This window comes from Solanum verrucosum, unplaced genomic scaffold (assembly GCF_900185275.1).
Source record: "Solanum verrucosum unplaced genomic scaffold, falcon-dt-bn FXZP01000230.1, whole genome shotgun sequence".
Classification (NCBI taxonomy): domain Eukaryota; kingdom Viridiplantae; phylum Streptophyta; class Magnoliopsida; order Solanales; family Solanaceae; genus Solanum; species Solanum verrucosum.
The window spans coordinates 20,612-92,700 of record NW_026019954.1 but is presented as its reverse complement, the minus strand read 5'-3'; the positions used below and the strand labels follow the sequence as shown (position 1 = coordinate 92,700).

At 31.5% G+C, this 72,089-nt stretch overlaps 1 protein-coding gene and 1 long non-coding RNA gene across 4 annotated transcripts; one reads left to right on the top strand and one right to left on the bottom strand.

Moving 5' to 3' along the window:
• The first annotated feature begins 15,627 nt into the window (after positions 1 to 15,627).
• Positions 15,628 to 35,039, top strand: LOC125814235 (MADS-box transcription factor 23-like). Of its 3 annotated transcripts, none has more exons than XM_049493696.1 (9): positions 15,628 to 15,771; positions 15,891 to 16,103; positions 26,312 to 26,390; positions 30,228 to 30,289; positions 33,914 to 34,013; positions 34,093 to 34,134; positions 34,224 to 34,307; positions 34,445 to 34,596; positions 34,687 to 35,039. In XM_049493696.1, exons 2-9 carry the CDS (start codon positions 15,922 to 15,924, stop codon positions 34,706 to 34,708), a joined length of 723 nt encoding a protein of 240 aa, XP_049349653.1. In that variant the 5' UTR covers positions 15,628 to 15,771; positions 15,891 to 15,921; the 3' UTR covers positions 34,709 to 35,039. The 3 variants fall into 3 exon arrangements, with proteins under 3 accessions (XP_049349653.1, XP_049349651.1, XP_049349652.1); XM_049493694.1 differs by having other exon boundaries at positions 15,630 to 15,765; positions 15,899 to 16,103; XM_049493695.1 differs by having other exon boundaries at positions 15,633 to 15,765; positions 15,899 to 16,103; positions 34,224 to 34,265.
• Positions 21,764 to 49,451, bottom strand: LOC125814237 (uncharacterized). The gene is made up of 6 exons (XR_007442112.1): positions 49,387 to 49,451; positions 36,376 to 36,466; positions 35,385 to 35,599; positions 35,185 to 35,264; positions 26,100 to 26,162; positions 21,764 to 22,049 (listed from the first exon to the last, which is right to left on the bottom strand). It is a non-coding gene; the product is annotated as an uncharacterized LOC125814237 (long non-coding RNA).
• Between the last annotated feature and the right edge of the window lie 22,638 nt (positions 49,452 to 72,089).

The window sequence follows — 72,089 nt, the reverse complement described above, 5'->3', positions numbered from 1 at the left end:
TTATTCACGAGAATTGAAACATGAGTAACCTATATTATTCAAAACTAACGCAAAAATACTATAAATCACAACAATTTAATAACTTCAAATATATTTTTAAGAAAACATATAAAAATAGACTGATCTTCAAATTCCATTTATATCACATAAGTTAAAACAAAAAAAATTAATATTTATTGGGCTCGTGCTGGCACGGGCACCAAATATCTATATATATGTGTGTCACAAATGGAAAAGTCCCAATCAAGGAAGCAACATATATCATTTACAAATGACTTAAAAAGCATTAAAAATTACAATAATTACCAATTTAAAATATTTAAAAGTTATATAATACAATACGTTGACTCTCAGAATTCTATTAGGCTCACATATATTGGAATACAAAAAATAACACATATCATTTTAAAATTACCAAAAAAGTATTATAAATAATAATAATTAACAACTTAAAATATCTGAAAGACATTTTAAAAGGGTTAATTTTGTAATTTTATCCATATCACATAAATTAGGACAAAGTGACCAGTAATGTACATTATTTGAAAGTTACATAAAAATATCATAAATCACAATAATTAATAACTTAAAACATTTTTTTTTTAAATATGAAAATTTGGATGACTCTCCAAATTTCATTTGTGTCACATAAATTGAGACAACAAAAATAACATATATTGGGTCCATTTTAATTTATTTGTCTTATTTTTTATAATTGCGTAAAAATACTATAAATCATGATAATTGACAATATAAAATATGTTTTGAAAAAAATACAAAAAATTCCACTAATTCTTGAAGTGAATCTATCGTAAAAATACTATAAATCATGATAATTGACAACATAAAATATTTCAAAAATGTTGTATGTGGGTAGTCTTATTATGCCTTAAATAGCGTCAAAGAAAGTACAAATTTGTGATAAAAATTTTTTATTCCTTTATCCACGCAAACAATTGCTTCAAAAATTCAGTTATTAGCCCAAAACATACCATTTATATTATTAGCACGGGCCACATTATATATGTATATATCTTGCTCCTGCAAATACAATCCATATATAGTTGATAGTTCTAATCCCTCCAATAAGAAAAAGGTAAAGTAAAAGATAATAATGAAACCTAGGAAAAAAGTTGGATCATAAAATATTTAAGCATGCTTGATATTTGATAACTTGATGGAAACATGAATATTATATTATGATGATTTGACTATGAAATGATAACTTTTCACGTGAAATCAGATCTCTAAACTTCGTTAAACACATTTATTACCATTTAATAACTTTACTGTTATCGTGTCATACTGATACAGTACTTAGGTAAGTTTTTCAATAAAATAACATTCATGATATTGTTATGTCATACATTTAAAACTTTAATTATTTGCAAGGTCGTTATTGCTGATGAAATATTTTTTTATTATCAAGGACCTTGTTGCTGACGGAATACTCTTTTATGAGACTTATTAACATAAAATACGTTTGGTTGGAATATTTTATGTATTGATCACCACTTTTTTGGAGTGATATTTTCTGTTTTTGCCTTTTTAATTATCTCTTAGTTAATTTTTCTTCTTCTTTAATCCCACTGTGTGTTGGAGATAGAGAAAGAAGATAAACATGAGGAGACAAACAAAAGACACTTTCCATGGAAATTAGGAGTTTTAATTTCCATATTTGGTAACCTTTCTTAATCCAAATACAGATCACATGTTGGACAATTGACAAGTGGGATCTCACTTAAATCGTTTTCTTAAATTCTTAGATTGTTATTCCCTAAAATATCATGTTTGATGAATAAACATATATAGATATGAAAAAAAAGGAAATTAGAAGAAAAAGGTAAATGGTATATATTGTATTTTAATATCCTCTGTTCAAACTTCAAAGTAACAAATCAGAAAATGGAGGAAATGTAAATTTATTTCGAGTTCACAATTTGTTAATTGTGTGTTCTTAAAAAATATAAGTCTCTCATTGTTATCCAAGATATGCATATTAATTATTCGAAGACTTGGAATAAATAATCACGAGTTTGAGAATCAACAAATAGGCATTCAAACAAAGGTACTGTCTGAATTGGAAATTACCGCAAAATTTCCAATTAAATTAAGCACAAAAATATATCAGAAATTGGTAATAGAAAATAACGGACATGAAAAATATTTCTTTGTCCAAAAAGTTGAATAATTACATTCGTTATTTGAACATTTGCTAGTCGCGCATATTATATATATATATATATGAGATAAATTTCTAAATCTATAAAAAAATCTTAGCTAAAATTATTAAATTTTATCACACTCGATGATAAGTTGTATGGGTAATTTTAAAATAGTCACCCAAATCAAGAAAGGGCAAACTCGTCAATAAACATGCTCGACTCTGAATGAGGAAATTCCTAAAACGGGAAAAATTATTTTCAAATTCCACGACAACTACAAAAACCGCTGTAGTTATTTCTCCGTCTCAATTAAAGCGGTTTTGACAATTTATATAATTGATGGACATAATTTCCTCTTATAGGCAATTGATTTAATCAGAAGACTGACTGAAAAAATAATAGTAATAATAATAATAATAATAATAAGCAGAAGACTGACCCAAAATGACGATGGCCAAGCCTCATTATATTTAAATTATATATGTTGATAAATTAAATATTTTATAGTATTAGTATAATTTAGTACCCGTCCGATTCGTCGCAATTTATGAAGTTAAGTTTAATTTTTTGAAAGTCAACTTGACTGATATTTGAAGCTTAATTAACTGAATTAGATCAACATGCTCAATATTTTAAAATTAAATTCTAGATATTTAGAAATTATATAAAAAATATGATATGTTACAATTTTTTCATGTCAATATAATTAAAAGTATATAAAAAATACTTGTCAAACTTCAGTTAATTTGAATCTCGAAAAACAAAAAATATCTCATAAATTGAAATAGAAAAAATGTTTGGTAACAAGTAGCAAGTTAATTAGCTGTCGTCTTTTTTCTTTTCATCAATTAATGTTTAGTATTATAAAAAAAATTGCTTAAAATTAAAATTATATAAGTGACATGCAGATTATGTTATTTCTATTATATTTAATAATGATGCATAAACCTAAAACTCGGTGTACGAATATCTCCTTCTTGGATGCTCAATTCTCCAACTACCAATTCTGATAAATTAATTAAGTTGCATTATTAGTATCATGTGCATACCTCCACTTGTAGCATGAAAATAAGTATTACTATCCAAAAATATAGTAGTAATTAACAATCAAAAGAATAGTACTTTATAGGATACCCCATGACTAACTTTCTTAATTTTTAGAGCTGTAACATGATTCATGATTATGACTACTAGATAGTAACTTTATTTATTGATATGTTTTCAATTAACAATTCCCCTAATTGGACAAGTTGTAGAGTATGGATGACTGCATTTTCCTCTATGTATTATATATAGAAGATATCTAAAAACATGTATGTGACTAAGAGTAGTTGAAAAGTATCAAAGTATGGGGGGGGGGGGGGGGGATTAGGCGTCAAGTTGAATTTAGTATAAATAAACAATATAATTACGTATTTAGATAAAAGTCGTTGAAGTTATTTACTAAAACTATAAGTTTAAGAGTATTTTTACATGAATAAGGATGAATGACGAAGCAGAAATAAAAAAAGAGAGTTAGGAATTCTATTTTGGAAAGGATATTTTGGGAATTATAAAAAATATTTCGGATAAAATAGTAAGTGATTCGATCAAACTAAAAATATTTAAAAATTTAAAATTCATAAGTTTGGAGTGATCGTAACTTATGACTCTTTTCGGTCCTCAGTGCGTGAACACTCAATACTATTTGATTCCGAGGCATGAACAATCTATCTGGAGTCTCAACATTGAATGTCTGACTCTAATATCATGTTAAATAAATTTTGGGACAAACTCAACGCGAACACTAACTCAAGGAAAGAGAATTATCTAAGTCATATATTAATAAAGTCAGGACCCATCCATCACAGATGTCGGTGAAGTCTTCTCATCACAAGTTCATTCAATTCTTGTTTCACATGATGTTGGACTTGCATATAATTAGGACAACTCCAATTGACAGGTTTGGACATGTAGGGTTGCTAGAATTATTCCCCGTTGATATATAGGTGAAGGCAATTTGTCCTCCTTATTTGATTTTATATGAGTACGGAGTCAATAGGATTAAAAAAATTTGTCAAAATTTTAAAAGGGCACATTAATTTTTTTTTAATCAAAAGGGTAAAATCGCTCTTGACGAAGCGATTTTGTTCTGACAAAATTGACGCCGTTACTTCGTTAAAAAACACAAAAATCACTGCCCCAACAACGATTTCGTCCAAAAAAAAAAATCTTTAAAATCGCTACTGTAGCTGCGATTTTGTGAATTATGTTTTTTAACAACGCTGCTCCAGCAGCGTTTTTCTCAAAAAAATAATAATATTTTTTAAAAAAAAAATGAAATAGATTCTATAGCAGCGATTTTCTTTAAAAAGTTGAAAGAATTTTTTTTTAATTAAAAATCGCTTGCCAGGCAGCGATTTCCTTAAAACAAAAAAATTACTGATTTTTTTTTTTAAATCACTTCTTTCTTCAAAGCAGCAATATATTTAAAATGTAAAAAAAAATTTTAATGAAATCGCTGCCTTGTAAATGATTTTTGTATAAAAAAAATTAACTTTTTAAAGAAAATCGCTGCTATAGCAGTGATTTCAATTTTAAAAAGTTTTTTATTTTTATGTTTTTTAACAGTAAGGGCGTCAATTTTGTCAGAAGGAAATCGCTCCATCACGGGCAATTTTACCCTTTTGATTTTAATAAAAATTAATGTACCCTTTGGAAATTTTTAGTAAATTTTTTTACTCTTTTAGCTCCGAACTCAATTTTATATCACCCTTTTCGAAGTTAAGTTTGGTATCGTTTTCTTATCATACTTTTACTCGATCGGTTGATTTAATGACAAAAAGAGAAAGTATGTCTTTAATTTATATATATAATTAAATATTATTCGGTGCCTATCAATGTCAAGCAGCCTCATTGATTAGCTTCATCTAGTTTTCACCTACTTGAAGAATTTTTTTTAAAATGATCAAGAGGTCCACTAATTATTATATTTTTGCTAGTCTTTAGTCTACCTAAATTAATCCAAAGGGAACAAGCAACTAAGGATATACTCTGTCATAATATAGTCAATAAAATAGGATGAGAATCAGTCTCATGTTTAAAATTCAGAAAAACCAAAATACTTTGATGGTTTCTTTCTATTTATCCTAATTTTGATAAGCAATTACATGAAACTTGATTCGAATATTATGATTATAAAAAACAATAAATTAATCCAAGGGACCTAAATGATTTTTACTTTCGATGATCTAGGCTTATCCTGTTTTAACTAAAGGACATTTTATGATCCACTATCTTCTCCTGATTAAAGACACCAGTGGGGTACATCAGATCTTCTAATTATATATTTTTTAGTATAAAGTACGCTTTCATATACTAATATATTAATTAAGTGAGGGATACATCTAATGTGAACGCTTCTTATATAATTATTGAGAATATGAATTAGTGGTTTTGTTATCTGCATGCTTAAACTTTTATGTGTACCATATATTGCCGGCCACAAACATGGAGCCTCTGTCTTTATCTATAATCACAATTCACATGTTTGTTGAAGTTATAGAAAAAATGTTGAAATTAAAAAAGATCTTTGATTAATTTCGATTAACTGATGAGTTTTCTGCTTTGAATTGATTCTTTGTTGTTAATGCTCCAGATTTAAAATCAAAGAACTTATTGAATCTCCAAAGATAAATTTTTATCATATTGATGAAACATTCTTGAATATATAAAGTATCCTTCACACTCCTTAAACTTTGAAGAATTTTCACTATTTTTCCAATCATAAATATGTGTTCATACAAAGTTAATGTAAAATTTTCCTCTTCTGAAAAGTACGGAATAAATTATATGTTTTATAGGCCTTACGGAAGTGTATAAATTACCTTTCATATTTTTTAGGATTGTACTTAGCTATTTATATTTTGTTGAAGGTCAGGTCCATGTTCCCCTCTTTTATCTGTATTTTGCATTGAATGAATGGGTAAGACATGGGTCAAGCCATCAACATGTGGGGTGGAAATCAAAAAAAAAAAAAAGACATGGGTCAAGCTAGGTTCCAAACACCAAGTTGACAAATCTTTGATGATGGTAATTGTTAGGATTTTACCCTGATTTTCTTTCTTTATTTGAAGTTTATTTATTTCCTTAAAGAAAAGTCAAAGTATTATCATAAATACTTGAATTTTTTCTGAAAGAAAAATATAATTTTCTTTCATATTTGGTTTATTCTTTCCTTAGAGGAATATTTTGGAGATCTATAAATTGAAGATCCGTATTCTCATAGCATAACACAATAGAATCCACAATGTAGTCGTTTAGTGAGTTTTATTTATGGGGAGATTTAATCTCTCAACAATTTTAATATTTTTTCTTTATATTAGTTTTCATATAATAATATTAGTTTTTAGTATAAGTATTTGTCATCTAATTTATCAATCATATTATTTGCAATTGTAAGTTTTCGCATGACAATCTAACAAGTGGTATCAGAGCACATGGTTCAAAGATCCAATGGTTCAATAATCTAATGCTTAAATGAGGTTGAAGACAAGCTCAAGTGGTTTCAAATCAATTTGTAACTAATTTGATGATAAGGAAGATTTTTGTCTAGCTACATGTGGAGAAAAGATTAAAATCATATTTTCAACATTCCTGTTGCTGCATCTTTGAAAATAAAAATAAAATATTTTTAAACCATTTTTAACCCATATATTTTAAACTTTATTTTTAACCATGGCAAGCAGCAGTGATGAGGACTATGTGAACAACGAAGATTATCATGTATGTGAAGAAGGTAAATCAAGTTTTGTCAAGAAAATCCAGCCAAAAAGGGAGATTTGTTAGGATTTTGCCCTAATTTTCTTTCCTTATTTGAAGTTTATTTATTTCCTTAAAAAAAAGTCAAAGTATTACCATAAATACTTGAACTTTTTCTGACAGGAAAATATAATTTTCTTTCATATTTGGTTTATTCTTTTCTTAGAGGAATAGTTTGGAGATCTATAAATTGAAGATCCGTATTCTCATAACATAACACAATGTAGTCGTTTAGTGAGTTTTGTTTATGGGGAGATTTAAGCTCTCAACAATTTTAATGTTTTTTCTTTATATTAATTTTCATATAATAATATTAGTTTTCATATAATTTATCAATCATATTATTTGAAATTGTAAGCTTTTGCATGACGCCCTAATCATCTTCAGAACCCAACCGTTATTTCATAAATAAATAAAACATATCATGGGCAGCATACCACTGCTAACTATGAGACAAAACTTCATTCTACAAGAAAGATTATTATTCTTTTTCAATATCAATTAGGGTATCAAATACTCTCTCTGATTCATATCAAATACTTATTAGTTTTATCTTTTTTATTTAAATCTAAAATAAATAGTGTTTATAAAAAAAAAAGTATTTCTTAAGGGACATAAAATATAAAATTATGACATATAAATAAAAACGAAGGAAGTATATATATACTTTTACTTTTATAGTCTTAATGGATTGAGAACATAATTTGACGACTAAGTAGTTAACATTAAGGTGAAATAAGAAAAAAAAAACAAAAACGAAGGAAGTATATATATATACTTTTACTTTTATAGTCTTAATGGATTGAGAACATAATTTGACGACTAAGTAGTTAACATTAAGGTGAAATAAGAAAAAAAATTTATCTTTCTCTTGATATATATTGGAGAAGTAAAAATGAAATTTATTTTTTTAGTTCAACAGACAACTAAAAATGAATGAAGAGAATATATTAAAGATATACTATTACTATTTAATTAAGGATAAATTATTTTAAAAAACTTGTTACTCTTTAGGAGTGAATAAATTTCTTAAGAGCTAGAAGTCTCTTTAATAAACCATAAAAACATTTTTGATGGAGAGTAGTTTCTCAAATAAGCCTAATACAGTTCAAATTTAAATTAATCAAATTTCATATTGGACTGAATGAGAAAAATTATAATAATAAAAAAAACCATTAAAGAACAATTATCAATGGGACAATGACCTGATAAGCCAAAAAAAAACAAAAAAAAAACACTTTAGTAAGGTGTTGGAAGGTACATTAACAAAAGTGTTCACTTTTTCGTGGTTCCTATGTATGCTGTGGCCGATGACTGACACGTGTTTTTTAATTTTTGTATTTCAGGTGGAATAATTTAATCAGTATTATAATTAGCGGCCGTTGATTTTGGCTTAAGGCTTGTATGGTTCAAGTGGTAAGAAGGAATCTTATTGGTCTATAAAATCTTGCCCACGTGGGATCAGCCAACTAAAAATAAGTTCCTTGAACACTTGAAAAGCACAAAAGTGTAACTTCCTTAATTAACAAACATGTTTTGATGGCCAAAGTTTTAAAAGATAATTTTTTTAAATAAAATGGGGCACACCTTCTCTCGAAGACTAATTATTACTCCGTCCGTTTAAAAAAGAGTGACCTAATTTGACTTGATACGGAATTTAAGAAAATAAAGAAGACTTTTGAATCTTGTGGTTTTAAATTAAAGATGTCAAATGTACAAAATTGTTATTTAATTTTGTGGTCTTACATGTCACGTGAAAAACTAAAATTAAAATGTCACCAAGAAAAAGAGGACATTCTTTTTTAAACAAACTAAAAAGGAAATGAGGTCATTTTTTGAAACAAAGGAACTAATATGTTTGGTCAAATTTTTAAAATTATTTATTTTTAGTATGTTTTTTTGGTTAGAAATATTTTTTTTATAGTAATAGTTTATGTTTGATTGATATTTAATAATAATTATGTTTGACCAAATTTACAAAAATGCCTCAAAAAGTACTAGTATTTCTTTCCTCTAATGCTGTTATTGCTATTCAAAAAACACTTATTTTTATCTTAAAAATTTGGCCAAACACATTAACTTTCTATAGTAAATATTTTGCAAAGAGAAAATTCTTGAATTAAATTATGCTCGAACTAGGGGCGCAACAAGCATATTCTTAGGAATTCATTTGAACTAACGGTAGCCTCGTGGATTTCAAACAATCCAAAATATGTTAATCGTAAAATACATTAACATTGTTAACAAATTGATATTTAAGAGTAGAATTACTTAGATATTTCGTTGAACACTTGGCGAATATCATATATAATGCGTACTCTAAAATTTAAGAATTTCTATGTTGAATCGTTAACTCACACACCCATGATTCCACGACTGGATCCTAGGTTCGTTGTCAACCTCACACAGCACCCATATCATTAATGGACACACGTAATTTAGCCAACTCCAACAATTTTTTCATTTTCTTTCTTGGAACAAAATTTGGAATTTCAAGGTTCCAATTTCATGATTACTAGTATGATCTCAACTCATTAAGCCAACATTAATTAACCAGTGTTATTCCCTCCGTATATTCTTACTTGTTCACTATACTAAAAATAAATATTAATTTTTATTTGTCAAATAATTACAAATAAAAATAAACAGAATGAGTATTAATTAGTGCCCATTTTCGCTTTAAGGCTTCGATGGTTCAAGTGGTATGAAGGAACCTTATTGGTCCACGAAATCTTGCCCACGTGGGATCAGCCAACTAATAAAAATTATACTAGTTCTTTATAAAGATAATCTTTTTAAATAACTACTTCTTTTGGAGACTGTTTTTACTATGTTTAGTACAAAAAAATTAGTTTTAAAAATATTTTTTGTTAGAAGTGTTTTCGATAAAGTATTATTAAAGTAGTACTTTATGTTTGTCTAGCTAATCCACTTAGAAATATATTTTTGCTAATATTAGAACAATAATTTGTGTTTATTAGGGTTTCAAAAAATGCTTCTCTGAAAGGAAAAAATATATTTTTTCCGGCTACTATTCAAAGTCACTTATTTTTTTCCTAAAAAAATTGATCAAACACTCTAATTTCTAAAATGAATAATTTATTTTTAAAAATAATATTTTTTTACTTTTCAAAAGCTTTGCCAACATATCTATCATTAAATTAAAAGAACAATAAAACTACTGTTCGTGATCAATAAGATTTTGTTTGATAGTGAAAGTGATTGCAAAATTAAATAATTTTAAAGTAATAAACATCAAGATCAGATTAGTAAGGATATATTATTATTTTTGGAATCAAGATAAGAGAATTATCAAAAAAAAGTTGAGAAAGTTACCTCAATCAAAATTGCAGGTACATACGGTAGGTGAACCAACTCTCGTTTAAATGGGTCATATTTTGGTGCAACGCTTTCAACAGATTTTTTTTTCTCATGAGTGTCGAACTTGAGACTTTTTAACTAAGGATAGATAGATCTCAATCATTTCACTACAATTAATGTTGGTGGATCGGACTTTACTTTCTTTCTATTACCTCAATATATTGGCTTCCAAGAAATTACACGGGAATAAAAAATATAATGCAATCAAGTAGGCATATATTATACACTTTTTTTTTTCTTTTTCCATTGAGAAATGATCTCTCACTAGTAAGGTGAACGTTCAGATATACAATACCAACTGAAATACTAAGATTTTTCAGAGGTTATATTCTTTACTTATAGACTCCTCTTACAATTTTTATTTTTTTTGGTTGTAAATTTTGTTTTGTTGAAGTTATTTATCAAAGTGCTTACTTGGAACTTGGGACCCAATAAGTAAAACCATAGTAAAACAACATAGAAAGATTGACAACTTACCAATACGTATTCCTTCTGTATTTTTTTAATTGTCAAATTTTGACTTAACATATCTATTAAGAAAATAATAATTGATATAGTGAATTTACAATTTACCCATATTAACTGATAGAGTCTTAATCATATTTATTCACTATATTTTTCAAAAATATTAACTCGATATTAATAAATTGAGGGTATATATAATAGAATTTTTTTTTTTTTTTTATCTTTCTTAATTTGTTAAAAATGACGAATAAAAAAAAGAATCAAATTAAAAAATATTTGACAAGTAAATAGGAACGAGAGAGAATAAAAAAAGGGTTTGAATACTGGTTTATGGGAGATAAGAATCATATCTGATCAGGTAATTAAAGCAAAGATTTCTGGAGCTAAAAAGTAAGGACAGGAAGGCATGGTCAGCTACTCCCAAGTACTTTTTCTTATTTTATTTGTTTGTTTGATCTGTTATTCCCTCCGTCCCATTTTAAGTTTCTTTGTATTTGTATTAAAAAATGATATAAATTTATCTTTTTATTCTTATTTAATGTTTTCTTAAGTCAATTTTATTAAAAAATGACAAGATTAATTAATTATTTTATCAAGGGTGTAATACGCAAAATATGATAATTTATGCATAAATTTTAAAAAGTGACAAGTATTGTGGTTCAACTATTTATAGAAATTGATGACATATAAAATGGGACGGAAGGGATAGTATTTATTTGTGTTTTAAGTGAATCGTTCAGTAAACAGATGAGTTATTAATTTATTTTTATTGCAATTACTTTCATATATTATGGTAACATGCTGTAGTTCCAGTGTCCTATGTTTTCTTTCATTATTTAGTGCGAAACAAAGGAATATCAGATAGAGGACACAATCTTGAATTATTTTTTAAAAATAAGAAAATTGAAATATTTCTCAATTTCATGTGTGTTAGTTATCCTTGTACGGGCTATACTATTTTTTTTTTAATCATTTTAATTTTATTGGATGTCTCCAAAAGAGACAATAATCTTTAATTTGTAATAAGATTTAGAACTCTAATTACTTTAGTGGTAGTAAGAAAATTATCAGAACTATTTAAGTTGTAAACCCAATTCATGTTCAAGAGATTAATTTACTCACGCATAAATCATGGAAAAAAAACGCGCAAAAAATGCAATTCGATTACATAATGTTTGAAAACCAAGACACATAACTTCCACATGCTGAAATACCGAGATGAAAAAATAAATAAAAAATCTTATTCAACCTTCCACATATTGGTATATCTAGAGGAAATTTTATTTGCATTTTGGACAAATCAAGACTACGCAAAGGTATAATATCATGGAAATTTTGTTGATTTCATCAATCTTAACTAAGACCTATACAAAGGATAGGTTGGTGAAAATCTTTTCTATGATCCGAATCATGTGTATATGAGTAGATTCGGTTAGATCTCGAATAAGTGAACTAGATAAAACAACAAAAGATGATATTTACATAATTAAAATTAAATGAACTCGCACTTTAATTTATAAATTATATGAAAACAAAACTTGTTATATTTGTTATTCCCGTGTCCCTAGTTACTTCTCTATTTTTGAATTGACACACCTATTAAGAGATATATTGACTTTATCATTTTACCCCTATTAATTATGAAGTAGATGAATTAAAAAATTAAAATTTTCAAACTGTACTATCTTTTTCAAATTAATTAATTGAGGGTATAATAGGTGAAATTTTTTTGTCCAAGGACAACTGAAAATTTAAAAAGTGAACAAGTAATTAAGGACAAAAGGAGTATTAACGTTTCTAGAGCCCCTCTAAATTTATTTAGCTCTCTTTTGCTCCAGCCTCCATGGTCTAGGAAATGTTTTTCCATAAAAAGAAAATTTAACATATTTTTTTAGTGCTTGGTAGATGATAGAAATTAATTATTTTTCAATCATTTGAACTTTTCTTTACATTCATTTGTGTGAATGTGTCCCTATAGTCAATTGAAATTAATAGAGTAAAAAAGAAATCAACATGGCTAGTAAGTTAGAAAATCAGCAATGGAGAAAATGACTCTTTGTTGAATCAATCAACATCAAGAAATTTGCAGCTTTAGGGATGATATACAAAAATTATTTCTACATGTATATTATATATAATAATTACTTCATATTTCTAAATTCTAATTGGTTTCTTAATTAAGAAGAAGAAAAGGGCATGAAAATGATTTCGAAATTAAAGACGTGTTGGAACATATACTTGTTCCTCAGCTTTGTAAGAGTTCTTTAGAAGTACAATTACATCGTAAAAATATATATTTATTTTGACAAATTGATATGAAAAAGGTTATTTCCAAAAGTTTAAACTATGGAAAAAATGACTTTCATGTGAAATCTGATCTCTAAACCTCGTTAATCACATAAATGATATTAGTGCCATTTTTTTGCTTACATAGCTTATATAATTATTTGCAAGTTGGTCATTATTTTATCAAACTTCAACATCATATAAAAGGACATTATTTCTGATGAAATATATATTTTATTTCCACATAACACGTTTCTATGTTGGTTGTACGAAAGGAACGAATATTATATGTATCCACTACATGTTTTTGCCTCTTAATATATCCTCTTGTTCTATCTTTTTATTCAATTCCACTTTGAGTATGAGACATAGAAATAAAGAGCATTTACCATTGAAATTAGAAGTTGCAGGGGCAGGGAGCAAGACTTCCTTATTTGGTAAGTTGAAATCTAAAAGTAGAAGGCATTACAATACTGCAGAATACAAGTGGGACAGGTGGCACGTGAGCTCCCATATTTTGATTGAGCAACAAAAAAAAAATGTAGTACTCCCACCCTTGATTTACCACATTAAAAGGTTCACAATCAAATGATATTTATAAATGTTTGTGAATATATTTTTAATACTAAAGATTTGAGAAAAAGTTATTGAGTTTTAGTGAAATCATAAGCGTAGTAAACTCGTAAATCAACTTTTTAAATGCACCATGCCCTTAGGAATTCAACATTGTTCTCACCAAGGTTTGTTTTGCTACCATCATATCCTGTATGAGAGTACACTACAACAAAAACATTTTTTAGCGGCAATAAATATAGACATTAATAAAGAGTGCTAAAGTCTTTACCGACATTAGTTAAGTGCATGCCATTAGAACCAATGTCACTAAAGGCTATATGGACATATACAAAAAGTGCTAATTGCCGCTAAAAATACATATTTAGTGGCAATTAAGTTGTTATTGTTAATTAATTACCGCTAATGATCATTCACTTAATTATCATTAATTAATTGTCGCTAATAATCATTCGCTTAATTATCATTAATTAATTGTCGCTAATAATCATTCTTGATGTAGTGATAGTCGGACTTAACATCTTGAAGCGCATATGAAACCATAAACAAATATAAAATCATGCATAATATGATGAAAATGTCAGGTTCTAAATGAGATAAAGCACAAGTTCTCATCGTATGCACCTTTTTTAACTTAAAGATGGCATATCCCAATAGATAACTTTATGATGTTTGTAAAATCAAAATAGATAGTATCATGAGCTTTTCTTTTAGCGCACTATGTGAACTTGTGCTACATATTTTACTTACAACACTTGAATTTTCCCAATCTTTTTTATTGAGATTTGCCTAAGTATGCACTCTTTTTCCGTAAGTTTACTAGCCTAAAAATTAATCAATCATTTATTTAACTTAACCCTCTATCATTAGCCCAAAGTCTGACAAAAAGCCTCACATTTTCACATATAGCATTAACATTAAGGGTGAGCATCACTTAAAACTAAATTACTAAATCGAATCGAAATTTACTTTGCCAAAGTCTGATTATTGTACCAAACCAAACTTTGAAAGTTCAGTATTTGATACTTAGTTTTTATTATTGAATTATCGAAACTGGAGTTTGAAAATACCAAACGCATCGAATGCTCACCTAATAAATTATTTAACATATATATAGCCTATAGGTAACGACATTAATGAGTGATTTGAATATCGTGATTGAGCTATGACAACAAATTTACAGTGTTTGAGCTTGTGAGTGGAGATTTAACCTCGATACATAATTTCTATAAAAGCTACATGTAAAATGTTAGACAAATTATGAGTATATCTTGTCAAACTATGTTTTTCTTTAATATGTAATAACCGAACCAAAGTTTAACTCATCATGCCGAAAATTGATTTAAATACTTGATATCTACTTTTAACTCAATCCACGCCCTTACATATCATAGAGTTCAAATAAAATAAGTGCGAGTCCTAACGGACCCATATCAACTTGTCTAGATCTACACTACACACTCAAAATACAAATTAGCTAAGATAAGAAGTACCGGCAATTAATAGAGTTTTCTTAAAAAAAACAATTTATAATTAATGGAGGAGTCATTCCACTATTAGCTTAGCTCCAAAGGGGCAAATTAGTCACCCAAATACAGAAAGGGCAAATCCGTCAGTATGCAATCTCCAGTTCGAAAAAAGTTATTTCCAAAAGTGGGAAGTTCATATTAAAATTAGGAGCAGCCACGCGTTAGCAATCTATACGAATGAAGAAACTTTTCGTACGAGTCTGACCTTTTATTAAACCATCTGACAAATTAAAATCTTCCATGTGGCAAAAGCACACAAAACCACTATTGGTTTTTTATAAACCCGAGGTATAATAGCGGTTTTCTGAAACGCCCTAATACCCCCACCCCCGTTTAACCCCCAATCCCAACCCCAACCCCAACCCCAACGCGTTTCACCTTTTTTCATATATAGACACACTTTCCTTATATGGGCAAATTCAATCAGAAAAAAACTGAACCCAAAACGACGATTGCGAAGTCTCCTTTTGTCTTTTCCATCAACAGCAACTTTTTTTTCCCTTTTTCTCGAAAAATTCCTCCACTGATTTGTTCTTCTGCTTCTTCTCGTGAATTCAATTTCTCTGGTAAGTGTAAACATACATTTTTTTTTTTGGTTATTTGTTTTTTGTTTTCGCATAATTGAGGAATTGAATATGTAGCACGCAGTTGTTGTGTGTAATTGTAGCTAGCTAATTTTGTGTATTTGTAGAGAGAGAGAGAGTGTGTGTGTGAGATCGGCGATGGGGAGAGGAAAGATAGTGATAAGGAGGATCGATAATTCGACGAGCAGGCAAGTGACGTTCTCGAAGAGGAGAAATGGATTGTTGAAGAAGGCGAAGGAGCTAGCGATTCTGTGCGATGCGGAGGCCGGAGTCATTATCTTCTCCAGTACTGGAAAACTCTATGAATATTCAAACACCAGGTGATTTTCGCTATTTACGAGTATTTTTTTTTTGTATCTATAGATTATCAATTTATGAATTTTTCAGAAGTTTTAGTTTCATGTTTTAGTTATGTGTATTAACGAGATCTGTGTGCTAAATAGTTCAATTTTGTAAGTTTGACTTGGATAATGTGGTATTATAGATGCTAATATAGTGTAAAATAAATTCTTCTAGCTAGTGAAGTTCAAATCTACTAAGTAGGATGAGCTCATCTATGTGAAGGTCGAAATGCTTTGTTTACTCTTTTTTCGCTCGAAATTGTGCTTCATTTTATTGCACGCTTTCTGTTTGTTATAATGTCGCTCAGTTTGTTTAATGACTGTGTTGTATGAGCTCACTGGGTGAGAAAATGTGTGGATAGTGAGTTCCGCTTAAGCTAAGTGAATGTATAGAATGAGGCTAGCTGGTGTTAGTTATGTCAGTAGTGCATTGAGAGAGTACTATTGCTATTGAACTTTCTTACTGGTTTTTATGGGCTAATTGCTTGGGGTTCTGTTCATGACAACTTTGATGTATGATTTGAGGTTAGCTGGACTTGGCGAAACTTCGATATAGTGTAATATATTGAGCATATAGTTGTATGCACACCCACTAAAATGATCAATGCTAGAAAATTTTTCATGAAATAATGAACAGAACAAAGACAGCTTCTCATTGTTAATCTTGTCTATGCATAGAAGCACATTGGTCGAGTTTCATAAAAGTGTGCTTAAAGACTAGCACCATATGAACGTAAGGGCTAGCAGTAACTCATGCAGTAGAGATGCATACTCATCATACAATGTGTATAATTATTTGGCTTCTTTTCATTCACATCCTAAAACTACACCTAATGGGCGGACAGTTATTTAAAAAACAAGAGTTTTTGGTTGACAGAAGTTAATGAGATGCATGCTGGAATATATCATGGGCCTTTGATGATATTATTACAAGGCACATTGAGGTATATATAGGTGACCAACGGCACTTCTAGATTCAATAGTGCATGTCTGGGTAGATTTGTCGATCTCCCTAGAGTAAGCTCTCCCATCTCACAATTGAAACCATTCAGTTTGTGTAATGTGACAAATAAGATTTATTTCAAAGATTTTGTCTATCAAAATGACCCCCATTTTACGCAAGCTCATCTCTGAGAATCATGTTGGGTTTGTAAGGGGAAGACTGATAATTTGAAATGTCTTATTAACCCAAGAAATCATAGATGGAAAGGAACACAATAAAGGAGGTATTATTGTCACAGGCTCTCCTGGACCTTCTTTATTAGCTGTTGTTGATTTATCGACAAATTGTTGTCAAGAAACTCTTATTTAGTCATCATAAAGGGTACAACAGATGACTTCTTTAACTTCCCTAGGGGAGTTAAATAAGGGGACTCTTTATCTACTGTTTCTTTATCATAGCTGCAGAAGCCCTTTATAAAGCTTTCAATCAACTTAATAACAAGAGCAGTTATAATGGCTTCTTCTACATATAAGCAGTCAGGGATCAAGAATTAACCATTTTTATTGTGCTGGTGATCTAATTTTATTCACTCCTAGGGATAAGAGGTCAGTCAAGATGGTCATGAAGGTGCTTAAAGATAATCAAGATATTTCATGGCAAGAAATTAACATATAGCAGACTAATTTCGATACGTATGACTACGAAGACAGAAGAAGTATAGGAAGATTGAGGACATGGTCTGGTTACAAACATTCAAAGTTCTCGTTTTCCCTATACAGTGTAGGAAGAAAGTGGCCTATATTACTGACATGGAAATCAAAGTTTTGAACAAGGCTGGTGACTGGCAAGGTAAGCTGCTGTCACGGGGAAAAAGCAATCATCATTAAGCATGTTTTACAATCCGAGACACTTCACTTGCTTGTTGCCATCACCCCTTTAATTACCGTGCTCATTAAGATAGAAACTTGCTTTTCTAATTTCTTTTGCAGTATGAAAGAAAGCAATATCATTGAGCTCATGAGATTAAACGTGTTATCCTTATGAGGAAGAGAAAGGTGGGATGGGGTAGGGCGAATTGGTTTTAAGATATTCATTCCTTATTTTCAGCTAAGAGATGGTGGAGATTAAGAATAGAAGACAACCTTGTTAAAAAAGTAAATTGGATTTATCCCAGCTACATGAATTTACTTAGTTCATGTATTAGGAATTCAATGTTAAGATACATGTATGCTTTCATTCATGAATTAGGGAACAAGAAAAACTTAGAACTAGTCATGATACATGTACTTGAATAGGTACATGTTATAAGAATTCCTATAAATATCTAGCTATGATAAGCTAAAATGTAAGATAAGTTGGTGGAAGAAAATATTCCCCACTTATCTTCAAAGAGAATGATTGATTATGTAAGTCAAGTTGAGTGGAACAAAGAAGAATTGTTGCCTCACTTGTGTTCAAGAAAGAATTTGAATGATTGTGAGTGTTTCTCCAACCCATTTTTCAACATTTGTTATCAGAGCTACTTGTCCTGAGGGGTTATGAAAAAACTTCTTACATGCTAGATGAATGGAGATGGAGTAAAATGATTCTGTTGTATAAGAACAAACTTGATATTTAAAATTGCAATAACTACAGGAATATCAAACTACTATATATGTTACACTAATGAAAGTTTGTGAGAGGATGGTAGAGATGAGAATAAGGAGGAATATGTCTATTTTCGAGAATCAATTTGGATTCATACCAAGACAATCAACTATAAAATTTATCCATCTTTTAAGGAGATCGCTGGAGCATTATAGAAATAAGAAAAAAGACTAACTTATGGTGTTCACTGATCTTAAAAAGGCACATCCCAAAGTCCTAAGGGAGGTTATTTGGAGATCATGATTGGAGTCTTGAAATGTACATGTGGCATACATTAGAGCGATTAAGGGCATATATGAGGAGACTTTGAATACTTCCTAGTCTTAATGCGATTTCATCAAGAATATCAACTCTTAGCTCATTTTTATTTGCCTTGGTGATGGAAGAACTGACACAACATATTCAAGAGGAGGTACCATGTTGCATATTTTTTGCAAACATAGTATTGATTGACAAGACATGTCGTAGCTAACATTAGATCAGAGTTCTAAAACCCTAGAGACTTAAAGTTTAAGGTTTAGTAGGATTAAAACAGAGTACTTCAAGTGCAGGTTCAGTGACGTAACAAATGAGACAAATATGGAAGTGAGGATGACTTATAAGTCATCACTAATAGATAAGACTTTAAGTATCTTAGGACAATAATCTAAGGAAGTGGGGAGATAGACAACAATGCACGTGCATTGGAGAAGTGTAGATGAAATGAAGGCTCGCATCCGATGTCTTATGTGATAAGAATGTGCCACCCAAATTTAAAGGTAAGTTGTACAGAGTTGTTAGACCAATTATGTTGTATAAGACAGAGCGTTGACCTGTCAAAACTCACATAAGATGAATGTAGTAGAAATGAGGAGGCTTAGCATGGGCTTAGCATGTACAGACATTTTAGTAGACAAAATGAGAAAAACGAGACTAAGATAACTTTACTATATTTATTTTAATACTTCTCTTTTCTTGGTATTTTTATTAGAGCTTCTTTCACTCATCAATGACGGATTATAATCTAAAAATGGGGAACTTGAGCTCGTGGTCTCTCCATAAAATTAGGTATATATATATAACGGAAAATGGTCAAAATTGCCCCTGAACTATGTGAGATAGACCACTTATACCCATCCGTTACATTTTGAGCTCAAAAATACCCTCATTGTTATCTCTAGAGACCACAAATACCCCTCAAAAGTTTACTAGCCAAATTTTTAATGACATGGCAAGCCATGTGTGACTGGTCCTTCCACCTAAGCTGCCAACTAGGATTACGACTAACTTTTTTTTAAATCTAAATCTCCTAAAATTGTATTAATCCAACAAAAAAACAAGAACAAAGTTAATATTATCGAGTCGTAAATTTCCCCTCATACATACAGAAGATACAAGTATGTTATACAAAAAATCATCCTATCAAGTTAGATATTTTATATATTAGTTATTTATCAAGTGGAAATATACTTGGTTAATAGTTAAACTACGATGAAAAAATAACTTTTAACGGCAATAAATATAAATATTAATAAAGAGTGGTAAATATTTATGTAATTAAAAATAAAAGGTTTTTAATTAAAAATATAAATATTTTTATGTAATTAAAAATAAAAGATTTATTTCTAATTTTAGAAGGATTTCTAATTGTTGGAATTCCTAGTTGACAGCTTAGGTAGAGAGATCAGTCCCACATGGCTTGCCATGTCATTAACAATTTGGGTTGTTAACTTTTGAGGGATATTTGTGGTCTCTAGGAATAATAGTGGGGGTATTTTTTATCTCAAAATGTAACTGAGGGTATAAGTGGTCTATTTCGCATAGTTCAGGGGCAATTTTGACCCTTTTCCACATATATAATTGATATAATATTATTTATTGACACCCATGAACAAAAAAGGCTAAATGGTGCATTTTTTCAAAGTGCACCCATATTCTAAAAATTCTAGATTCGCTTCTGCTTTCACTCTTGTATTTTGCAAACCTGTTTTAAAATGCTTTTCTTGAATTGAGTGTCTATTGAAAACAACCTGTCTACCTCAGATTCCACTTATGAATTCATACTGCATATGTTGTAAGGTTCTCTCATGTGATAATATTTGACAAGAATAGAAAAGTGTAGTGGTGTTAAGGTAAATACTTACCGCGTTTGGTGGTAATATCAAAACAATTCAAATTATTGGGTCAAGTTTAGAATTGGACCTAAGATGGATTGATCTTGACATTTTATCCCCATAGGAGAAGTCTTACAAAAAAGGCTTCTATAAAGGGTGGTCTTGATTTTTTTTAGTACCATTGAACAATTATTTTTAAAAAATAGCCCCCGTTTCAGAAAATTATAACTTTTGCCTCGTAAGGCATCATGTTAGGAGATTTTAAGCCATTGAACTTGCTAAATTGATCAGATGTTTTGCCTTATAGGCAAAAGTAAAAATTTAGATATGTTCCCCATTACATATTTATCAAAATAGTTAACCTGTTCAATTGACCAAAAGTTGTCTTATATAAGGAAAAGTTGGAATTTAATTAGATATGGTGCCACAAGATATAAAGGAGTCGGACATTTTACGATAGCAAACTTGCTCAATTGATAAAAACTAGATAAAATTTAGAACTTCTGCATATTGCCCATCAATATAAGCTCTATCTTTTGCCGATAAGACATGCCCAAACGTGAATACATCTTGAAGCCACAGGTAGAACTACTTCAATTGACCAGAAGTTCTACCTTAACAGGCAAAGGTTAGGAACTATTACTAATGTCTGATGACCAACATAAATTATTTCCAGCAAATATTTTCAAGTTTAGTTTTAAAATAAAATTATCAAGCGGAATTATAATTTTTTTTGAGACAAAAAAACCCAAAACTGGACACTTTGTGGAACACTTTATTGTTCCTTTTGTTGATTTTGTGTAACAATATTTCCTTCTACTTCGTTATAAAAAAGCCTGACTCATTAAAACTTGTCATTTCCTTAAACTCATTTCTACATTTGGATTTTGGATCAATATAATTAATACTTGTCATTTTGTTCCCTTAACGACATATTTTGTATACAATTTTTTTTTGACATGTTTAAAACCACACGTGTCATAATGTTTGCCCAGTAAAAAAAAAAGGTAGTGCTATTACAGAGACAGCGATTTAGCTTCACTGCAAACCGTAGTGCTTCTATAGGAAGTAATTCCTAGCTTGTCTGCCTTGAAAGCTAAGTCAAACAAAGGAGAAACAGTAAAATGTATTATATTATCATGCATCCTATATCCATATTGTTTTGCAAGTTGATCCGCCACCTCATTTTGTTTCTTGTAGTTGCGTTCAATCAAAGGTTCTCTTAGTTGGTTCAGCAAAGACCTGGAACCATGAACAATGTCGGAACAATTTAAGTTATTGTCGCGGAGGAACAATGTAAGAGAGATACGTGGGAGCATCGACTCTTTTATGGATGATAGGGCAACAAAAACCTTTTGTTCATTTGACTGTATGTTTGCACTAACATTTATAGAGGAAGGTATCAAATATTATAAACTTCAGTACGAAGGTAGTGCTGGGTGCCACATTTACAATTTGAAAAAAAGAAAAGAAAAAGTGTATCCTTGATTCTTCCTACAAGGATTCTAGAACTTAAAACTTCTAAACAACATTCGAATTATTTGCAAGATTTTCGTTACACCAAAACAGAAAAATAAAATATCATTCATCCATCCCCCACTTTAATATGAACTTCTGCTTTGAAAGGTCATAGACCTATGACTGTTCTCCATACACATATGTTCCATTTTCATACTTCACGTTGATGACCCTCATTGATAGAGTTTGTTCTCCTAGATCATACCTCCATAATTATTCACTTTTCATTTAGTAAACTTGAATTATGTTCGCTTTAAATTTTTTATGCCCAAGCCCCCTTCCATTCACTAGATTAAAACACCTCTCATCTCTATCTCCTTGCCATATAAAGTTCCTTATTAAAGCATCAATCTTCTTTTCAATTTTTACTGGTATATTTGGCAGATAGCATGATTAGTTAACAATGTACTTGACTCATTAACCATCAATATTTCATGTTGCATCCATTATCTATCTACCAATGAGTGTCTTATCAGTTTGTCCATTTTTTTGAGTCTCTAGTTAGCAGCTTAGAGTACCAGAAGTTATGCCCTAAAGGACGTGTGGGAGCTGTCATTAGCGTGAAAATAGTTGCAGGAATTGTTTCCCACAACAATGAGTTTACACCAAGGAGAATGAGCCCCCTAGTCTAGACAAGTTAGCAAATGCAATACAACATGAAGTTGCATGATGTATGCTGTTTGCTAATGATTTGTGTTAATTGACAAATCTAGCAAGGGTGTCAAACCAAAAGCTTGGCTTATGGAGAAAAACTTTAGAAAGTAAGGGTTTTTTTTTTTTTGAAAGGTAACATTTACTTCTATATATCCACAGGTATACTACATCAAAGAGTAGTTCCCCTCCAAAAATTTATACTTACAACAGCCCTAAGATCTTATAATTACAGCCAGTCAATAACATTAGAAACATCTTTAGAATTTCCTATTACTACTTGCTTACACCAAAAATAATAAAGACCTAGGCAGTTTATCTTTATCTTCTGAATATTGTTGTTCTTTCCTTCAAAACATCTTTGATTCCTTTCATTCCAAATTGTCCACCAAATGTATGCTGGGACAATCCTCCATCTCTCCTCCTTTTTTCCTGCATTTCCATCACTATTCCAGCGTTTTAGAACTTTTGTGATTCTCCACTTGATCTTCCTCTTGTGAATGAACATCTGCCATAATTGATATGTCCATTTGCAGTGTAAAAAGAGATGGTTACCTGTTCTTCGCATAAATAACATCTAGAGCAAAGGTTGTGTTTCCTCTTGTTCAAATTTTCGTGTGTCAAGACTTCCTCCCCAAAAGCCATGTAAAATAATTCACCTTGTATGGGATTTTTGTTCTCCAGATCATTCTCCAAGGCCATCCTGCTTGCTGCTCTTCAATAGGTCTCAATTCTCGATATGCAGATCTTACAGTTAACTCTTCCTTTCTCTCCCCTTTCCATATCAGTCTATCTTGCTCATCTATTAGATTGGTAGCCCTAGCCATTGTGTCATGAAATCTTGCTATGGATGTTATTTCCCAGTCATTTAAGTTTCTTCTCAGATGTAAATTCCACCCTTGTCCTGTCCATAAGTCTGCCACTGATGCTTCATGTGCTTGACTTAGACTATGTAGCTCAGGGAATGCTTGTTTGAGTGTCTCCTGTCCGCACCAGATGTCATTCCAGAATGCCACTTTTTCTCCATTACCAACCTTACATTTTGTTCTATCTTTGACCAGTAGCTATAAGTTCCTGATTGATCTCCATACACTACAATCATAAGGCCTGGTCACCCCCTCTGTCATCCACTTGTCCTCCATGCCATATTTTGCTGTTATTTACTTCCTTCCATAGAGATACTTTTGGTGAGGCAAATTTCCACAACCATTTCATCATCAAGCTCTTATTCTGCGCACTCAGATCTCTAATGTTGAGTCCACCCCCTCTCTTGCTAACTAGCAACTCCTCCCATTTGACCAAATGATACTTCTACTTATCTTCACTGCCTTTCCATAGAAAGTTCCTCCTAATTGCATCTAACCTCTTGGTTACTTTGGCTGGTATAGGGAATGTTGACATCATGTATGATGTCAAGGCATCCAGGACATTGTTAACTAGAGTTAGTCTGCCACCTGAGGATAGATATTGACACTTCCAGTTCACGAGCTTCCTTTCACACTTTTCAATTACACCACTCCATATTCCACTTGATTTGCTCTTTGCCCCCAAAGGCATTCCTAAGTAGGTTGTTGGTAGTTCACCTACTTTCCCTCCAAGCTTGTAAGCTAAGTCCTCAATATTTGGTATTGTGTTTACTGGGTAAATGAAACTCTTGTTCCAGTTTATGTGCAAACCTGACACAGCCTCAATTACAAATGAAATTGTTACTCATTAAAGTCGGATGGTTGAAATGAAGAAGTGCTACCATGTGACATGTGATAGAAGGATGCCTACCAAATTGAAAGTTAAAAAGTATATAGAACAACTATAAGACGTACAATGTTATATGGTGGTTGAATGTTGGGTCGCTAAAGATACAATCCAAGTTCACTTGAGATGGTTTGAACATGTTTTACAAATGCACTAATTCGTTGGTGTGAAACAATAGTAAGTGAAAGTGTTGAAAAGAGATGGGCAAATCTAAAATGACATGGAAGAAAGTCCCGAAAGACCTATAAATGCATGGTGTTAATGCAGACTTAGCTAACGATTAGGCATAGTAGAAGAAAAAGATCTATAGAGGTGATAAGCTATTAGTTGAGAATAGATTTTAGACTTGTTAGATAACTTCTAATATTATTATTATTATTATCATCATTATATATCCATAAACAGCCTCTTAGGGAACTTTCACAAAAATAAATTATTGCATGTACCCAACATCCCAAAACAGGGGTAACCCAATACTGTCCTCCAGTTGTACAGAAAGAAGTCTGAAATAGCAAATCACCCAAGAAATTTGCTGCTCCAACCGTTTCGTGCAGCAATCTTGATTGCCAGCATGTCCATTCTTGTCTAAACATATTTGCTCTATCATCATCTCATGAAGCATTTCTCATTTAGTCATTACCTACTGATGGCTAACAACTTGCTATTGTTGACATGTCATTGTTGTTGTTAGTATTATTTTATCTACTACCATTCTACAACTAAACAATTTGTTTTTAATTTTATGGGAGAAGAGAGGGCAAGAAAAGTTTGACCCAAGAAATTGGAGTCCTCTTTGGTTTTTATCATATTCAATAATCGGATCCCAATACTAACCTTATTTACCCCAACCACCTACTGCTAGTTCCTTAACTCGCAGTAAGCGTTATGCATCTTTTCTCTAGTATGCATTTATGTTATACTAGTCACGTAATTCTCTTCTTTATCTGTTTTTTTTTTTTGAGTGAGGTGGGTGGGTTGAAGGTATTCCAAGGAGTCTTATTTTGAAAACTAAGACGGGTCAACAGAATGGAGTTTGGATAGACAATATGATTTAGTAAGGGAAAACTTGAACATTTGGGTTTTCATCCTGAAATATCCCCTTGTTATTCTTTGTCTGAAGTCAGGTTGTATGTTTCAACATTCAATAACTAGTATAGAATTGAGAAGCAACAGAGACAATGCCTACAGAAATAACGTGTGATGAAGATAACACACTTAGATATATTCATTAGAGCATGTTCACCATATCTCTCTTGTTTTGCTTTAATATTAAGCATGAAGGCAACAGCCACAACTAATGAGTATTTCATACCTTGGTGATTGGTACATGAAAGTAGAGTAAAAGGAGCAAAACAGACTTCAGTGACATACCTTAAAGACAGTACCATTCACTTTGTAAACGTTTTGTGTGCTATCACTCCCAAGTCCATTCAACTGACAAACATAGAAAAAGGAATCAAATACCAGAATTGCAGCCATCAGATTAATAAGAGGCTGCAAAAGATATTACCTGCATTGTTCTATTTACGTCCTTTCTTATAAGTAGATAATAAAGACACTTCTGAATATATTTACTTTGACAGCATGAAGTCAGTGATTGAAAGATACAACAAAACAAAGGAGGAGAATCATCAATTGGCAACTCCAACTTCTGAGGTTAGGGTAAGTTTCACTGGTTAATTTGCAGTCAACTAATCAAAGAAAAATATGCATAGCTAAGCTTTCTATCATAACCACTTCATGTTGTTGGACATACTCTAGGAAATACCAAGGGACTTGTTGAGTAATTGAGGCATAGAATTAACAACCTAAAATCTCAGGTTCAAGGCCTTCTATAACACATAATATACGCATATCTACTCAACCATGGTGAGCTGATTTCTGGACATCTGTAAGGTAGGCTGCAGCAAGCTTTTTGGTGAGATAGTCAAGGTGCGAGCAAATTGATCCAGACACCACTCTAATAAGTAAAAATTCTGTTCAAAGTTAACAGAATAATTAAATGGTAGAGAATATTTTAGTGATTATATTATAGATGAAAGTTAAGAGGATCATTAAGAATTATATGGAAAATATTCTTAGTGATTATATGATAAATATAGGAAACCATATAAACAAAAAAACTTCCCTCATACAAGCATCCCTCTTGATATTACCAACCAGTGCCAACAAGAATATCTTTTCATCTTCTTCTCCTACTTATTGGGCGTATTAGGCTTCTAGGAAATTTGTAGAAACCTAAGTGAATATACATTTGGAGATTTTATTACTCATCTCTTTCTGATTGATCATTCTAGGAAGTACCATTCTTACTTCCAGCGATCATTTAGGCAGCACTGTGCTTTTTCAGGAGCCATAACTCTTTCCAGAGAACATTTTGAGGCACCACACTGATGTATTTCAGGCAACCATCTATTCCTAGAGATTTGTGTCACCATATCACTTCTCCCTAAAATTAGAAAAAACATTTCCCTATGGGCTGTAAGGACACTTCTTTGGCTACATCGACAACAGTCTGTGAGAAAGAATAAGACCTTTTACGGCAAATGTCACTATTCCAGCAACTCATTTCAGATGACTGTCAATTATTCTGGTGAGTTCTAGTACAAGGTGGCATGTAATCCTAACATTGTTTTTGATAAGTATAATTTATTCATAGAAACAGCAACAATCAAGTATTAAACCTGTAACAGAAGTTTGACTCAACTCCTATCCAAGATACAAGGAGTCTATATGAAGTGCAAAAGTGTTATCAAGATAATTTTTACTGAGAATTATTCTAAAGGTTTATACTATAGTCTAGAGAACTATTAATTACTATGTCAAAATTGAAATCCTCAATGATTATGGTTCTTTAGTCCATAGAAACTCCTAAGAGTCTAGTGTTTTTCTAACAATAAAAGCTTAGTTAGAGTTCCTTACATGAATTATGGTGTACTTCTGTGTATATGACTTTGTGAAAAGGATTTAAAAGATATTAGCACCTATGATTAAGGGGAATAGAATTTCGGAAACAGCCGTTCTACCTCCGGGCTCTGAGGTAGAGGTCAGGGCTGTGTTCACTCTACCCTCCCTAGATCCCACTCTGTGGGACTACATTGGGTATGTTGTTGGAATGTCAGTCATAGGGTGGAGAATCTTATAATAAGAGGGATAGTGACTAGTCAAGTCAAAAACCTAGTTTGATCTACATGACTGGTTATATGGGTAGACAAATGGTAATAAAATATTAACTATAAAGGAAAACAACAAAAATGCTAGAAAGAGTCGAAATGAATATTGATAATATATCTGTGAATTTACACTATTCTGATTTAATTAATTCTATTTATACCATGTGAGTCCTCCAGTTTTATCACTTCTAAGTTTCTATGTGATCTGGTTAGATTGCACGAGCCTGGTCCTAAGTTTGTAGTATCCTACCACTCAGATTGCTATTTTGACAGTTTAGGAAAAGAATAAAATGCACATTAAAGTACGTTGCTTTTGTTCTCACCAGAAAAGTGGAAAGAGAAAAATGAATTCTCATCCCTTGATAAATCAGATAACTTATCCACCTTCACTTCCTTGGCTTGAATTTGGTAAAACGATTCCTCATTGCCCTGCCTTTCTGCCATACTCAACACTTGTCTGTCCAAATGGTCGGTCTAGCCATATGTTGGGTCAAAACTGAAAATAGAAGAAGTGAGGGTATGATCTTAAAGGTTTCATATTATCACCAACTCTACTGGAAAGGTCAAACTGTGTTTCCAAGGGAAATAAAATTAGGAGACGGAAGCAGGGTAACAGGGACAAAAGCGAAGAGACAAAACAGAATCCTGCAAGAAGCAAAAGGTTCTTATAGTTAACAGTTAGCTGTACAGCTGAAGATGCTGGAATGGAGGCTAAAGTTTGAAAACCAATATTTAAGATGGAAGGAAGATGCTTTATGAGAAAATAGAAACATTCATCCAAACTGGTGTCTTATAAACCATGGGCAATCCAATACATTGAAACCCCTACAGTCTGCATATTAATGCGAAAAAAGATTCTACACAGACACAGCCTGATTTCCTGCAAGAGCAATTAAAGAAAGGATTTTCATGCTCTTGAGAGGGGTACATGATTGGAAAAACAAAACCATGTGTTGCCTTTTTACTGACGATCACCATTATCAACTTCAAGGATTTAGTAGTCTGCCTAATCCTGCTGTACTTGAAAATTTGGCCATCTTTTAAATTACCTTTACAGTGTAAAGGTTCTATTGTGGGCAAAGTTCTAGTATGACAGGGACTTCAAAGGCTGCTTATCCTCCGCCCCCCTTCTAACTAGTGTCAAAATCTTAAACAAAATCTTCTGAATCTTAATCATTTGAGCCATGCCAATTCAACAAGGAGATTCAATTTGTGGTAGAGGTAGTAATGATTTCTTTCCGGTGAATCCCATTTCTTGAAAATCGTCTGCTAGGGCACACTATCTCTTGTCAAATATCTACCAAGATGACAGCTGGTGTTAACCTACACCTAGAGCATTCCTATGTTAACCCTGAGGGGTAGCTCAGCTGGTAAAGGCCTGGGACAAAGTCCTTCAGGTCGCCGGTTCGAGCCCCAGCAGGGCCACTGGAGGCATTACAAACCGGCCGCGTCTCCAGGGCCCCGTGGAACTAACCGTGGTGGACCCGCCTTGAAACAGCGGGACCCGGTGGGTACAGCTAGTCGGGTTCGCAAAGCGACGCCCGGAAACCACGGTAAAAAAAAAAAAAAAAAAAAAGAGCATTCCTATGTTCACATATAAGTTCAGGTACAGCAAGGAGCTTTTGGATATGGTATTGGAAGATAATTCCTGGTAGATTGATCATGGAAGCAGCACTTGACTCCTTTTAATAATAAGACTGGATAGACAACCCTAATTTAAGACATAACTAAGAATTCTGCTCGGGGGTTAATACTGCCATCATGACGTATTGCACTCATGTTCATAGCACACTCTTCCAATGGTACACAAATCCAGGAACAGAAAATCTCGTCTAGAGCTGCTTTACAATCTTCAAGCGGGGTAACTATGACGCAGCTGTAATTAATTTTTTTTTTGTACAACTGTAATTAATCATTTACAGAACATCAAATTTAATTACTCCTTACTGTACCAGACATCATAGTTTATGACCATCAACTTCAAGGCCTCCAAAACAACAATAGCTTATAATTTTATCCCTGATAGCATATTGTCAAACAAAATTGTTAATGGTAGGAAGCAACAAATATAAAAATGACGCCTTGTGGCAATCTCAAGGAAGTAACTCTAAATTGAAGTTACACAATCTTAAGGGTACATATGGATCTAATTCCCAGACCACAAGGAGGGGAACGGCTCACTTTAAATCTAAGTGTCACCCATTGCATCTAGGCGTGGTTTCCTATTGATTTCACAGCTAGTTTTATCAAAGCATGCAGAAATATCCATTAGTTTGTCCTATGATAATCCAAAACCATGTATTAAAATATAATTTCCTGTTAGCAGTTTTGGCAAAGGGAAGCGGCAATGCTGAGGCAACAACTACAGAACTTGCAAGAGAATCACCGGTAAACTCTCTTGTCATATGTTAGATATATTTCTTACTTCCACAAATATCTTATTCAATGACCTATAGCACAAACACAGGGACTCTTGTCTCCATTGTAAGTTTTAAGACATTAAAGTAAAAATTACTCCCTTCATTCACTTTTACTAGTCACATTTGGAATTAGCACACCCAATAGGAAAACAATAATTGACATGGCTATTTTACCACACTACCCCATTAATTGATGTTTAGTATTAAGTGTTGAAAAATGATTCGGGAATATGTAATCAATGCCAAGGGGAAGACATGGAAAAAATTTATTGTCTTTTCTTGATATCTTAAAGGTGAAGAGTAAAAGTAGGTTTGGGGGTTTCACATGAACCCCTATTAATTGATGTTTAGTATTAGGTCTTGGAAATGGTCTTATCTACTTTAATGTTGAGGGACTAGGAATTAGAGATTTTAGAATGTTCATAAACTCTACCAGGAAAGTTGGTTTGGGGTTTCACATGGAACACAACCGTTGTGGGCATCGACAAGTATGTTTTTTTTTTGAAAATGGTAATTGTTTCTATTTCTGCAGAACAGTACATAGGTTGTACTGAAACCCGTATTTACATATGGAAACTCTAATAATACCGACCGATCCCTATAATATGTCTAAGACATCAATGATAGAGACGGTATCATTAGAGTAAATTTGATTACACCAAAAACACAGGGTCGAAATGCAATTCAGTTTAACTTGTTGCATACTACTCTCCCTATTCTCAAAAACTCTTAAGGTTCCTCTCTTTCCATATTGTCCACTAAATAGTGGCAGGGACAATTCTCCAGTTACTTCTGTTTTTTGCTTGTATCCCTGCTTCTTCCCAGCTAAATAGAGCCTCTGAAATTCTCCCAGGCATGGACCAGGAGATGCTTTTACGTCTCAAGAACAGATTCCACAACTGGCCAGTGACTGCATCGACAAGTATGTTATTAAATGGGATAATGAGGACCAATCATATTGAGCATCTCTTTAGAGGATATTGGGAAAATGTGGAGAGATCCTATCTAAGTGACAATTTATATATACTTTTTTGAAAACTACCCATCAAAGCGACAAATTTAAAAAGGGAGAGGGGTTTTGTTGTGTGCGTGTGGGAGGTGGGGGGGGGGGGGGGGGAGGCTATTGAAACTAGAATCAATGTCTTGAAATAGAGAGGGTAGAGTCATTGATTGTGTTAAGTTTTCTGATCATTTTTAATACTTTCAACCAACAGATATTAACAGTTGTCGACAATTTTTTTATTTTCTGAAATGGTAACATAATAATTGTCCACAATTATAGAGAATGGGGGGAATTTTATAGGACCTATTGCTTGGATCACCATACATGCAAAGAAAATACAGAAATACTCCCAATTCACATTATTTCATAGTTATTACTGCTCGTTTCTGTATTTTCTTTTTTCAAACTACTTGGAAATGCTCTGTTTTAAGCCGAGGGTCTATCGGAAACAATCTCTCTAGCTCTAAGAGGTAGGAGTAAGGTCTGACTACACTCTACCCTCCCTAGACCTCAAATGTGGGATTACATTGGGCATGTTGTTTTTGTTGTTCTTTCTTTAGGTAGGAATTTTCCCATAACATTAGTATACGTTGATTTCATCAACAATGTTACTAGGCAAAATAAAATATCTCCTCCATTGCACTACTTAAAATATCTAACTGTTGTGATCTTTTGGATTGACGGTGTTATTTCTTTTTATTTTTTGGGGGTTGGGGGGAATAAAGGTAATATTTGAGGGTTTTACTTTTCTGTCTTTAAATGGATGGAGTGAGGAAATAGAGAAATGTGTATTAATTGACACTAATTCCCGTGATAGCTATTTTGTTCATAATCCTGAGCTTTCTTTTGACACTACAGAAGTTCCGTTAAAACATGTCCTGTTTTTCTTCGTTTCACTCACTTTTTGACAGAACATTTTTTTTTTATAACCGAAAATCCGTCTGTGACCCGCCCTTTGGACCAATCACAGCCTTCTAAACTCGGTGGATAATGGGCCCGCCCCTCTACCCTTCTCCACTTAAATACCGGGCTTCGCTTTGCATGGTGTGGGGCTTGAACCTGCGACCTAAGCCACAAATCCTCCATCTTTTGCCACTTGAGCTAGGCCTTGGGGGCTTTTGACAGAACATTTTGTTAACGAACTTAACTCTCCTTTCTCTGCTTCTCCCTTCCTGTCCCTCAAAACCCTTGAAGAACAAAAAAAATTGAATGTACCTCCTCTTCTCTCCTCTCATTTCTATCTGTCTTTCAATTCTATAGCTCTATCAGTACCCAACACCCACACCCCAGTTTTCTTTTTCTATGTTCAGTGGGCAGTAGAAAGAGAGAAAAGGATAGTTCTAGTAGTGATACAAAAGGTGTCTCATCAAGGATGCCGTTTGGAATGTTCCTTCAATATCTTCAACAGTATAGGCATCCTAAGCCAACCACAAGAAAATGCATGAAACTAAGAACTAAACTATCACCACCTTGCTGGAAAAAAGCAAGTGACACTAGATAGCTTGTAGCATCAGTTCACAAAATAGAATATGACAGAGATATCTGCTCTAGGTTATCCTTAAAAAGATTATATCTGTAAGTGCTGACAGAAAGGATACTCACATTATTTCAAGCTACTGGTTTTACAATCAAAAAGAAGAGGCACTCAGGACCATGGTTGTAACCCTTCAGATCAGGGTTTTGAAGGATCAAACAACATTCAGTCTGTCTTATGAATTAAAGTATTAGCATGGACTTCTAGGGTGTGCCTGGTATGGAGGAAAACATTTTCTAGTAGAACAAGTGGTTTCTTGTTTATTTCTTGTGTTCGGTATGCAAGTAAAAATTTATAATGCTAAAAGTATTTCTATATATATCTAAGACAAAACTATGACTCTATGAGGGTGGGGGTGGAGGGATTCAGGGGTGGGCTGGGTGGTTGTGAGGAGACAATGTGATTTGTTTTTCCTACTTTCCTTAGGAAAGTCATTTTCCATATTATTATTTTTATGACAAGGGAAACCCGAAGCCGCTACCTTTTGGGTGCGCACAGGGTAAAACTCCCGCTCCTATGCAATAGCTTGCAAACCACATAGGAGAGGTAACCCGCACTAGGCAAGCCCGGTGCGACGAGCTCGATCCAGAAGGCAAACCCCTTGCTTTCGCTGGCAAGGGGTTTCAAACTTCAGACCTCCAACATGGAAGTCCCAAGCCCAAACCACTGGCCAACCCCGAAGGGTCATTTTCCATATTTTCAAGGAGATTGTTTTCCTAAAGAAAATATTTCTCAAATTTTTTGGTCAACTGAACTGCAGTGAATCATGCAATTCACTGGAGGATTCTGTAAAGATGTCTTCACTATATAATCCCAGGAAGCAGCTCAATGTTGGGGAGTGAAAATCCAATAATAAGCACACCTCAAATGGTGTTATAAATTTCTTCCAGAGCACCATCAAGCTGTTTAACATCACCCCCCCCCCCCACTCCCCACCCCCCCAAGAAACGAGAAGTCACAGTTGTTTAAGACAGGATGTATAAGTCACATACAGTCAACTGTCAATTTCTCTGTTGGAATCACATGTTTCTTAACAGTTTATTTCTGCAATATAGACAAATGATGGGTGAAGAGCTTTCTGGTCTGAGCATCAAAGATTTGCAGAACTTGGAGAACCAACTGGAAACGAGTCTCCATGGTGTTCGTGTAAGAAAGGTATGAAATTTCCAGATCCAACAAATGTTCACTATATTTTAAATAAATAAAAACTAACTCTACCCCCACATGTCTACAGGACGAAATTCTGATTGATGAGATACAAGAACTAAACCGAAAGGTCAATCAACATAAAATGCAGAGACTCTTACAAATTTATTCTAAAAAGTATAACTTCTCAAGATACTAAATTAATATTTTTCCTTGCAGGGAAACCTCATTCATCAGGAAAACATGGACCTATATAAGAAGGTAAACCTAATTCGTCAAGAAAATATGGAATTGTGTAAGAAGGTATCAATGTACATCACTAAAAGCTTTCACATGCTTCAAGATCAATTATTTCCTTTTGTTTTCTTATACCAAGTGAAAGAGGGAACCATTCTTTTTAGAACTCTGGCAAATTGTTTCTACATTGTGTTAAACTACAGATTTATGGAAATAGAGATGCAAATGGAGTGAGCAGAAGTCCCCTTGTTGCGAACAGTTTAAGCATCAATGAGGACCTTCATGCTCCTGTTCATCTCCAGCTTAGCCAGCCACAGCAACAGAACTATGAGACATCGGGAACTACCGAATTGGGGTAATTTCTTGCTCATATGCTTCATCTGGAAGCACAATGGTAATTCACTAACCTGATCATTGACTATCGTCTTACTGGAAAATGCTGCAGGCTACAACTGCATTCGCAGTGAAAACCAGAGTCGTAAGAGTTTTCAGTTCTCATGTTGAAGAAGCAGCTGTGCTTACAGAGCTATGTTTTAATTTTTAATGGTAGTAATGATATAGAACCCAGAGATGTCAGGAAAAAATCTTCAGTTCATAAGGTTTATGACATCAAGTTTGACAAGTGTGAGCTAATCCTTAGCACAACTACTTAAAGTAAGATAACAACAAATAAAGGAATACATTGGCACAGTACCTCTACATATCTTTATCTTTCTTGGCACTTCATGCTTATGATGTGTATGCCCTGTATACTAGGATTGTACTTGATGACGTTTTCAAATAGCTATAAATAGTTGACTACTTAAAACAGGGGTGGGAGCAAAGAAATGCAATCAGAAAAAGGATATACATAACAGTAACTCCTCAAAGAAATTCCTTGAGAAACACACCACAAGCAAACAGTACAAAGCAGAGCTAAGAAACTTAATAAAGTAAGCCATACCGCATTGTTGCATCAATATGCTTTGCGTGCAATAGTCTTTAGCAAGGGACAGATTAAATTCATTTCACACCAGCGTCGAACTTCAAATTTAAGTGCTAAACAAAAAAGATACAACAAGAATTTGTATTAGTAATGCTCTTCCCAGAAATTTTTGAATGGATGATCAAATAATATATGAAGCAACAACAGCAACAATATACCTAGTGCAATCCCATAGGTGAGGTCCGGGTCGATAGACTGTACGCAGACGTTATCTCTACCTCCATGAGGTAGAGAGGCTGTTTCCAAAAGACACTCGCGCTCAAGTAACAGCTAATATACGGAGGAGCATGCTCCACAAACATTCTTTTCTGCCGAAGACGGTAAGTGCTCTTAAACAAGCTATTTCTGGATCACAAGGATTCCAATGGTAAACCTACACGAATGACATGCACTATCAACAGCCAAATTTTCTATACTACAGAAGACAGACTCTCATCAAATGACCTATTTGTACAGCAATGGATTGCATACTAAATTAACATGGAAGAAACATGTTTAGGCCATGATGTGTGTGAGCATAAAGTCCATCGTAGGCAAAACTTCGTATTACTTTGGAGAGTACACATAAACAGAACATAGTCATCTAAAAGGAGTAGTCTTCACCACGAAAGATTATTCATCTTCTATCAGGAGATAGTTTACAAGAACGTAAATGAAGGAATAACTGTTACCATTGACAAAAAAAGTGAATGAAGGGCTATTAGGTAGTGAATAGGACTAAGACATTAAAAAGGCATAAACTCCATGGAAGTTATCAAACTTTAGTGCGTCAGGTACTAAGTATTGACAAGGTAAATGGAATTAAAACTAGAAATTTGAATCTGTTTGAACAGCAAAACTGCAAGCATGCTATGTTATACTACAAAAGAATATGATACCATTAATTTAGGAATTCTGGAAAACTGTAAAAGAGAAGATTTGTTTTAGATTTTAGTGGAATCATCAGAGCACGATAGAGCACCTTCTACAATGCCAATACTTAAACTGATTGGAACATTTATTACAACCAAAGCTCAATAACAGCAGCAGCAGCAATTTCAAACAGTGAGAATACAAGACATAATTTAACAATGTCCTTTGGTCAAGATTCTCAGTTCAAGACAAATAGACACAAAAGAGGGGGAGATTAGGTTCCATTTTGACTAGCACCTGGATAACAATGAAGATGATTCTCACATCTCCATGTGGTGCAGTAAGGTTCTTAAAGTTGCATGAACGAACAAATTCTGAGGAAACTGGCCTGACTCGAGAGAAAAAATAGATCATCTAGAGTTACTGCAGTAGTATGTCAGCTAAATAACAATTTTCATCAACGTAGTAAAAAGATCAAAAAATTTCCAAACAAGCTGGACAAGGATAGCCTCTTCCACACAGCAAAGATCTATAACACCACATTTGAGTGAGATGACATGGTACTCTCTCAAACACCAAATTGTCTTTTAGCAACATAATATGTCCAATCTAAGTAAATAAAACTACAGAAAGGTAAATATGCTAGTAGGCACTGTTACAACCATAGCATTAATAAGTTACCCTATTGATGGGACAGGCATGGAAATAGTGTACTTAATTTATCTCTAAACATCATTTGTACTGCCTAAACTTCCAGTTTGAGGTGTCCTTGCAATATAGTATGAGGTGATTCCAAGCTTTCTTTCCCCATATTTTTTAAATTTCACAAACTCTTTTGAACTTCATAAATGGTTTAACCTTCTACAACCATTCCAAAAATGTGACATTGCTTTAAGGTAGGTGAACCATAAACCTTTCCACGCCGACAATACCCAAAATCTCGATGACTCTTGGAGTGTCCAAGATCACACACCTCTTTGTTCAAGAGTTTATGGAAGTATGTCTGCCATCTACACCTAATAAGAGTCCCATCCACCAATACCGTGTCATCCTCATCTTTGATGCACTTCACTTGCTCCAAGTCACAAGTCTTCTCCTCTCTCACCTTGGCTGTCATGTACAACTGCTTGTCCCAGCCTATGTCCCCAAGTACTTCATACAGACGTCCAAAACCCCTGCAGTCTTCGCTGCCTTAACTGCTAATTTCGCCCTCTTCTCCTCGTTGTCTTTACTTTCTACTATCTTCACATATGCTGCTTTCTTGGCGTCCACTTTTCCTTGGACCTCTTCATTCCACCACCAATCCTCTTTTGTGTCCACTGGAGTAACCCTTCAAGATCTCTAGCACCACTCTAGCTGGTCCCTTAATGTAAGTCGCAGTCATCGACCACATGCTACTCACGTCCCCACTGCTCCTCCAGGTCCCCATTGCTATCAACTTCTCCACAACTCCTGAGTAATATCCTAAGTCAAGGCACCCCACTTTATCTGCCTTGATCTTTGGGTGAACATACACGACACTTTTCTCCTCTTCCTCGTTATTATGAACTTGTTATTTCGATGTCTATCATAACCATCTTATTTTGCTTATAAGTCATATTCACAGTTAAGTCATGTGAATCTATTGTATAAACAATATGGTAACAAGTCAACTTTATTGCATTAACAAGACTAACTATAACCGAATTATATCAGTAACAGAAGTATCAAATTTGTTTCTTTTTTCCCTCTGAACCTAAAACTTCCTCTGACACATTAACAAAAGGGTCCTCTAAACCTAATACTTACTCTGTCACATTTACCTAAGGGGATACTATTACTTTTGGGGGAGTCAGAGGTTTTTCTTTTACGACAAGCTTTTATAAAAATCTACTAAATATTTTGATCTATTAACTTTTGTGACCAACCGCACTTGTTTTACAGTTTTCAACTATGTAAAATTTATGTCAAATTCTTGATGAATCTATGTCTAAATCCACACTGAAAATTAGGTATTTTGACCCTCATACTATAAAGCAGAGGAAGTGTTATGCAATATATAAGATCACTTGGAACTTCTATGATGCACTTTACAAGGATGTGATTAAATGAATGCACTAAAGCTTTCAATCACATCCAGAACTATCTGTGGAATGGAAACTGGACTAGCTCAACTAGGACCAACTGATCCGTCATTTACCAAAATGCTAACATAGCTCACTAGCCACCAAATCTATGAGGTAGAAATCCATCTCAAAATGAGACTAGGTTTAACACAACAAAAACAAAGTATTATTGAAACCTTGAAACTCACCAGTTGCATAAACAATTGAATTTTCTATTTGCCAACCATTATCTAATTTTATAAAAACAAGAGTCTCAATAACTTATGGTTTATGGTTTTTAAAGATGAGGAATATTTATATGTTCCAATAATTAATATTTTACAAGTTACTTTAAGTTATGTCTTACGTTATTATTAATCTACAACCATTTCATTTGACCAACAGCCAAATCAATTTTTTTTTATAACCGAGAAATCCGTCTGTGACCCGTCCTTTGGACCAATCACAGCCTTCTAAACTCGGTGGATAATGGGCCCGCCCCTCTACCCTTCTCCACAGCCAAATCAAATTTCAAGTAAGACTTCATATTTTTTTGACTTTAATGAGAAAAATTGTTCTTTTCTTAATGTTTCAAATTATTACTAATTATTTTTAATAATATCTCAAGCAACAAATTATAAGAACATTCTGCCCTAACCTTCACAAAAGTAAACCTAGGTCAGTAACCAAAATAGGAGGCAACATAAGAAAGTATTTTGGTAGAAGCAGTTATTGTAATGTGATAACTTTCAAGCGAAAGGTTGCTAGTGAGCTAAAGACAAATACAGCAAATATAGAATGATCACTTAAACTTTAAAATTCATCAAGCTGAGATATAAGCGTTCATGATTAATCCTTCTTGTTCCAAAAATAAAGCTTTGAGGAGTTATCAATGTGTGTACAGTGTCATATCAGTCCATACACTGACAAGTATTTTGAAATTACAGGTGAACAACAGTTTGAACCTGTGTGTGGTGGATTCATAAATCACTGTCTTAATCCATATGGCTACATCCACTCCCTCACCTTCGTAAGTTACACTTTTACAGATTTAAATTGGAAACAAAATATTCAAGTCAAATATTTATCATCTTTCTTATTTCAATGATGTTCTTATTCAAAATTATGATTAAAATATAAAGTAAAAATAACCAAAAAAAAAATAATATAGCAGCAAGAAGAGGTAAAATCAAAATACATTACTCATAAGCTAATCTTTTCTCCTTTTCAGAAAAACAAATGCGCCCACTCAGGCTTTGAATCAGTCTTCTTATCAAGTAAATAAAGTGAGGTCATTAGCAATTCTGTCTAGAATACCGATATATATCTTAATATGCATTCGTCTAAAGTAATTAAATCTATAATAACAACACCCACCTAAATCCCTAACATGAATTCTTCGATAAATCCTCCTCCTCCTTTTTTTATGACAAGTAAAACCAACAGCCGCTACCCTTTGGGTGCAAACACGGTAAAACCCCCACTCCTATGCAATATCTTCCATAAACCCTACAGGTATTCAATTTCATTTATATGACTTTTCAGATCTTTCTACTCAAAATTGAGTCAAACAAACACATTAAGCAGTTAAATATAATAGTGAATAAACTTTTTTGTATAGAAACAAGTTCACAGTGAGGAGGGGACAACAACAACATACCCAGTGAAATCCTACGAGTGAGGTTTAGGGAGGGTAGAATGTACGCAAACCTAACAACTATCTCGTGGAGGTAGAGAGGCAATTTCCGAAAGACTCACAGCTCAAGTGCAACAAATCTAGGTACAAATAAGACACAAACAATGACAACAAAAATAGTACGACAGTTGAAATATCAAAACAAGAACTACAATAATACTAGTATAAGAATACTAGTTGGTAAAATATCTTTTCTTTCCTAAGCAATATATAAGATCCAATACAGTGTATAACGATCATCCTTCAATCCTACAACTCTTTATTCTATCCCTCAATATGGACAATTCCCTAAACTTTAATCTTAAAAGCATATGACTAAACTAAAGGAATCATTTACGCAAGATGAATTTTCATTTCTCTCAAAAAAAATCCTCAATTTATGTTAGTACAATGCTGAAATACAAAAGAAGTAGATTAGGCAGCCAATCCATTTCACGCAGTAAATTGCTTGTAATATGATCACTAAACAATTTTAGAGGGACAAAGCTAGTTAACAATAATATATTCCAGAGAAATGTGTAACAGTTAACATGACGTTACAAGATTTCAATTAGGTCGCCAAGTGGTATTTCAGTTCAACTTCTACTGTAGGCCATTAAACTGGTAAATCAATCATTTTCTTGCTGATCATGTATCTAGCTATCTGTATTTTACATGATGTTGTATAGATCACTTTAGATCAAAAACACAAAATGATAACAAAAGTAACAGGAGGTAATCATAACACAGTTCGCGGGAGAAGCCATAAGATGTACAGCAGCACTAAGATTATATCACACAGATAGAAAGCATATTTGACCTCTAATATACACAATTACATAAAGTAAATGCTATATGTATTCCGTCATACTATTCTATGAACTACTATGATAAATTGGTGCCGAAAAAGAAAAAATGCAAAAGAAACAAACAGAAGAAAAGTGTACATGCAATAACATATCTGAAGCCAGCACAGATTTCACCGAGAAACATTAAAGTAATTTTCTTTAACTGAAGTACAGAAGCAAAATTGTTTGCCAACAGTACTTCAAAGTGTAACATCAAATCCAAGACAATATGCTTCCTAGTAAAGAAAAGAATCGTGAAGAAAAGAAACTCCAATAACTCGCAAGGAAAGATTTGTGAACCAGAAAAAAAAACTAAGAAAATACGAAACTAATTCAACATTACGCACCTGAAAAACGAAGCAACGGCATTTCCACAATGCTGTGAGTGTAATTGCATACCGCATCTGTTATAAACTTGTGATCAGGAAAAAGTTCTGCAAGGGAATTGAAAAAGGCAAAACAGAAAATGATTCCGATCAGCAAGCTGCAAGATAAAATATTCAATAAAGAATAAAAAAAGGAAACGTATCGGAAAACGCAGTTAGTTTAGAAGCAAAGGTGAAAATTGAGTTTAGCTTTCAACAAAGATAAGCATATGATATTAAATATATTTTTTCTTCTTTCTCAGGAACCAAGAAGAAAAAAACTGTGAATTGAACCACCGCCATGAGAGGAAAGAACAAACATTGCGAGTTCATCCTGGAGTGATCGATCGAAAAGTTTATCGGACAATTCGAGGAGAAGATGAAGAAAGAATTGAAAGAAGAGAATTCGATTTGTGTTCGAAACAGTAGGTTTCACATAGACTAGAGAGAGGAAATGAATAGAGACGGGAAAAACGATATATGCGTGAGCTGTGAAGGATAAAAAGGACGGGGAAATTGGGATGAGAAACCCGAAGCAGAGTGGGGCAGGGGGTTGAGAAAATTCTGGAGACTGCTGCTGTTTCCTGGTGGCACCCCAATGGTGATTATTTTATGGCGTTCTTATATGCTTTTCTGGGGACTTCTTGTTTTATTATGACTATCAGGTGAGTAATTTTTAAAGCATTTTCTACCTGCAATCCCATGTATTCTCTTTACCATTACAAAATATTTGCTTGTCAGAACTTTTTATTAATTAATTTAATTAAAATAATACTTTCTCTGTTCATTTTATTTGTCATTTTTTACTTTTCAAAAATCAAATAGTACGGAGTTTGGCCAACACGTTAATACATGTTTTTTCATTATTATATTAGTAATATGAGAGGAATCGTAACTTTTAATTATTATTTTTATAGTTTTTGAATATTTTAATTTTTAAATTAAATTATTGAATTAATTTAGTGCAATATATCTTCAAAGATTAGTCATATTGACCTCCGAACATGATAAGTAAAAATGAATAGAGACAATATTTATTTGAAAATGATTTATAATTATTACTTTTAATATTAACGACAAATTTGTAACTATGTAAGTGTACTATGTAACAATTATATATAGCCAGTGTAATTCTACAATTGAGATCTCGGAAAAGTGGTAAATATGTAATCTTACTCCTACTTTTGATGAAAAAATGTTTTTGACGGACCTTGGCTAATTATTCAATATTGTATTTAATACATATCTTGAATACTTAGAGATAAATGATAATGTTTTTTTATATAAAATATATATTTCAAATATTAACGTTTTTTTTTAATCAACTTTTATTTTAAAATTTAACTTTTGTAACTATACTTTAGCAACCAACATTGTAAAAAAATGATTGTGAAAGTTTTTCAATGGCTTAATAGTATTTTTGGTCCTTTGGTTATGGAGTAAAATTCTAATCATAGTCCTTGTATGATTAGAATAGCTGTTATGATTTATGCTTTAGGTTATTCCATAAACAAAACTTTATTTAGGTATTAAGGAAGGAGCACAATACTCAACACCTAAGGTAGGATTTAGTACCTAATCTATGTTGCTCAGACTCTTCAAAAAGGTCAAGGGGTGCGTGCCAGATTCGCCAAAAGTAGTGCTTTTTTTGGAGAATCCGACACGGGTGCAGCATTAAAAGTGAAGAGTCCACGCAACTTAGTACCTAATAGAAGTGCCAAAAGAAAAGAAAAAATGTATGGCTTAGGAGCAGAGAAAGAATGCATGCATGAAGATTTTGTCCATTAGAGATTCAAAAATTTCAAAAAAGATATCTAAGACTAAGATTTGACATAATTGTAATGATATTTCTGATCTATTTAACTAGCTCAAGTCAATCAAGATTGAGCGCTTACTTATCATGCAACTCTTGAATTGAAAAGAAGCCAGTGGTCCAAGTTTTAAACTGCTAGACAAGTCATGCAGGCTAGCTGGAGTCTTACATATGCAAGTATAGAAAGAAAAATCGTCTAATATGCGAATTGGAGTGAGTGAGTGAGTGATAAAAGATAGATGGTTTCATAAGTTAACATTTTTAAAGAAAGTTAAATTCTTCAATTCTTTTGGTTGAATCGAATTTTAACCTAACCAACAGGCCATTAAAGCCTGACGAGAATAAAATTAAAAGAAAGAAGATTGATTATATCAGTTTCAATAAATTTTCAGTTTTTATTGAATCAATCATAAAGAGAGTTCATTAGTATCGTGTACATATACACTATAGTTGCATCATTCTTTTTATTTTTGCTTATTGTCTTCTCTTGAAGATGTCTGATATAAAGCCTTTGAAAAGACACTTGTTTTCTCATATAAGAAGCTATCCCCTAATACTATAGCTCAAGTTTCAACTATAAAAAATCTTTGCTAAAATCAATGACTGCTTACTTATTTACATGTTTGGAAGGTTAGAGCATTATGTCTATCCTTACTTTGTCCTTCTATGAAGACTATTCTTTTTGGCTTTATTTATAGTCATGTTGGGTGGAAGGTATTTGTAGAAGCGTGACTATAAAACGACAATTCTCCTATTTTCATTAAAGTAGCGAAGGTCTCCTCTCCCATAACACTAGCATATTATTGATAAAGATTTCATTGATGTTTATGATAGCTTGATTACCAAGCCTTCCACTTGGACAGCTAGACACAAGAAAAAAAGTGAGGAAGAAACAAAGTTGCTTCTCCCTTGTAGTTGTACTATTCGACTTATGGCTACTTTGATTTCAAAATAAAATAGTACATAAATAAGTCAAAGACAAATAAGATAGAACCTAAAGAAAAACAAAAATAAAAATAGACATTGACGTATGAGGAAAGGAGTCCGGAACCTAAATAAGCCACAAAAAGATAAAAGTGACCCAAATATGTCATTATTCTAGTAAGTAACTAAAATAGACTTAGTGGAATAAAAAAATCCGTTTTATGCAATATTCAAACGTTTTCCGTTAGTGTCATAACGTGTATATTTTAATATATAACGGAACTATTTTTTACACCTTGTAAAACGGAACTATTTCTTACACTTTGTAAAGTGTAAGTTTTTCTTACACTTTGTAAATTGAGTTTTTCTTACACTTTATAAAGTGGAAGAAAAAATTTTGTTTTACAAAGAGGAATATTTTTCACGTTCTCTTTATGAAGGTTTTGCAGTGTTTGTCATACAATTATATTAATTTGACATATCATTAAAACAGAAAAAATTATTACATTATGTATTTTTATTTTTTTATTCTAAAAACTCCTCCAAACTCAATTTAAGGACGTTCAAACATAGTACATTCATCATCATTAGTCTTCTATTTTTCTTCATTTGAATCACAAAAAAAAAATGTCTTCTAAACCAAAAAATAGAGTTTCGATTTATTGGGATGGTGAAATTAAACATGACGAAAATATCGTTTATTATAATTATATTTTCAAACACAATGCTAAATATTTAATCAATGTCTGATATCATAAATTTCTTTCATCAATTTATAAAAGAATGGGTATTAATAGTACAGATTATAATTTGATTATAGTCAGAAAATACCCTACTTCATTTTGTCACAAGGACAAGTAAATTTTGGAGAGTGGATTATTTATAGTGACGAATCGTTGATCGACTTTTTGAGCGTTCCAAATGACTACATAGATCAAATCAAGTTAACACTTATTATACATAATGTAATAATTTTTTTCTTAAATAGAGCTTGAAGAAGTTTTCAGAATAAAAAAATAAAAATACATAATGTAATAATTTTTTTCGCTTTTATGATATGCCAAATCAATATAATTGTATGACAAACACTGCAAAAGCTTCATAAAGAGATACAATTTAATGTAAAACGTGAAAAATATTCCTCTTTGTAAAAAATGTAAAACATTTTTTCTTCCACTTTATAAAGTATAAGAAAAACTTCCACTTTATAAAGTGTAAGAAAAACTTACACTTTATAAAAGGTAAGAAATAGTTCTGTTATATATTAAAATATATCCATTATGAGACTTACGGAAAACATTTGAAATATTTTACAAAACATATTTTTTTCTTCCACGAAGCCTATTTTAGTTATTTACTAGAATAGTAGCTTATTTTGGTCATTTTTATCTTTTTGTGGCTTATTTAGGTTCTGAACTCTGGAGAAAGAGGGGAAAAGGGGAATCACGAACAGGAATCTAAATAGATAAGATGGCTAAGGTCGATCTTGGATAACAGAGTCATTTACCTTGTTTGTAAGGTATTATTATTCTAATTCAAATAATTTTCATAGGTAATCTTTGCCTCATGTCTTGCTTCTTCTTTTTGAATTTGTGCTTATGTCTTTTTACTTCGCTTGATTTTCAAATCAGTAGACTCCATGTTTTGGTTTTTTGGCCTTATTAGCTTGACTTCATAAGTGAGCATAAAATTTGAATTGAATAGATAGGCGAAAAGTGTCTTTCATGATTCAAGTAGTAAGCTTACTATCACTTTAGTTGAATCTATTATAGGGCAGGCTTTTTGAATAAGTCGTATTAAGATGTATTAAGATGATGAAGACCCACATTGCTAGGTCAAAGAGTGAAAATATCTACTTTCCTCAAGGAAAATGAAATACTTAATTGAGGAGGTGAACCAGGCCAAGAGGTTAACTTGCTCAGTTGCATAAAGTTGTATGAATTTATTGCGAGGGATTTAGGTGTGTTAGGCCAATCATCTTCTAGTTTTTGGATAATCAATGCTATATAATGCTTACTGTGGGGGTAAACCTTAACCTTAATGTGAAGAATATCATTTAAAAAAAATCTCCCCTTCTTTCACTATACTCTTTCGCTCTTGAACTACTTGAACAAGAAGGCCAAAGAGCGTTATCGTATATAAGAAGAATTGTTGCATTTGACAATAATAAGCTCTCACTCACTCTAACTAGAAATTTGATAAGAGAAGTCTGAAAGGATTTCATGCTATATTCAATGTATGTAAATGTCCTCTCCACTTTCAAGATCAGTTGAGTCATAAAAGTACTTATTAAAAGTATAAAGGATCAAGTAGCTAGAATTATTTGTCCATTCTAGGTTCATAAGTTCTACCATTAGAGGGACTAGTTGTCATTCTCCCATAACTTAAGTTGTTTAAGGACAAGATTCAAATATGATTGAGGTAATTGGTATGTTTTGAAAGAAATAAAAGACGAGTTGTAACTCATCTAATTAGCAATGGGGTGTTGCGAAAACCTTGGCTAGCTCCATTCAAAGCTCAAAAGATTAAAGTTTCCCTTTATGCCCCCTAGTGATGGACTTGGTTAAATTGGAAATATTAAATCGTGATATTTTGCGTCACTTCTTCATTCATTTCTTTTACAACCCACATAAATTTCAAATATCCTTTAGCTCATATTTTCTCGTCTACTTTCTAATTTTCAAGGCTTACTTTCAAACCATTTCGAACACGAGAAATTGAGAGATCTTTATCAGTGCTTACTTGAATCTCCAATGACAAAATAACAAGACAATCAGATGCAACAAGCAATCATGATTGAAGCACGACTCTAGTCAATAAGCTAGCAATGAACATAGCTACGACAAAGCACTTACTAAGAGTGAAGAAAAAGTCTTCTCCACTTGAGTCTTATGCAAGGGACACGCACATTCGATTCTTAAGAAGAGGGGCCAGTAGGAGTCATCTCATCTCAATAGCTTAAATTTAGAGCTTAATATGAATATTTTTTTTGTAAAATCTATTCGAAAAGCGATAATTTCAAAGATTGCTTTTTGAAATAAGATACTTTCTTTGACTCTTTGTTGGTCCTCCAAGGACTAGCGAAAGAAAAAAGGGATCAAAATATCCCAACTATGAGGACTTTTCGCACTGTTAGTTATATTCAAGTTCTAAATTTTCTTTTTATTTTCTATTGTGAAAAGATAAGGAAAAGTCGAATGTCCATACGAGGACAAATTTTTTTGTTGGTAACACATGTGAAATATTACCATAACAAGCAAAATAGTACAATCTAAAGAGCATCTAGTGTTCCTCAACCACATTCTAAGGAGGGTGTCTTAAAACCACTAGATCTCCAGAAAACTAGTTACAAATTAGTTGTATAAAACTATGACATTTATGTGCTTTCCTTGACCTCTGTAACATATATATCCTTTCTTTCGGTTCCTTTTGTATCTGTGCATTAACAAATTCACCATTTACATTCTGATGATTAAAAATTCCCTTGTTCCTAGCTATCTAGGTGTAGAAGACCAATGCACCCCAGGTTGCTGCGATAACTTCCTTTTGAAACTGCTTTCACCTTTTCTTTTTGATCCATTTAATTGTTTTGTAAACTTCTCTGTATGATAATTGAACCCTTAGCCTTGTACACATAAGGATTTTCACACCAGTAATCCACCTACACTTAGTAAATAAGTGATGGTGTGTCTCCAACACACTCTCATCACACAAACAACAAATTCCATTCTCCACTGAAATGCTCATTTTTAACAATCTTTCACGAGTGAGTAGCCTCCTTTGGCATGCTAGCCAAGTGATAAATCTATGTCGTGGGAGCATGGCAGAGTTCCAAATTAAATCTACTTCTTTTAATTTCATGAGTGGACCTAGTAGAGCTTGATTAACTGCGAGATACTCAGTAGGCACCATTATGTGTGAAAGTATACTTGTTATCCTGATACCAACTAGACATTTGTGCTTTTAGGGCATTTAATTTCCTCCAATATCAGCTGCATTCTACTGGGGCATCATATATCAATATATTCAGAGTGTTTTTCATATAAACATCATTCACCCACTTTACCCATAACACATCCTTCTTCATTGTCACTTGCCACAAAAGTTTCCCTACTAAGGCAATATTCTATTTGCAACATTCTTTGATGTTAACTCTCCAAATTTCTTAGGGACACAGACTTTATCCCAAGCTACCAATGCTACCTTCCTCTTTTCCACAGTTGCATTCCATAAGAACATCCTACACTTCCTATCAATCTCCTTTAACACACTTTGAGGTAAGATAAAAACTGCTCCCCAAAAATTATGAATGGAAAAAGCATTGTCATAACTATTTGTAATCTTCCAGCATATGACAAATGTTTTGCATAAGTAGCTTGTATTATTGCGATAATTTTATCCACTAGTTGTTGGCAATCCATCTTTGTCTACTTCTTTGAGGTAAGTGGCAGTTCAAATATTTGATAGGGAGAGTACCCACTGCAAACTCATTTTTTGTTAGAATGTTCTGTTTAACCTCATCTCCCACACCAGCTATGAAGATGTTGGACTTATCCAAATTAGCAATTAACCCCGTCACTCTTCTAAAGTAGTCTAGTGCCTCTATCACTCTAGTAACTAAGCTCATATCCCCCTTGTAGAAAATCATGAGATCATCAGCAAAAATTAAGTGAGTTAGTTTGGTCATCCTATACATGGGATGGAATTTGAGTTGGGTAAAGCTCATTTTGTTCAGAATCCTTGACAAATATTCCATTACCATTACAAAAAGAAGAGGGGAGATGGGATCTCCTTGCCTCAATCCTCTCTTACCTTCAAATAATAAATTCAAATGTTTAACTGTCTATACTCAACTATTAGGAAATCCAGATACATGAATTGATGATTTCTATATGGCAATAATTTAGGTCACATGTATGAAATAGTAGTATGAGTCTATAATTATTTATTGATCCCGCACAACTTCAACTATGCAAAAATATAATTACAGTAATAAACAGGGTGGGCATAAATATCGGAAAATCGAAAAACCAAACCGAATCGAACTATTTTGGTTCTTCGCTGTCGGTTTTTTTTTCGAAACTTCGATTCTTCGGTTCGAAGTTCGGTGTAAGGGTCCCGAAACTACGGTGCACCGAAGAATCGAAGTTTTATTAAATAAATTTTAAAATATTTAAATTATATTATTTAATAATATTTATATATTTTGACTCAAAATATTTACCTGGCCCATTTCAATTTTAAAATTTTGGAGTCTAAACAAAACAGTGAAGAGCACCCAGCCTAAACAAAACTATTTTGATGTTATTACTTTTTATTGTTAGACTGTTAGTTGTTACTTTGAAGTGTGAAGTAAACAATAATTGTTACTTTATCATATTCCCTTTTTATTTTTATTGACACCAAAAAATCGATTTAAAATACCGAACTAAACCGAATTGAAGTACAAAAAACCGAACCGAACCTATCTAGTTTGGTTTGAAATATGGTGCACATTTTTTTAAAATCGAATACCAAAGAACTCCCACCCCTAGTAATAAATACTTGAAAAGTAAAATATAAGATGCTTCTAGTCTTCATCAGTATAACTAAAACGCACCTGAGAAAATAAGCGACGGTTTTTCCACAATGCTGAGTCGTGATTAGATGCCATGTCTTCCAAAAACATTTGATCTGAAAATTCCAGAAGAAAAAGCAATTAAAGTATGATCACGATTTACAAGTTGCAATAAATTACTTGAGGGAAGAAAATAAAATATGACGCAAAATTATCGAAAACCAAAATCCGTACAGAAGAAAAGGTGAAAATTGCCTTTGGCTGTCGAAAAAAAAAACCTGAAAATTAAGCTAAAATGGAAAAGCATACGACACAAACAGCGAATCGGTGTCTGAATCAACGCCATTAAAAGCGCGAGAACAAGCACTGATGAGAAGAAAACCTTTAGCAAACAGCATCGGAAAAAATTGATCGTACAATTCGATTCGAAGAAGATCGGAGAGATGAACGAACTACCGAAGAAAAGTGAGTGAATGTGGTATTTGATGCAAAAATGGAGATGAGAGACATGAATACGTACCTGTAACACGAGTTCGATTCTAGAAATGGAAGGAGAGATAGAAAGAGAGAGAGGGGAGCGGAATGGTGTAGAGAGAGAAGGACATGAAAAATATCTTTGTGATGGATTGAGGACTTTATATAGTGGGGTTGTAAAATTGTGGGTACCACCCAACAATATTGGGACGTATATGGGTTTGACGGGTTGTGTGATTCTCTTGGGCCTGCTGCTGTTTCAATGTGGCCAACTGGTCATTATATTATGAGAAACCCGGGGCCCTTTTGCTTATAAGGGACAGCTGGCTGTCTCACCTTTGCCAACTTGTAATTTTTTTAAATGGTCAGAAAATTAAAAAAATTAGAATATTTTTTTTATTTTAAAACGAACTGATATTTTTTTTTACATTTTTAGTTAAAATGTATTAAAGTTAAAAGGATAAAAATATTTTAAAAGGTGAAATATCATTTTGGCCAAAAAGATTTTTCCTTTTTTTAATTTGTATAATTGAGTTGTTTGAATGAGCTATAAGATATAATAATCTCAACATTAAAAAGAATTTGTTTATGTTGTGTTTGGTTTGAGATATTAAATAATTCTTGAATGGTTTATTTATTTATATCTTAGTAATGGAATAAGTTATTCTATATATATGCATAAAATAATTTGTTTCCAATCAAACGACATGGTCAATAGATGTTTAACATCAATATAAGATTCGAACCAATGTTAATGGATTGGTTGAACCCGTTACATCTTTGCATATATTTTAAATTTTAAAAAAAAAATTGGACATACAAACATATAGCCAACGAATCTAGAATTTAAACTGTATGATTGTTACCTTTTAGATTCTTACTAATAAACTCAAATTTATTTAATATTATGGATTCATATCTATAATTGTAATTTTAATAATTATTTATATATAAATTTATATTCCGCAACAAATAATTTTGAATTAAAATGAACCAGTATTAACGATGCATCGTAGTTTCAATTTTATGACAAGGATATCCACAGTTGCTATCATTTAGGTGCGCATAGGATAAACTCCGCTTTTATACAATAGCTTGCAAATCACATAAAAGAGGTAATTCGCACTAGCCAGTGTACGTAATTTCAATATTGCTAATGAATAATAAGTTCTGTGATAATATTTCACTGGTTTTAATTGCGAATACACCTTTATCTGTATAGTATTACATGCCTCACCACTCACAAGTATATTATTTATTACGTACCATAATGTATAAACTCTGTAACCTTTTTTCATGAATCCAAAAGGAGCCTTCGTCAAATGGACATCCATTATGACTGTGTCAAAGATATAGTTTTTATCAAGCATGTTTAACTTTAAATATATATTTTTTAAATATAAAATTTAACATATGTATACATCGTACTTTTTTGAAGAAAGATGTCTAGTTAAACACTACACCTCTAATTATTTGAACGCACGTTGCTAAGAGATCGCTGCCCCTCAAGTGGAGTAAAAGCAAAGGTTCATGATCGAAATAATTAATTCATGCAGAGTTTTTTTTATTATCGAACAAAAAGAAAGTTAAGCGTTTAATCTGAACCGAAAAAATACCAAACTCCACCACCCTTCCACCAGTGCTTGTTTCGTTGTCTGCAACCGAGCAGCAACAAGCATCTCTTTTTGTGCTTTCCAATCAGAAACGAGTTGAGACGGATTTAAAATTTAAATTTTATAAATTTAATATTTAAATATATCTTAACATTTAACCGATTATATTTGTAAAATATAAGTTTGTATATATAATATATTGTAAGTTTAATAGATTTATAGAATATGCATAAATTTACACTACATGCTACTATGGGCTCAAATGAAGAGATGTAACTTTTTCTTCTAGAAACCAAATTCTTAATTAAGATCTACACGTGTAAATACAAGAAAGAGCCACGCACTCTCCTCTATATTCTACAAAAAGAAAACCAACCTAGAAACATTGCATTTGAAACAAAAAAACACAAAGGTTATTAAAAAGGGTTAGTAGTAATTAATTATGTAAATGCCTACCTGTCACATGAGACGTGTCAGGTTCCTGGCCTTCCAATTCAACTTAGAAAAATGAATAAAGCAAGATGATATTTTTTTTCTCTTTCACGTTGAGCGACAACAGAAAGTGAAATTTTAATCCCTATTTGGTCTTAAAGAAAGATTTGTTTATTGGTGTGAGGAAAATTAGAATCTGTACGATTAGTACATAATTAATTATTTTATAGTAGTATAAGATCTTTGGTCACTTTATTTTCTAGGAGACCAATAATTAATTAGAAGTACTTATGTGAAGGGTGGGTATGATTTTGTGCATTATATCGAATTAAACCACATGTTTTATTGTTTGTGCAGGTTTCCATCAATTTCTTTGAGATTTGGTCTTGCGATTGTACTCCCCTGGCAGAGTGTTTCACGCGTCAGCTGAGCCCTACTTCCTCTGTTCAACAATAGTTATACACTATTGACTTGGTACACCTCTTAAGAAATAATAAATAGAAGGGTAATTTTACTGTATCAACCTTTGAATATAATAAATATAATGTCTTGAAAAAATATAATAGGAAAATGACTATAATTAATTATAAACTAAGTGTACAATTATCTATTAATTTTATAAAATAAATAAATGTTATTAGACATTTTAAAATAGTATCGTGGACAAGTATTATTAAACGGAGAAAACACTAAAAGTTGGAAGATGGTGAGGGGTATGTCTAGGTTATTAGAACATAAAGTAAATAAATTATGTGAAACCTACGAAGGCAACAAAGTCGATAACTCTACCTATCACAATTAGGCAGATGACAAAGTAAACCAATGAGAAAAAGATCACATGGATTATTTTCTTTTGACTGATTAAGAAGTTCATATTGACTAATAATTATAATTAGCAGCTAGCAGGTATATATAGATTTTTAATTATAGAAATGGACTCGTGGAGATTAAGCCGAGAACGAGGCCAAAAGTGGGGAGATTGGAGACTTGTTGCCAACGGATAGTTGAAACGTGTTAGTTTAAAGGAGGATTTGATTAAACTACGTGTTGAGGAATGGTGCATCGTAAAGTGGATATGGAAACGTTACGTGTTGGATGTTTCCAAAGACCAAGATTCTTTTGCATGGGATAGAATAGAGTATGGTTGTTTGGGAGGGGGTGGATTGAAAAGTCACCTAAACTCAGAGGGTATTTGGATTAGCTTCAAAGTTGGTTAAACTTATTTCTAAGTCAGTTTTTTTATTTTTAAAGTATTTGAAAAAAATAATTTAAAATAAGTTGGGAAGTGTTTGACAAGTTAAAAATAAGTTAAAAATCAAAGGTAGGTCTCTCCCTATTTTTTATTTTTTGACTTAAAAGTCATTTCAGTTTGACTTTTTATTTTTGACTTTAAAAAGACTTTTTTAAGCCAATTCAAACATGCTCTTAGTACTTTCGCTATTTATATTTAATGGTCACCATTTTAAATTTTATGTCCTTAAAAAATTATATAAGTTTGTTGTAGTACCCTTATTAATTAGTATGTAAGATGGAAATGAATTAATTACTGCTTAATTTTTTTATGTCGGTTAAATATATACTTTTAAGACTAATAATTTTTAAATACAAAATAAAATGAATAGTGTAATTTATATATTAATTTTGTGTAATGACAACTATTAAGCCACATTTATTTTTGTAAAAATAACATGTATATAGATACCAAGAGAGTGCCTTTTGTTCAAAATCTGTATATATATTAAGAAAATTATTAAATACTTATACTTATATATATTTAATTGTAAATTTTATTATTATTGTAGGATTAATTTGAGGTTATTGTGAGAACTTACTAACTTTAAAATTCAAAGTATAAATCCAACCCACCTATGCTATGTGGGTGTGTTTGGAATTGAGAAAAAAATTACTGTACTTTTTTTTAATGTTTGATTGGGTGAAAAATTCTCAAGAAAAACAATAATAATAACAAATTAACAATAAACATAATCTCACCAGTGAGGCTCGTAGAGAGTAAAGTATGCAGATTTTTTACTTATCTTAAGAAAGTAAAAAGATTGTTTTCGTTACTTTCGCCTCAAAATAAGAAAAAAATGACTGAACTAATAAAATTAAAAACAAAAAGCATAAATAAAATCTCAAATACATTGTCTCTTCTTCGCTCACCCAAAGCCTCCAATCTCACCCTATGCCACCCCACCACCCACTACACTAGCAGCTGTTACGCTGTCTGCCACCGAGCAGCAACATACTCATATGATCTTTTCCATAAACCAAATAATTAATAATTCCACGTGTAAGTTGTAACTATAAAAAAAGAACCACACGCTTTTGGTATGTTTTGTATTAATTGATCATTATATTAAAAAGGAAAAAGGATCAAATATGTCTCTAAACTATTTGAAAAGGTCTAGATATACCCCCGTTTAAAGTTTGGCTCACTCGTACCCTTGCCGTCCAACTTTTCATCTAGATATGCCCTTATGGGCGTTAAATGCCAAATGGAATTGCCACGCCATTTTTACATTACCACGTGGCATTTATATTAAAGGGAAAAGGGTCAAATATACCCTTAAACTATTCGAAAAAGTCTAGATATACCCCCTTTTAAATAAACTACCCGATCCGTTTTCAACAAAAAAAATTTGATAAATCCCTAAAATGAGTAATTGACTAATAAAAAATAGGAAAAATATGAAAAAAAAATATAAAATTAACGCCAAAAATTCACAAATAAATATAGTAACCTTAAATTCAACAATTTCAACAATTTTTTAATTATTTTTTCCGATAAATCCCTAAAATGAGTAATTGATTAATAAAAAATATAACCTAAAAATTCAGCATAAAGTCATTTTCATATTTTTCATATTTTTTATTAATCAATTACTAATTTTTGTGATTTATCGAAAAAAATAAAAATTTTAAAAAATTGTTGAAATTGTTGAATTTTAAGGTTACTATATTTATTTGCGAATTTTTGGCGTTAATTTTATATATATTTTTTCATATTTTTCCTATTTTTTATTAGTCAATTACTCATTTTCGGGATTTACCAAAAAAAAAATATGTTGAAAACGGGTCGGGTAGTTTATTTAAAAAGGGGGGAGGGGTATATCTAAACATTTTAGAATAGTTTAGGGGTATAATAGACTCTTTTCCCTTTAATATAAATGTCACGTGGTAATGTAAAAATGACGTGGCAATTCCATTTGGCATTTAACGTCCATAAGGGCATATCTAGACGAAAAGTTGGACGACGAGGGCACGAGTGAGCCAAACTTTAAACGGGGGAGTATATCTAGACCTTTTCGAATAGTTTAGGGGCATATTTGACCCTTTTCCCTATTAAAAATAGTTATTCACATTAGTTACCTATTTTACTAAATTAAGAAAGAATTAATTAATTTTTTCTATATTATTCTTGCAATTAATTCTTTTTGAAGTGTTCATATTTGTTTGTAAAAATTCAAAGAAACTTTTTAAAGTTGAATTAGTAAAATTATCTTCTTATTTATAATTTTTTAAACACTTATCCATAATTACCTGTCAACTTTTTCTTTTTTAGTTGTCCCTAGTTACTTGTCAATTTTGACAAAAGGATAAAAATATTTTACCTATTATAGCCTCAATTAATTATTTTGAGAAAATGTAGAATTTCTTGAAAATCTTAAGTTTTTAATTCAGCCACTTCATAATTAACTGGGGTAAAATAGTAAACTCACTATGTCAATCATTATTTTCTTAATAGGTGTGTTAATTTAAAAGTTGACAAGTAATTAGAGATAAAAGAGAATATCAATATTAAAGTATACAATATGCTTTTCACTTAAATTTTCTATAATAATTAATCAATATTTACTATTTTTTAAAATAATTATTTCTAAGAGTGAAATAAAAAAAAATCTACTAAAATTTTTATTTTATCAAATAATAATAATTTTAGACTATCTATATTTTATAAGAGCGATAGAGTACATATAAATGAAACAAGAAACACAGGTTAATAATTAGTACTTAAAAAATAATGTAAAAGTAGATGTTCCCTGCCTACCTGTCATGTGCGACGTGTCAAATCTTTTGCCTTCCAAATCAACTTTAAAAAAAAAAACACAAAAATACGAAGATATTTTTTTCTCTCTCATGTCAACCAAACGACAATGGAAAGTGAAATTCTAGTCTCATTTGGTGTAAAAAGATCTATTTTATTGGAAAAAGTTGTAGGGTGGTGAGGGGATATGTCAGGGTTATAAGAACAGTAAATAAATTATAAAAACATACGAAGGGGACGAAATTATTGTACCTAATCACTAGGAGGCAGGTGAAAAAAAATTACACCAATGGGAACAGGGTCACATGGATATTGATTGATACTTGTAATAAATTAGGCCACTTACACATTGACTAAATAAAAACTTTATTTCATTCGTCTGATATTAGTTGTCTACTTTATTAAAAGTAATTGCTTCAAATTATATCAATTTACAAAATCAAAGAGAATAAATCTCATTTTACACTAATTGTAATTTTTTATTAAAATATAAACAAGTTTGTAAGATTTTTAAAAATAAAATAATTATGGTATAATTTTTTTAAAAGATGTGTAGAAAATAAATACTCCCTCCGTTTCACAAAGAATGACTTCCTTTCCTTTTTAGTCAGTTTCAAAAAGAATGACTTCTTTCCTTTTTTGGTAACATTTTACTTTTTGCTTTCCACGTGGCATGTTTAAGACCACAAGATTAAGGGCAATTTTGTACATTTGACATAACTTTAATTTAGGACCACAAGATTCAAAAATCTTCTTTATTTACTTAAACTCCGTGTCAAGTCAAACCAGGTCATTCTTTATGAAACGGAGAGAGTAACTAAGATGGGAATGGAAGATATTTCTCAAGAGATATATATATATCTAGAAATGGACTCGTGGATATTAAGACCGAATCAAGGCCCAAAGTGGGAATTTTAATTTTTAAACTTGTTGCTTTCTTCTTCTATTTTTTATTTAAAAACTGAAATGTGTTTGTTAGAAGTAGGACTTGACACCAATACGTGTTAAGGAAATAGGGTTTAGAGAAGTGGATTTGGGAACATTACGTGTTAGGGTTTGCAAAGATGAGATAATTTGGTATGGGATTTATAATAAAGTATGAGATGAACTTTTGTGTGTCTATATATGTTTTTTTTTTCAAATTTCCTTATCGTATTTCACATTATATTCCTTTGGACAAAATGGCTCAATAAATACTTATTCATACCAAATGTTTACAAATTACACCTAACCAAGTGTGTAGAATACATTATAACTCATGAATCATAATCTTCAAAGATATAAGTGATAAATAAGTTATGAAAGCACATATTTTATATTCATTGATTTGATATAATCTGTTCATAAACATGTAAAAAATGTATCATTGACAAAAACAGTGTCATCCAAATATTAAGGCACGAATAAGACTAAAATTTGCTTGTATTATGTGAATTGATAGTCTATGACCACGTGCACTAATTAAATTTTTCGATTATACATAGGTTTAAATTATGGAGATCTAACTTAGAGCTAGAATAATGTGTTTTTGAATAAGTATCGTAAGATATGCAATCAAACCATGGAGAAACAATTTATAGAAAGGGGTTTTAATTTGAATAAGTAAGGCAAGATATATGAATGCAACGTTTTGCCTATAAGAAGAACAAATTTGAAATGAGATTGTAGGGAGCTTTTTTTTTAGAATGCATATAATTAAAATATTTAAGTTTATGCTTTTTAAATGATGGCGTTAGATGAACATATAACATAGTTTAAACTTTAGAATAATAACAATTAACAATTGAAGATGAAAATGTTACAAAGATACTACAAGATAGGAAGATAACTAATACCGTAACCAAATTAAAGTGAAAGACTATACGTGATATGTCTGTAAGTATATACATATAGCATATCTTGGAAATACACGACCTACAATGATATAAATTGACATATGTACAATATGTATCACTTTTATGTGTACGTATAACTGTATATACAATGATATACGTGACATACGATGACAAATATATGAGATACCAGTGACATATACACAACAATCTAGGGGTGTATATGAACGTATTGATTCGTGTTTTTCAAATATCAAACCAAACTATTTGTGTTGGATTTTTAAATCTGTAAACCAAATAAAACTCGGGTTTTTTTGTAAAATATTCATATAAACATATAATTAACTTGTGCTTCAAATATTACTTAAGTCCTACCAAAATATAACTATCTAAGACATTTACTTAAAAAATAACACAAAATATGAGATGACAATAAATTTTCAACAACAAATAATAATGAAAATCACGTAAAATAAATATTGCAAATTAATAAGTCAAAATGAAAATGATCATAGTTTAAATTACTAAATCAAGCTAAAGTAAGTCTAATAAGTATAATTACATGATTAAATATTTTAAATGTCTAAAGCAATGTAAAACTAAAGAACAAATATTCAACATTATTGTCATTCTTAGTGTTGAATTAGTTTTGTTTTTGTGCTAGCAACAGTGTTGCTTTGATTTTGATTTTAATTTGAGCTTTATTAGAGTTAGTAATATATATGGATTATACCTTTATTGGATCATTCAAAATTCTAAGTCTCAAAAATTTGAAATAATATGTAAAAAGATAAAAAATTATTAAAAAGTATAAGAAATATTTAGAAATTATATCAAAGTAAATACTTTTATATATACAATAAAATTTAAATATTATATATATAATGTCGGGTAGTTTGGTCTCATGTTAATTTTCATAGTTAAAACCAAACCAACCCAAGTATATTCGGATTTTTTTCCCTAAACCAAACCAAGTCAGACTAAATTATTAGTTGGATTTTTTCCGATTTGATTCATTTTGCGATTTAATTAGATTTTTGATTCAATTTTGTACACCCTACACAACATACAATGATGTATCAGTTGCAGTAACTTGTACCTCATGTGTATGTCACTGTATGTAGTGATATACGTGATAAACACACAACATACTCTGATGTATCACTTGTATCTCGAATCTTGTTGAAAATCAAGAACGAACATCAAGCTTTCATGGTGATTTTACATAAAAGAGTGAAAGGAAGAGGATGAACAAGGAACAAGTTCAAAATGAACTTGGCAGCAGTTCACAAAGTTTCAGACAGAACAATTTTGATACATCAAAAGTCAGCAAATTACGTGGAAAGATCACAACCGCAGATCACTCATGTGATAGATTAAATCAGAGCCATCCACGTGGATCTAATAGTGGTACAAATCCAGAAGTTTCTCAGCTAGTGTATTTGCCTAGCACGTGATAGCTATTATTTGTTAGAAGAAAACAAATAGAAAAATGACAAGTGTAAATAGTTGTTATTTTTATTCCTGCTTGTTACCGTTATTATTAGAAGTAGGATTATCTTGTTGTTATTTTTATTCCTGCTTGTTACCGTTATTATTAGAAGTAGGATTATCTTGTATAAATAAGGTCAAGCATGTACAGTATTAAAAGACACAAGAAATATACAGAAAATTTCTCAAAGATTTCATCCATTTTTTCTATTATGGTATCAGAACAATAGGTTCAATTTTTTCTCTTCATCTCTATTCATACTCCTCTTAATCATGGTAGATACCACCACTGAGGGGATCCCTCTTGCAGGGCAAGTTCCCATCAATGTCGTTATTGACTCTAGGAATCCTATTTTCCTTCATGCTTTTGATGCACCAGGGATGAATTTGGTCAACAATATCTTTGATGGAAGAGGCTATCAAGGATAGAGAAGATCTCTCTTGATTGCACTCTCAACTAAAAACAAATTAGGGCTCATTAATGGCAACTGTCCAGAACCACCAGCTATAGCAAATGACTTCTCATCTTGGCACAAATGTAATGATATGGTAACATCTTTGCTACTCAACTCTTTATCCAAGGACATAGCACATTCTGTGATCTATTCAAGGACTGCCAAGGATCTCAGGACAGATCTGGAACAAAGATTTGGGCAGTCAAATGGAGCTAAATTATACCATCTGCAAAAGGAGTTAACAGAGTCAATGCAAGGATCAACTGACATAGCAGGCTATTTCACAAAATTGAAGAGAATATGGGATGAATTGGACTCTCTCAACTCACATGTTGGATGCAAATGTGTATGTATTTGTGAAGGGAAACTTAAGATGACTAAATTTGTGGAGGATTAAAGGTTAATCCAATTTCTTATGGGTTTAAATGATGTTTATGCCCAAGCAAGGGGAAATATACTCATGTTAAACCCTCTACCAGGAATTAATCAAGCTTATTCTCTGTTACTTCAAGATGAAAATCAGAGGGAAGTTTACACTGGCCCTCAGTTTCCTCCTAATAATTCCTCTTTTATGACAGGCAATCCTAGATCTGAAAATCAAATGCAGAGATTTGGAAATCCTAATCATTTACAACAGAGATCTGGAGGTCATTCACAACAGAGATCTGGAGGACATCCTCAAAATTTTGGTGGTCAGTTTCAGGGACAAAGGATTTCAAGGAACAATCAGAAGATTTCTCCTCCACTCAGAAATGGAAAGGGAAGAAGGAAGAAGTATAATCCAAATGTGAGTTGTACTCATTGCCTTAAAATTGGACATGTAGAAGATGACTGTTACAGATTGATTGGGTATCCGGAAGATTTTCAGTTCACAAAAGGTTTTCAAGCACCTATAAAGGGGAATGCAACTATCACAGATGCAAATTATGACCATTTGAACATTGAGACGGATGATACTGATGATGATATTCTTTCTCAACTGAGTAGGCATCAAATCTCCCAGATCAAACACATTTTCAATCAAGGACAACACCATCCAACATCCAGTAATCACTCTAAGATCAATGCACATGCTGTGGCTGGTACAATTACTACATATTCTGGTTCATGTTTCTCTATGTCTAACTCTAAAACTTGGATTATAGACTCAGGTGCCTCTGAACACATGTGTTTTGATTCACACTCCTTTTTAAATCTTACACCTCTTTATGTTCCTGTAACCATTAATTTACCCAATTCCTACAGGATCAAGGTCACTCATACCGGAAGCATTAAGATTCTTCCTCATCTCATTCTACAAAATGTTCTCTCTGTTCCTAAATTCAGATATAATCTGTTATCTGTGCATAGGTTTTGTAATCAGTTTAGTTGTTCTCTCTTGTTTAATTTGAAAGGTGTGTCATGCAGGACCATTTAACGAAGAAGGAACAAGCTTTTGGTGAAATCAAAGAAGGTCATTATCTCCTAGAGCCAGTATTTTCAAATTTTAGTCATTCTCGCTGTAATACAACTTCTTCTTTAAAAGGAAATGCTTCCAAATCAGCTTCAGTTTCTTTTCCTTTTTATGCAAATGTTATTCCTAATGTAGCCCTTTGGCATACAAGACTTGGGCATTTGCCTCATTCTGCAATGAAAAATTTTAATTTCATTTCTTTTCCTAATGATTATTCTTGTGTTTGTGAGATATGCCCTCTAGCTAGACAAACTAGGCTTCCTTTTCCTGTCAGTCACATTACTTCTAAAAGAATATTTGAATTGATTCATGTGGATACTTGGGGACCTTTCAAAGTTCCTACCTATAATGGCTATAAATACTTCATCACTGTAGTTAATGATTTTAGTCGAGGTACCTGGACATTCTTATTAACTGTGAAGAGTAATGCTTTCTCAGTTTTGAAAGATTTTTTATCCATGGTTAAGAGACAGTTTGAAGTTAAAGTACAAAAGATACGATCTGATAATACTTTAGAATTTGGTAAAGGGACTCCATAAGCAAAGTTCTTCAAATCTCAAGGAATTGTTCACCAAACTTCTTGTGTTGCTACCCCTCAGCAAAATGGGGTTGTAGAGAGGAAACATAGACATTTATTGGAAATAGCCAGGGCACTGTTTTTTCAGTCTAAAGTTCCCAAATGTTACTGGGGGGATTCTGTATTGACTGCCACTTACTTAATTAACAGAATCCCTTCCAGAGTCCTTCATGGAAAAACCCCATATCATATTCTCTTTGGTACTTCTCCGGACTACAATTTATTAAGAACTTTCGGATGTTTATGTTATGTTTCTACATTGAAGGCTGGTAGAAGTAAGTTTGATCCCAGGGCTACTTCTTGTGTTTTTTTAGGATATCCTCAGGGACAAAAAGGGTACAAACTTCTTGACCTTGCTACTAAAAAGATTTTTGTATCTAGAGATGTTCATTTTTTTGAAACTCAGTTCCCTTTTTCAACTCTACAATCAGATTCAGACTTGATTTTTCCTATTCCTTTATCCTCTCCTGACATTTATGTTGATTCTCTACCTCCTTCTGCTACAACATCTTCTCCTGAATTCTCCCTTCACCCTACTACTTCTGTTCCTGATTCTTCTCCTAACTCCATACCAGTCTCTAATCCTACATCTGAGATCAGAAAGTCTCACAGGGATAACAAAAGACCTGCATATTTGAATGACTATGTCTGTAGTCATGTTTACCTCTCCAATGTTTCAGATTCTTGTTTTGCTCAGCCTGTGGATTATTTTTCTTTTTCTTTTGGAGCTTTATCTTTACAAAATCAGAATTTACTTGGTTCTATCAGTGCAATTTCAGAACCTACCAATTTTAATCAGGCTAATTTGGACTCTAACTGGAGACATGCAATGGATAAGGAAATTGCAGCTTTGGAGGAAAATGGTACATGGGAAGTAATGATTTTACCACCAGGAAAGAAAGCATTACCTTGTAAATGGGTATACAAGATAAAACAACATTTTAATGGTTCTCTTGAGAGATACAAGGCTAGGCTTGTCATTAGGGGAGATATTCAAAGAGAAGGTATTGACTACAATGAGACGTTTTCCCCTGTTGTCAAGATGACTACAATTAGGTGTCTTATTGCTATTGCAGTCAAGAAAGGTTGGTCAATCTCTCAGTTTGATGTCAACAATGCTTTTCTTCATGGTGAACTTCAAGAAGAAGTTTACATGAGATTTCCTTTAGGAATGGAAGCTCCAAGTCCAGATCATGTTTGTCGACTCAAAAAGTCTTTATATGGGCTCAAACAAGCTTCTAGGCAATGGTATGCCAAGCTTGCCGGAGCCCTAAGTTTTAAAGGTTACACAGCTTCATTGAATGACTATTCCTTGTTTTTTAAGAAAACAAGTGGCTTGGTCTCTATTATTGCGGTGTATGTTGATGATATTTTAATTACGGGTGATGATCCTACTGAATCTACAGATATGAAAGTGTTTCTCAACTCAGCGTTCAAGATTAAAGATATAGGGGAGCTTCATTATTTTCTTGGCCTAGAAATCTTTAGAGAAAAACATGGTTGTATTGTCAGCCAAAGGAAATTTGCATTGGATTTGTTACAAGAGTTTGACTGTGCTCATTTGCCTATGGTTTCATCTCCTCTTGATCTATGTTCTAAACTCACTGAATCTTCAGGTCCTATACTTTCAGATCCCACAATTTACAGACGTTTGGTAGGTAAGCTCAACTATCTCACCCACACTAGACCAGATCTTGCATTTGCGGTTCTCACTTTGAGTCAGTATATGCAACGACCTTGTCAAGGTCATTTTGATGCTGGTCTACGAGTCCTACGATATTTAAGATTGAATCCTGAACAAGGTTTATTCTTCAATTCTTCCTCTTCTTTATCTTTAATGGCTTTCTGCGATGCCGACTGGGCATCATGCCGAGATAGTAGGAGGTCGGTTAGTGGGTTTTATATTAGTTTTGGTGGCTCACCCATTTCTTGGAAGTCCAAGAAACAAGCTTCCATTTCTTTATCATCAGCAGAATCCGAATATCGATCTATGAGGAAAGTTACTGCGGAACTTACCTGGCTGGTTCGAGTTCTAGCAGATCTCTCAGTGTCTCCATCATTGCCTGTTCCTCTCCATTCAGACAGTCAATCAACAATCCATATTGCTCGTAACCCAGTTTTTCACGAAAGAACCAAACACGTTGAGCTTGATTGCCATTTCGTGAGACAACAATTTCTTTCCGGGCTGATTTCACTTTCTTTTGTTCCATCGTCGTCTCAACTAGCAGACCTTTTCACCAAAGCACTTTCTGGTCCTTCTCACTTTGCAATTCTTTCCAAGTTGGGTGTCATTTCTCTCCCCCACCTTGAGGGGAGGTGTTGAAAATCAAGAATGAGCATCAAGCTTTCATGGTGATTTTACAGAAGAGAGTGAAAGGAAGAGGATGAACAAGGAACAAGTTCAAAATGAACTTGGCAGCAGTTCACAAAGTTTCAGACAGAATAATTTTGATACATCAAAAGTCAGCAAATTACGTGGAAAGATCACAACCGCAGATCACTCATGTGATAGATTAAATCAGAGCCATCCACGTGGATCTAATAGTGGTACAAATCCAGAAGTTTCTCAGCTAGTATATTTGCCTAGCACGTGATAGCTATTATTTGTTAGAAGAAAACAAATAGAAAAATGACAAGTGTAAATAGTTGTTATTTTTATTCCTGCTTGTTACCGTTATTATTAGAAGTAGGATTATCTTGTTGTTATTTTTATTCCTGCTTGTTACCGTTATTATTAGAAGTAGGATTATCTTGTATAAATAAGGTCAAGCATGTACAGTATTAAAAGACACAAGAAATATACAGAAAATTTCTCCAAGATTTCATCCATTTTTTCTATTAAATCTCGTGTGTATGTCATTGTATATAAATAAAGAAAGTAAGAGAGATTGTGGAAGAAGAGAGAATAGTAAAAGGGTAAAGGATTTTTATAATGTAGAGGTAAGAGCAAAACGTAGTTTATTGAAGTTTGGATTAAAATAGAAGTTTAGGAGCGTTGCCTACTAAGTATTTTTTTTCATACTTAGAGCTCAGCTTTGAGATTTTTAGTAAAGGGAGAAGCAGTCTCATCCACTACACCACATCCTTTGATGATAATTCCTACAAAATATCATATATTTTTTAAATCATTACATTTGACTTAAATTAATAATTCCAAAATTCTCTAGATAAACTACTCGACATTCTTTTTCCTCATGATTTTTTATGTAACTTCTCTATAATTATTATTTATGTGGATAAAATATTATCTTTTATAAAATTAAAGGATTTTAATATTTTAATAAAGGTGAACAAAACCACAAAGTCTGGAGAGGCTTAGCACATTTATAGCCTCTTGATTATCACTAAGAAAGGCTAGCTTCCCTTCAAATTCATCCTCTTATTACAATTTACACTGATTATTTTGCTTTAATTTGTTTTTCTAAAATTGTCGTATCTACTCATATTCTTCATTTATTTTCCTAATATTCAAGTTTACTGATAATAGCTTAAGCATGCATACAAAATATGAAATTAGTACGCACAAGTTCGTCAGAAATTCAGGTTGAACTCTGAATAAAAACTTTCTTTGTTTATGGATTGAAAAATGTGTTCCTTAATAATATAAAAACTGTATAACATTAGAATTTTTGTAATCTTTTATATTCACTTTTTCTCTTTTGTTTAAGAGTTTTTTATGGGTAATTTATTTATGTCATCTTCCATCATTGATAATGTGTTTTTACTCCTCTCTTTTTTATAATACCCTTTAATATTTGATTTTGCATTTGTAAACGTGAATAATGTTTGATATTGGATGTTTTTCCAAAAACTATATATATTATTACTACCACTCCCCCTTAATCTCTTGTATTTTCACTTTTGGTAAGACATCTTCATTTCTTGAGAATTGATAAAAATCTTTAGAAATAAAGATGTACTCATGAACAATCAATCAAATAAATATGAATAGTAATTACGAAAATTGTGATGTTATGAAAATATATAATTCGTAATTACTGCTATATTTTAACAAATTAATCGAAAATTTGAAATAATATCCATTAAAACCATGTCATCTCACCTTAAGAATATATATTAGTCTTGGTGATCGCTTGAACAATATTTCTTCTGATGTGTGTGTGTCTCTCTCTCTATATATAATTTTATTTTTTCATCAATTTTAACTTGTATGTTTTAAAAAAAAATTATGACTAAAAAAAATTAATTTATTGTATTTTTTTTTAAAAATAAATAATTTATGACTAAAAAATAATAATTTATTTCTCATTCCACTACTACAAGTTGCAACGTGTTTAAAGACAAGTAGAATTAAATGTTTTTAACCTATTCTCCTTGTTTAGGATATATTTTCATTTATGTCATAGAAAATATAATTAATTTCTTTTGGCCTCTGTTTGGAAAGGATATATTTATATATATGGATATTCACATTAATATAATATATTTACAACAAAACATTAATTATATACAAATAATAAATATATATAAAGGAGAAACATAAACAAGGTGATGTGGCACCTCTCTATGGCCTCCATTTCTATTTATTTTTTTTCTCCTTTTTTTTTGGACATTTTTTAATTTTCTCCTCATTTTAATATAATTATTATTTGTATATAATTAATGTTTTGTTGTAAATATATTATATTAATGTGAATATCCATAACTTCAAGATATAATTTCACTATTATGTGTAATAACACTCACACATCCACCATCTCCTTCATTTATCTTTCACACCCTTTTATCTTTCCCACATTCTCAATAATTAGTATCATGTTTATTGCTATCTTTTTGTATGCCTCTTGTAACAATATAAATAGAGATCTTGAGGATGTGCTATGCACTTGAAAATTTAGAAAACACTTGAATATACTTGGAAGAATAAGAAAATTCTCTCTTGTCTTTCTACATTTCTTGTCTATTTTGTCACTTATATTATTACTCTTTTTAGTTTTGTTTTACTACATCTTTTCATTCTTGAAAAGGGAAAATGTATTTAATTGTATTTACCTTCACAAAAATAAATATATTGATACTTGTATGCCTATCTTAAGATACTTGTATGACTACCTTCACATCATTTGATATATTTTGTCTTCTTTATATATTTTATTCATAATATTTATTTTTAGATTAATTTCATTCTAATATTCATTGATCTCTTTGTATAATAATCAAACATTGAGGTTTGACGTATATCATATTCGTTCTAACGAATAAAATTCTTCAAATAAATCAAAAATATCATGTAGTGACACAAAAGGGAAGTTCAGTTGTTATGCATTTTTTTGCTTTAGTATAGTATAAATAAAAAATAGCATGCAGTGACACAAAGGGAAATTAAGTTGTTATGTATTTTTAGCTTTAGTATAATATATTATTGTAGAAGTAGTTTATTTTTATTTTTATATTTTTTCCTCATCATATATTATTAGATCTCTATTGTGATGTCCTTTTTGTTCTTGCGAATACAACTCATTCACATATAATCGGAATGATAATCTTACAAATTAATGTATTGAACATTTCAATCAAGTTTAATATTTTAAGTGCTTTTTCATTGCTCCATACTCATTAAGATATGTAATGTTTCTATTGTCTTTTGAAGGAAAAAATTAAACGTTAATGAAGCATATATATCTTGCTTGTTAGCCTTTTTTATAAATTCTCAAATAGATTGAACATATTATTTTATTTTTTTATTACTTTATGCATTTAAGAATCTTGAAAACTTAAAAAAACTTCATAACTTGATTAAAAATAATTGAATACCATTATATTTATACCTACTCACCAAATGAATATTAACATTTCACAAAAAAAAATTGTTTAGTAGAAAAACGGATGAAAGTTACTTTTGTGTTTATGTTTTTTTTTTTTTGGATGATACAATGAGATATGTTTTTAAAGAAATTTCCTGATACCATGTTTTCATTTAATTATTTCTTGAGTAGCAAATACTAATTAAATAAATAGATAACTTAGTGAAGAAATATATAGTCAAAGGTCTGCTAACAAGATAATTTTATACATATTTTTTCATATTTATTTAAAACAAAATATAGAAAATGTTTTTATGTAACTTTTGGTTTAGAATTTAAAAAGACTTTTATGTATATTATAATTTCTTCTATTTAGATTATACATTTGAAAGAAATATTGAAAATAAAATTGATTATATTTTTTGATGATTTTAATATTCGAGTATTAGAAAGAAAGAAAAAAACAAATCATGAATTTGGTGGGCATTTGGCCATATATAATTAGAAATTAAATATTTTTCATTTTACTAGAAAATTTTAAAATTAGAATTGTGTTTTGTTATATTTTTTTCACAAATGAAACAAAATAACATTTTATTTGAAATTCTAAACATGGAGGTTTATCTTGAATTTTTCATAGTTAAAATTAATTTTTAAATAAAGTAAAAATTATTTCAAAAAAAAGACGGGTGATATAGTCAATTTTTCCGCGCGAAGCGCGGTTAAGTTCACTAGTATATATATAAAGCTAGATAATAAAAAAATGATGTGCCACCTCTCAATGGCCAAAGATCCTATTTATCTTTTTTGTGGTTTTTTTTTTTTTTTGATATTTTCTCTAATTTTCTTCAATTATTTTATTTTATAAAATCATCTCTTTAATTCATACCTCTTCAATTACATAAATTCAAATCTTAATTAATTTAGTAATGTCTCTAATTCCTAACCTTTCAAATTCATAACCTTCAAAATATTTAATTTATAAATTTATAACTCCTTAAAATCACACTTATAAAAACCTATTTTGAGAAATGTATGATGATTATTTTTTTTATTTTCATTTTTCTATTCATTTTTTGTATCTTTGGTTGATCAATTTTTTGTCTTCTTTGATCTGATTTTGCACGAAAATGTATGATGATTATTTTGTTTTCATTTTTCTATTCTTCATCTTTTGTACCTTTGGTTGATCAATTTTTTCTTTGTCTTCTTTGATCTGATTTTGTAGGAGAGATGTATAATGAAGAATGATACATATTTTTGCATAGTTTGATTTTACAAGGTAAAATAATTTAACATGTATAATATAATTATCTCATTTTTCTATTGTAATTATATATTTAATTATTATTTTTATTCTTGACTATACGAATCATGAATTTTTTTAGAAAAAATAATTTGATTTTTTCTCTTTGCTTCTCTTTGTAGTCTCTAGAGAATATTAATGTTAGACAGCCTTACTTAGAATCCTATTTATGTTTTTTGTGATTTTTTGATTCATCATCTCTCTTTCATTTTTTTTCTTCTCATTACTCTATTACTTACTTTAATATATTTGTAATGCAGAAAAAAGACACTCTATTACGAGAAATATATGACTAATATTAGAATGCATAAGACATCTGTTTGAGGAGGATTTGCATTTGTTGGAATAGTGAAAATTCGCCAGTAATGTGCAATCACTAAAAATGATAGTATAAAAGAGAGAATTTGACAATCAAATTGTAAATGAGAGATAGAAGGAGTAAATTACTGATTGCTATTTAATTATTTTGGTAAATCAAACGAATATGCAAAAAGGTGTTCCTGTAGGCACAACCACCTATTGGTAACAGTTTTATGCCAAGCCTCAAAAGTTCATTTTATATGGATTGCACCTAAAGTTGCATCATCCATAATAATATGATTATTTTTATCATTTATATGTCTAAGAGTCGTTTTTAAAAAATCTATACTGTAATTCTTATATTAATTTATAATAATTAGTTTTTCTGTTATTTATTTTTCCCATTCCTGACTACATTGATTACTTGTATTTTCTCAAATTAAATTGAATAATCAATGAGTAATAATGTTTTTACTTCTTCATATGTTACAATATGCTTTTATTAAATGTTTCTTGAATTCTTACGTATAAATTTTAGGAATCACATAATTTTAATATGAAATTACAATCTATCCCTATTTAGTTTGTAATTACATTAATCTCTGAAAAAGTAAAACAAATCAGATACATAATATGTAGCTCGGATACATTAAAAACTAGCTCGAATACATTATAAAATAAACCGAATACATAATAAGTAGCTCAAATACAACTAGCTCGGATACATTATAAAATAATTTAAAATTAGAAAAGAAATAAGGGATTTTAAAGGTTTTTAAAAATAGAAGAAAATATTAGAAATAAGGGAAATATAAAACGTGTATTTCAGTAATTTTTTTCTTATTATTTTTACATTTTGTATTGAGATTTGGAAATATATTTTGATTATTTAGAAGTTAAAAGATGAAAAAGAAGAGTATGATTTAATATTTTTTAAAAGAGAAAATATGATTTAATATTTTTTAAAAGAGAAAATGAGTGATTATGTCGGGAAAGTAAGAGAGTAAAAAAACGTTAAAGATAAAAAAAAAAGTTCAATTTTGTTATACATATACAGATACTTACAGAAGTGTTTGATTTTTTTGAACTCCTTCAATTTTCTTTCTTTTACCTTCTTTTAAGAGAAAAATGAAAATATTGTTTCACTTATATTAGATTACTAGAGGGCGATGGCCCGTGTCACCACCGGCCCAACATTGATAAGTGTTACTCCCTCCATTCCATATTAAGTTAGTTTTTGAAGTGTTTCATATTCTTTAAGAAAAGTAGATTAAGACATAAATTGAATCTAGTTTTCCATTTTTTCCCTTATTAATTTTTGTCAAATTTATGATTAAAATAATTAAATATTAATTAATCACTAATTCCAATACTAACTAATGAAGGATAAAATTAAAAGAACACTCTAAAAGTAGTCATAAAAACGAAACAATTAAGTTAATTTGAAAAATAAAAAATACCTCAAAAATTAACTTGATATGGAATGGAGAGAGTATTTTTATTGATGCATTTAAAGAGTGAATTGAAGTTTTGTAAAATTGTCAAAATGATTGAATCTAGTATTATACTAACTATCTGAGATATTAACCTGATGAATATCTATAATTTGACAAAATAATCCATAACAGGGACATGTATCTCTCTCATAATCTTAATAGATTTTATCTGCTTACGGTTTTTTGAGCTTCTTCTATCCAACTTTTGATAGATATAGTAAAACCTGTCAATATATTTAGCTTAATCACCAAAATGAACTTTAAAAATTAAGCAGGTCATGTACAGAAAACCTTTTCAAATGCATTGTTAAATCTAAACCAAATAAAAAGCTTTCCAAATTAGTTTTGAGTGTATCAACTTCTCACCTTATTAAAGATGAAAGAAAACTACAAGAATGGACATCTTCATGCCTCTCATGGTCCTTTATAATTGGCTTCATGTACCGATATGTCAAACATTAATACTAAAATTCAATTCCAACATTCTTAGGCACAAGTAAAAACTGTAAGTTCAATATTTTCATATTTTGGGATCAACATGTGTCTGATTCCGTTAGAAAAACACTTCTATCATATATTAATAGAGGACTACAACATTAAATGATAGGAGTATCACTCATACATATAAAGTGAAAGTCAAATTGGACTACTGCAAGCTCAGTACATCAACAAAACCTACTTGCTAAACTCAACTCTCAAAAAATTAAATTTGAAGGAATGAAGCACATTGATATAAGTTGATTTGTTTCAATAAATTCAAATCATGAACATGAAAATTATTAAATTGCCTTAGAAAATATATGAATGTTTGAATCTCTAATGGGCCCTTCAACGTCATATCTGTGGTTGTAATAAACGTTTTTTCTGCTTCCTCTCTACTTGCTCGTATATCGAAAACTCATGGGAGAAAATAGAATTCATCCAAGAGCTCGTTCTTACTTTTCCTATAACATTGTGTATGCCAAGAGAGAAGTGATACAAATGATACATACATATAAAAAAAAAGGGATAGAGATGAATGATGTAGTATTGCTTACAGGTGGAGTGATATGTAATTGACAACAAAGAAATAAGGCCACGTGTAACGCAATGTAGAAAGAAACATGGCTATTTAAGTACCTATATTGAAAGACAGAATTGTCCTCAATATAATTTCTTTTTACATCTAAGCAACCATGTTGAAAGTTGATACTGTTGCTTCTATAATATAGAAATATACAAGTTTTATAGAAGACTCTAAACTTTCTAAGTAATGAAAAATCATTAAAAAAAACGTAATTTAGTAATATAATTGATTAAAGTTTAAAATATTTTTATTAGAAATTTAATATAAAAAAAGTCTAATACGCGAAGCGCGAATTTGTTCGCTAATTGTTTAATAACTTTAAAATACGAGAGTTGTATCTTACTATTGAAATCTAAAGTAATGTTTGCTTTGACTATTATTCTAAATAAATATTATATTATTAATTTTATTGTTATGTAATAATGAAAAGTTTTGGT

Coding starts and splice junctions, on each gene's coding strand:
- LOC125814235 (XM_049493696.1), top strand. CDS start 15,922: ATGGGGAGAGGAAAGATAGTGATAAGGAGGATCGATAATTCGACGAGC. Junction 30,290..33,913: donor AACTTGCAAGAGAATCACCG/GTAAACTCTCTT, acceptor TCTGCAATATAG/ACAAATGATGGGTGAAGAGC. Junction 34,597..34,686: donor TCGGGAACTACCGAATTGGG/GTAATTTCTTGC, acceptor AAAATGCTGCAG/GCTACAACTGCATTCGCAGT.